Source organism: Uloborus diversus, chromosome 6 (assembly GCF_026930045.1).
Source record: "Uloborus diversus isolate 005 chromosome 6, Udiv.v.3.1, whole genome shotgun sequence".
Taxonomy (NCBI): domain Eukaryota; kingdom Metazoa; phylum Arthropoda; class Arachnida; order Araneae; family Uloboridae; genus Uloborus; species Uloborus diversus.
In genome coordinates, this window is record NC_072736.1 from 128,888,451 (window position 1) to 128,960,539 (window position 72,089).

The following is a 72,089-nucleotide window of genomic DNA, read 5'->3' on the forward strand; positions in this document are numbered from 1 at the left end:
ACTGTAAAGGGATGATTTCTTTTGGCAGTGCTGCACAATAGAGTGTGTTTGATTAATGATATTGGATCTGTTAAAACTTGAGCTCTTTTAATTGAAATATAGGCATAGTAAAGAAGTTGCATGGTAGGTTCCATTTTCACACAAACAAATGAGCAACACAATTCAGTTCAAGTGTAGCTCATTCATTATCACTGTAGCTCATAATTCTAAAAAATTGTATTAAAATTGCTGTTTATTTCTTTTCTCTACATTTTTTTATTATTTAACTATTTTACTTATGGTCTTCTTTTTTGTAAGGTAAACTTTTTAGTGAGACGTATTAAAAACTGCCCCTATTAATTTTAATATATATTTATTTACAGTGCTGATGAACTATTGCTGACAGAAATGGTTTTCAATGGTGCTTTTAATAATCTCAATATCCATCAAACTACAGCCCTCTTAAGCTGCTTTGTTTTTCAAGAAAAATCAAATGAAATGCCTAAATTAACTGAAGAGTTATCTGGCCCTCTTCGTTTAATGCAGGTAAGAATTTTCATAGTTACTTTGTTTACCTCAGGATATTATATTTTTGCTCCATAAGGAATAAATACACATTGGGTGGTTTAATACTATACATAAATTACAATTTATTAAGTTATTTTCAGCTATGTTAATATCTTCGAGAACTGATAGAGGAATGAAATTCAGACACAGCCCTATATTTTTTGTTTTTTCTCTTTAAGGTGCAACGGATTATTAAACTTTGATCACAATGGTTGCTTTTAAATAATATTTAATACAGTAGAAGACCGTTATAACGCACACCTTGGGACCAGAGCTTTTGCGTTATACAGGTTTTTGCATTATATTGATCATTTCACAAATTTGGAACTAATATTCAGAATATATCTATATATTAGCACTTCAGAAGGAGTTTTATCTGCAATGAGTATTGAATCACCAATATTACAACTAGGTATTCACAAATAAATATGTTTCACAATCAAAAGAAAGTGCATTATCCTGCACTTCTGCTAGCTTCATTGTTTGCATAACAGCTGCATTTTCAAGAGCTATCTGGTATTTTCTATTTACTGTAAGTACTAATTTTCCTTTAAAAGCTTTGAATTAACATGGAAAGATGAGAAACTATTTCAAAATTTAATTTGCCTTACAATTTTTATGCTTGCAGGGCAAAACAGAGGGATTTTTTAAACTTCAAAACATATTGTTTACTTCTGAAAAGTTGTGCGTTTTATAGAGAATTTTGTTATAACGGTCTTCTACTGTATTTCAAATGGTGTAAAATTTTTGAAAAAGTACAGATAAATTTAATATCCAAGTTGTTTTAATGGGTTTTAGTTTTATGTTGGGAACTTGAAGAAATGTTAACAAGAGTACATGTGTATTAATGTTTTTAATCATTAAAACTAAAGTAGTTCATCTACCTTAAACGCCACGTCGACCTCTGTCTTTAATGTGTTGTTTAACGTGTGAAAAATGATGTATGCTACTAAATTTATTTATTTGTTCTGAATTGTTAGTTGGGGGGGGGGGGGGGAGAGGGGGACAGGAATCAAATGAAGAGAAACCTTTTACTCTTAATGTTTTATTTATGAGTTATTTATTTGTTTTGTTACTTCACTGAAATTAGAGAGTGGTTATTTTATAGGACACAGCTAGAAGGATAGCTAAGATCAGTAAAGAATCAAAGCTTGATGTCGATACAGATCAATACGTTGACATGTTTAAACCTCATTTAATGGATGTTGTTCATGCATGGAGCAAAGGGGCAAGCTTTGCCCAAGTTTGCAAAATGACTGATGTTTTTGAAGGTAAATAATTCTTTCACTACAATGTTGATTGAAGCTTGTCATCCAGATTTTTATAGGATTATGTTTTTTTTTTTTTTTTTTTTTGCTTTGTTTCTTTTTTTTTTAAATTTATTTTTTAAACAGATACAATGACATCAAGAATTAAAGATAATTTTAGTAATTAAGAAAAAAAAAGCACTTCATATTAGGCGGCGACAAGTAAAGGGATGTAAGTGAACATTTTCAAGATTTGAATGAAATGCGTTTAAAGTTGGGAAGCTGGGTAGGCTTTCATAGATTTTTTTTTCTAAATCATGCTATATAGCATCATCTACGAGAGTTACTAGTACTATCTCTTGCCCCAAGACAGAGGACAGGTTCTCCTACTATTTGTACTTTTTATCTCCAATTTTTCAATTTTGGCACTTACACCCCTTTGCTTTCCACTGCCTCATATAATATTTGTAAATTCTTAGTATATATGTGTAGTGTTTTAACAAATTATATGACCTTGTCTAGTGGTCAGAGAAGTCCGACTGTGATAGGGAAGTCCTGGGTTCACATCCTGGCCTGGGCATGGATAAACTTTCTCTCTCTGGTTCTTGTTCTTTCTTTGTGTGAATGTGTTGTGCTGTGAATGGTTGCCTTCCCCATTAACTGGGCCTTATGGCTTGGCCTTCCCCATTAACTGGGCCTTATGGCTTGTGTGTACTTTGAAAGTCGGACTTCACGCCAAATTACGGTACAGTCAGAAAAATGACACAGCGTACCCCTAATTGCCAACCTAGCTGACACACGGCAACAACTACGTATAACCATGGCCCCACTTAATTCTTATAGGCCGTGTCAATTGCTGAAACCCATGGCAACAAAAAGGGTGCTACAGGGCACCCCTGTTTCAATTACTTTGTCATTGATTGGTGAATGCATGGGTTCCATATGACGCCTTTTGCAGTGAAAATGGGCGACATCCAATCAGAAATAAACAAACTGTGAAACATTGACTGGTAGATGCATGAGCTGCATTGAAACGTTGAAATTGATTGGTGGATGCATGAGCTGCATCGGTTTAATACAGAAAAGTCAGTTAAGGCCCGCAAGCGTAATCGGAAATTTAGTGGGGCCATGGTGTAACCTAAGCCATAACTAGCGCAAAATACTCATTGTCCAATCCGTTTGAATGTACAGTCGAACCTCCATATATCGAACTTTCACATATCAAAATTTTCTATATATCGAAATCCCAGCAAATTTCTATGTTCATTACATAGAAAAATTGTTTCTATATATCGAAAAAATCTCTATATATCGAAAAAAATTTCGCGACATTCGTAGATTTTTTTTTCCCACTTCAGAGTGGTGTCTCATGAAAATTAGGGGAGAAAATTATGTTCACTAAAGGTTGCTACGAAGCTCATAAGGAATCTGGGGTTGAGGGCTGTGTAGATATGTCGTTGTTCCGTTCTGGAGTTCTTAAATTCCCTCAAGTTCATTTCAAATCTAAGTTGTAAACAGTAACACTGTATAATCAGTTTCAAGTTATTCCTTTAGTCTGTTGATTATCATTCATAGTCTTTTTAGCTTCAGTAAAAATCATTCAAGTTAAGTAGATTGATTTTTTACTTTTCCCTCGATTACACAGTCAAAACGAAACCCCCCTAATGTTGCGAATCAAGTTAATTGCCGAAGAATGAAGATGTATGACGACGCAAAAATGTAATTTCTGTTAATTTTTTATTTTTCAACTTTCATTTAATCCGATGCTCGTATAAATTAGAAATTGGATTTTATACACGAAAATTAGCTTTAATTTTAGTGTTTTAGGAGATTTGTACGATAAAATAAGATCGTTTCTATATATCGAAATCTCTATATATCGAATTTTTTTCAGGAAATTTGCTACTTCGATATATGGAGGTCCGACTGTAGTTTCATTAAGTTAAAATTGTGTACTGTTTAAAAGATAAAGATTTTTTAGTTTTTCCAGGTTTCCTCTGAATATTTCGAATTTTTCTCATTGTGAAATAAATTCCATTTATTTTTAAATTTGTATTGATTTTGTTTTTTATTAAACAAAAAAATGACTTCGTTCTTTCATGTTAGAAATAAATTTTATTATCAATTATAAAATATTTTCAATTCCAAATTTTCTTTTTAGCCTACTTTCCCAGTAAAAGTCAGAAAAAGAAGAAAAAAGCATGAAAGGAGGCTTAATGCATCTTAAAAATATCGAGAAAAATAAAAAAAAAGTAGAAAAGAAATACAATAATTAAATAAATATCGAAAAATTAAAAATTGTAAAGTAGGGTATTTAGATGGGGGAAAATGTCTGTCGGTCTGTCTGTCTCTCCCCCCTAATAACTTTCGAATGAATAGTCAGATTTGAACAAACTTTTTTTATTCGAAAGATCTCGGCGAGGACACCTCATTCCCATATTTCACTTTTTGATTTGAACTATTTTTTGATGAATTTTGAACAGTTCAAAAAACTTAACATTATCGCCTACGGGGAATTCAAGGCAATTCCGAACTGTGAGGCGAATTTGCTTCAAACAAACTTTGTAGGAAAAAGCTTTTGATGAAAAACTTGTATATAAAATATCTTTTTGATTTGAATAATTTTCTGTTCAATTTTGAACAGTTCAAATCCCTTAACATTAGCGCCTACAAGGAAACTGAAAGTCAATGTAGATTCCGTACTTGAAGGTGGATTTACTTCAAACAAATTTTGTTGGAAATAGCTCTTGACTCCAGACTCCGACTCCGCGAATTTAGGGGCACCTGACTCCGACTTCGATTCCTGTGCCCGACAATTAATCGGACTCCGACTTCGTAGCTTTGGCAAAAATTTATGGAGGACAAATAACTGACTCCGATTTTTGGATATTCGACTCCGACTCCTTTATCCCAAAATGAGATTGACTCCGACTCCGCAGCTACGGTTTTAACTGTGAAATACTTATTGTTGATATGACTTGTTTTTATTTTCACGCTTAAGTTTTAATTTAGGTATTCAGTTTTTGGCGAATAAACTCGAAGTCATTTATATTTCTACATTAAGATATGCGCAGGCGATATTTTTTTTTTTTTTTTTGACAATGAAAATTATTTTTTTAAGTTGACATTTTATTGTTTTTATTTATTTTGGTAAGTGCATTAATTTATTTAAAAAAATATTTTTGGCAACAGGGGAAAAAGAAACGGTTTTTTTATATGAGGTACTTATTTTAATGAGCTTATTAATTTTAATTATTATTTTTTCGTTTTAAAAGCTGTTGAAGATTTTTTTTTAAATTTTTTTAGATGAGTGAAAAATATTTTATTCCTAGAAATCAGCTTAAAATATTAGAAAAATATGTTTGAAAAAATTTGCTATTTTAGCTATTTTTGAGAAAATTGACCAGGTTCTAGAAAGTAGTATGGGTTTACAGGAAAGTAGGCTCATTTAGTTCTAGACGGAACTTCTTGTTACATAGTAAATAGTACAATTGCTACAGACTTTAGACGTTGATTCAATATTTTGCAATGACTTAATAAAGTCGATACGGTCAGTTGAGATAAGAGGAAGCAGTTTTCCAATGTTTGAACTTTAGATCCTGTCTTTTAGATGAATTGAAAGATAAAATTTTGCACTTACTAGAACATGAGCAAGTAACTCCTCCTTCAGCTTGAGAAATAAGGAAGTGTCGCTGTGGTCATTTCCTTTTGATTCGGGATCAGACGTGTTTGAATGTTTGGGTGTTTTTACGTTTATTTTGTTTTACTTTTTGTCCATTTTACTGATTTTAGATTTAAAAACATTGTTTTCGACCTTTCTTGAGTGTTGCATTTATGATAATTATTTTATTTTTATTTATAATGCAGTATATTATCTCATAAAATTATATCAATTATTATATATTTATTATCTTTCAAGCAGTTTTTAATTTTTTTTTTTTTTAATTTCAAATATGTAAAAAACTCCTGATTATAAGTAATTGTTAAGTGGCCGAATCACACACTTTTTTGATAGCATACAATTACAATGTTACATTATGTATCTTTCAACTTCAGTACCACAAATTTTGGCAATGTTCTCTAATTTTAAAAATTGTGTTATTCAAATAAATTTCAGGAAGTGTTATTAGGTGCATGAGGCGGCTAGAAGAATTAATGAGACAGATGTGTCAAGCTGCTAAAGCAATAGGAAATACCGAAATGGAAAATAAATTTTCAGAAGGTGCGTTTAATTAATTTTATTTTGAATACCCTTCTGTGTTTTTACTGTTTAACTGTACCTTCATTCTTTTCTTTTTTTAAAAAATAGGTATTAAGCTCATTAAAAGAGATATTGTGTTTGCTGCAAGTTTGTATCTATGAAACAGGAAATCGTAAGTGGGTTTGAGTTATAAATATTTTTTTTAAGTTTCTTACAATATCAAAGCTTTTGCTGAAAAATTTGATTAAAGTCGAATTTCAAAACAAGATATTGCACAATGTAGGTTAAATTTGCACTCTCGATATAGTAATTTTTTCAAAAAAAAAAATTATCTAAAAAATGCATATAAATTATTGGTACTAAGTTAAGCTCTTATATTTTTAAATAATGTAAATAATTAATTAATAATATAATAAAAATAATATAAACAACTGCTTTAGATGTTAAATGAGCTGCTGGCTTTCATATTTAGTTACTTGATCAATCTTAAAAATTTGTCAAGTAAAACCCCTATCTAATTAAAAAGTATTTAAATTTAGATTTTGTCAGTTATTAACAAAAGCTTTACTTTCTATTCCAATTTAAGGCAAATTAACTGCTCTATTATAGTGTTGTGCATTTAAAAAATATGCAAACGAATAGATTTTTTGAGTAATTTTTAAAAATGTTTTGAACTACATTAAACAAGCTAACTCTATAGCCATTAAAGAAAAATATTCCTGATTGTATTTCAGGAATAATGCATATCTAAATATGTGCCTTTTAAAATCAAATAAAAGTAGTTAAAACAATAACTGAATTTCCAATATCGGCTTTTGCTAGCATAATTTGAACTTTTGATATGATTTGAAGGATAAACTATTGGACAAAGACATATTTTGACCATTTACCCCTCCTCAGATCAATTATAAAAGCATTTTTGTACCCAATGTATAGTAAATCAATATTTAATAGAATGCTCAAAAAGGTAAACGTGAATCAGAAAATACTCTATTCCAAAAAAAAAAAAAAAAAAAAAAGCGACGCACCAAGATTGGAGAAATCCTTCTTGGTGTGTCTATTGTCTTTTGCATCTGAAAATTTAAAACACTATTCTTTCTCTCCCCCATTTTAAGCAGTACTTTTACTAACAGATTGTAGAATATGTTTTTATTTAAAGTTTAAAGATCAGATAAATTTATTATCTTTTACTAGATTGCAGTGGGAAGATAAAGCGTAGTATCGGCAAATTTTTCATTTTTTGCATTTTTGTCATCTATTGTACTTGAGCTTTGTTGTACAAGCAGAAAATAAAGCTTGCAAAAAACATCAAATTCCAACATTTCCCAATTGTTAGATAGAATCCATAGCTCGTTCCTTCAAATATCTCAAAAACTCATTTCTGCAGATACAGTCCTTTACCTTCCCACTGCAGTATATTTCTCTCAACATGAGAATATTTCATTTTATTACAAACAGTTTTTATTCATGCTATCAATCTGCTTTTAATACCCCTTTTCCTATAAAAAAAATTAGAAACTTTTTAAAACTTCAGATTAAAAAAAAAAATTACAATTACAGATAATTTAGTTTACAGTTTATTTTGTAATTATCTAAAGTTTTCATGCACATTTTCTCATAAAATCTTTTTTTTTAATTTTCAGCTAATTTTCATGCTTGTAAAAAAATATAAAAAAAGGACCATAACATGTAAGGCATATGAGGGAAAAAACATTTTGACATCTGCATTCGAAAATGTACATATGTGTAAATAAAAGAAGTTGCCCTTAAAAGTTTTTTAAAAGCTTTTTGTATATAATTGAAATTTTATCAATTAAAATTTTAATACATTTCTTTAGACTCTGCAGAAATAACAATTTGCCAACCCTGATCTAAGAAATTGTTAGTAATAAAGAAATGCATTAAGAGTTTACTTTTCATGTCTCTTCTTGTCTCTATTTTTTTTTTTTTTTCAAATTAATATTTGAACAAGAAACTTTTTCTCTTAAATTTTCAAGTTTTAGTTCAAATAATGTTTTGAATGCAGTCAATTATTTTAAAAATGAAGTATCAATCTTTATTTTTAAAATCTAGCGTTAATGCCTGTCATCATATTCTTTTTTTTTTTTTTTTTTTTTTGAGTTTTTCATGTAACACATCTGAAAAAAAAATTCAAGATACTATTTTGGAAAACTCCAATTTGGATTTGCTTTAGATGTTGAATAGGCTAAAAGTACTTGATAAAAGAAGCAATTGGTATTCACAACAAGTTTATCATCATCAAAAAAGAAAAGAAAAAGTCTACAGTGTATGCTTCTCCAATACTCTTTCATTTAGGAAATGTTTTGAAGAATCCTTCAAACTCCTGCATTTTGATGCTAATTCTTTCAAAATTCCTCCTTTTTTACAGCATAATATTCCTCTCTAGCCATGGATGTATATTTGTGTGTGTATGTTTGTCTGTTCCTTATACAAATCCAGTTTACTTTGGATTTTTTCCAAATTTGGCGTAGAGATCCTTTGATGCTCAGAAATTTATGAAGTGTAGTTTTCGTTTCGCTTGGGGGGTGGAAGGGGGGGGAGCCCTATGTGGGTGTCAAAAAACAATTTTTACATAAATTTCCTAATATGTAGGTTAAAAAATACTTGCACACTTAACATTACATATCCATCGAAAACCAGAATCTGTTTGAAATTTCTAAGTTGAATAAAAAATCAATTTTAAGCTTTTTAGTCCCATATTGGAAGGTTTTCATCAACTCAATTCTGTATTTAGTGTGTCATCTCAACTCCCTGTCTATGCATACATCATTTCTGCTTTTTGTCTGACTGTTCAAGGCTTCTCAAGCCAAATCTTAAAGTAACATTTTTTCCTCTTCAGAAGTATCCGGGCTTTTATCATGTTTTGTGTTTGAAACGTTCTATAGCTTAGCCTTATTTGTAAGATATTAATTATTCCTAAGCAATCTGATTTATTTTATTTATTTACTTTTTTTTTTTTTTTCGCAGGCGAATATTATTCGTTTATTAGAAGATTGCTTACTTGCATAAATTATTTAATCAAGTTACATAAATATGTGTTATGGTAATGTAGTCGCTTAATGAGATTGGAAAATAATAAATGGATTTGGGACTTCAATTTAATGAAACTATAAAATTTCATTAATGAACTTTTTAAAATGGAACTTCAATGTAATTTAATGGCTTTTTCAAATTCACTTTCGCTTATTGGGCACTTTGTTCAATTAATCAGGAGTCTCAGCAAACTTTTTGCAGAAAGGTTTTCAATAGTTGTTGCTCTTGGCAGCTTTCCAAATTTGGCGTAGAGATCCTTTGATGCTCAGAAATTTATGAAGTGTAGTTTTCGTTTCGCTTGGGGGGAGGAGCCCTATGTGGGTGTCAAAAAACAATTTTTACATAAATTTCCTAATATGTAGGTTAAAAAATACTTGCACACTTAACATTACATATCCATCGAAAACCGGAATCTGTTTGAAATTTCTGAGTTGAATAAAAAATCAATTTTAAGCTTTTTAGTCCCATATTGGAAGGTTTTCATCAACTCAATTCTGTATTTAGTGTGTCATCTCAACTCCCTGTCTATGCATACATCATTTCTGCTTTTTGTCTGACTGTTCAAGGCTTCTCAAGCCAAATCTTTTTGCACATTTTTAAACGTTCGCCAAATTTTACTAATTTTTGAAACATTTCTGATGAAAAAACTAGGGAAGGGGAGTATTATCCAAGGTATCCCGAAACGAGTGCCGCAAATTTGGTAAAATTTTAAATAATTGTTTACAAAAATAACTTGAGCAAGTATAAGGTGATTACGGGCCGTGCACGCAACTTTTTTCAACAGTTTGTACTTCAACAGCCATATAGAGGGGTTTAGATGCTATGTGCAAAAATAATAATAATAATGATATAATCAAATAATAATAAACAGATGAATCTTTTTAATCACATTAAGTACCAAATACTAACAATTTTTTTTGCATTGATATGTGGCATAAATAAGCACCCGGGAAACACCAGGTAGTAAGCTAATTGTTTAGTTTCCATTTTCTCGCTTTTTCAATGAAACAAATTTTCTCTCTCGAGTTACCAAAGAAGTGGTTTATCACCAAAGTTTTTACACTGAATTTCAAGAAGCATATCTACATTGTTTTATCAAAACCACCTGCATTTCATTTGGGCGAAAATAGTGTTTTCAGAACTTGGCTAAAATCTAGAACATTCAGTTCTGGCTTTCTTTGTTTTCAGGGAGACACTGGCATTCAAGTGAATAGCCCAAGCTGGAATCTTGGGCTATTAACTCAACAACTGGCACTTAAAATGGTCTTGAAAAATATATCAATTTTTACTCATGTTTTAATTTCCCCTTTCGGCCATTTATTTTTGAATCTATGAAAACGTGTCAATCAATCTAAACTGCTGAATTGTCAAGTAGAGTGAATGGAAGTGAAATTCCCCCCCCCCCTTCCCAAAAAAAGGAAGGGGGTTAGTCCTTACAAGTCCTTGATTTTGTTTTAAAGAAGCGTGTACAAACACAGTTGTAGGCATAATTTAAGTGGGTGCAAAAACAAAAAGTAAAATCATTTGTAACCATACTTTTTTTTTTGAAAAATAAGAACAGAGTTTATTTATAACTTAATTTCGGTTATGAATGATTTTATTTATTTTTGTGGAACTTCAAAAATTATGTCTAAAAGTAGTATTGCTGCTGTTCAGAGAAGAAAATTATTTTTTACTTTTTGCAGCAATTTCAAGCTACTGTTTTAAAGGTTTCTTTTTTTTTTTTTTTTTTGGTTCAAAAAATTTTTTTTTGTTTTTCTTTCTTTTTAGTGTAAATGTATTTCAGAAATGTATGGTGTTACCATCACAAAACTTCATCTTATTTTTTCATTTAAATCCTCCTTATTAAAAAGCTATCAACACATCTAAGCAATTGGCACTAAAAACTAATCTTTGTCTCTGGGATTTATTTGTGGGCTAATTTGATTAGAAATTTTGCTGTCCTAGGCGATATTGACGAGCGCCCCCCCCCCCATTGAATAATAATATAAAATAATATATTAATAAAATAAAAAGAATAGTTAAGGGCTTAAAATTAAAGTGGGTTTTGCATATTCAAGCACTGTTAACACACTTTAAATTATCTTTTTTAGAATTAAAGTAATGCATCTTATGGCACGGAAACAGATATTAATATTTTCATAAGATTTTTAAATCAATGCAATTTGCCTCCTAAAAATTATCGTTAATTTCCAGTTAAATTCCAAACTATGTTTTGCATATCCAAGCATTGGTACACATTCTGAATTATTTTTAGAGTGAATTTTACAGCGCTTAACCCCTTCAGTCGGAATTATGAAATATTGGACCAAAAATGTTGATATTTAGTACACAGTGTACTATGGTAAAGGGTATCTAACAGACAAAATTTTGAGGTTGTAGGAGAAAAATTAAAAGAGTTATGACACGTCCAATATTCCGGACTTATATTTTTGAAATTAATATTTCATATACAAAAACGATAAAATACCGAACAAACTTCATTATAAAATGTTCTACAAACAATTATAAAGCATAATATAAGCATTTGAAATAATTAATTAAAAGTTATATATTTTTTAAAAAATCAGGAAAAAAACCTCGCTTTTCAGATGAAAATCCATGGTTGGAAAAATGAGCCACTCTCTATCTCTCAATCCTTATATGTCAGTGTTGTCAATCCCAAAACGAAAAATTATTTCACAGATTATAATAAGTAGAATGTAAAGAGTCAACTGCAAAAAAAATAAATAAAAATCAACTAATTAAATCAATTATTAAATGATTAGCAGCTGTTTAAAGTGTAAGTCTGGTATACCTGACACCAGGTCTGAAGGGGTTGCTTGCCGCCCTAGGCAGCTGCCTACCCCAGGAGCCGGGCCTGACCCTGATTAGTTTACGTGGAAGAGGTAGAAATTCTTACTTTCGCGTTTTATTCACAACTTTTACTCTTCTTCTGTGGCAACAGCTTTTGGAAACTCGATAAGGGTAGATCAAGTCTAGTGGAATCTCTATTTGGAATCGCTTATTAATTTCTTGGATAAGATGAAATCTGGTGAACGCGAAACAATTTTCATGGTCCTGTTACTTTCAGGTTAACGAGGTTTGACAGTACTCAAATATTTTATGTGTTTCAGAACATGAAATACATACAAAGTAGTCTATTGACTCAACTTTATTATTAAAATAGATTGATTTCTATAACAAGTTAAATATCAGTTTTGACAAAATACAGTATACTCTATACTGTTTAATTTTTTTTTTTTTTTTGTTAAAGAACAGTTTGTAGAATTAATTTCTAGCAAAAATTCATAATATTCTATAAATGCATAACAAGAGTAGAATATACAGGTAACATTGCTATTTGATTTAGTCATCATTCCCAATTAATGTATCGGAAATCAGTAGGAATTGAATAAATATTATGTACAAATAAAACAAATTGTCAAGTAACTTCCTTTTTGAAATCTGAACCTTCAGGAGATTCGCTTTGCCCATTCTCATCATCTTCAGTTGCATGGCATTCATTGTTTTTAAGTTCATTTTGAATGTTTTGTTCAGGTGAAGGAGAACTCTTTTTTGAATCAGGAGAACATGTTTTCAATGTCTGACAAGAGTGGTACGCTTCATCATTCAAAATACAAAGGTTGGATAAAATCTGAAGAGAAAAGAGTACAAAAAAAAAATTGAATTAGTTTATTTGTCAATGACTAGTTGTTTTCAAATGTTTTAAATATCCAAATATCTGTTCCAAACCACTTCGGTGCAACCCAACTTTGGATTGTGAAATATTCAAAATAAGTGGTTGCAAGTCACAACTCATGTATATGAATAGCAATTATGTTTTTGTGTTACTTTTTAATGCCAGTGCATCATAGCAGCGGTATAGGTTTCCAACTCACAAAGCAAATTTGATTTTTTTTTTTCAAACAAATGATCAAATTTGTCAACTTAATTGACTTAAACAATGTTTAAATCAATTAATTTGATATAGGTTCCCAAAGTGGGTGTTGTAACCAGATGTGCACAGAATCTACAGAGTGCTTGTAAAAGTCACTTGCCACCCTCTTAATTTCGGAACAGTTGCTGCTATCTTTATAAAAGTGGTTACTAGGTATTATAGTATATGCGCCACCCAATCGAATCACGAACACCAAATGCCATTCTATTTTTCACCTCCATGTCAATGAGGTGTTTATCCGTACTAAATCGATTATGCTGTACAACTTTGTAATACACTCCCCCTATCTCGTTGCGTTTTCGAGATACGAAAGCTAACTCCGCAGATTTCCCCCAGGTGGTGCTGTGAACGGTTTCATTCGGTAGCGCATACCCGATTTACTTATCGAAGACACCACTTTTATAAAGATAGCAGCAGCCGTCCCAAAATTAAGAAGGTGACAAGGGACTTCAGTGGGCACACTGTATATACACTACATGCATATGGTTTGTCCCAACAGTAATAAGACTGATTTTTTGCCACGAGACTATATTGCCCGCACCTACGCTACCAGTTGAAAGTGGTAGGGGGGGACTCTAAGCTTTCCAGAGACACCAGGTTCAGTTGTCTACGAGCTCTCTGAGTGGTGGGAGGTCTATTTTAGTGAACCTCCGTGCAGAGCCGTTGTCATGGAGAGAACTTAAGAGCAATGCTATGTGATTAAAATTTTGCATCTAACTCCCAAAGGTGGGAATAAAAACGTTTATTTATTTCACTCAGGCCTTCAAGGATGATTGCTTGTCATACTAGCAGGCCAAAAAAGTGGTACAAGTAGTTCAAAGGCGGCCGAGAGGAAGTCGACGATGAGGCTCCTTTTGGGCATCCATCATCATCGAGGACGGACGATAATGTCGCTCGTGTACAAGATTTGCTGAACAAAGACCGACGAATGAGTATTCGTTTGATGTCAAAACAATTAAATTGGCTGAAAACAGATGTTCAACACATTGTTATAGAAGACTTGGCCATGTATAAGATTTTCGCGAAACTTGTGCCAAAAGTCTTGTTTGACCACCTTTGTTGTCAACTCCTATCTGACCCAGATTGGTGTTATAACGGTGCCACAGACCCTATACCCCAGCCAAATTTCTTCTTGCTCCCAAAGGTGAAAAGGGAGCTGAAAGGAAAGCATCTGAAGACCCTGAACAACATTCAATAGACCACGACGAGGTGCCTAAACAGCATTTCCAAAAGCGAGTTCTAGAGGACCATCGATGCATGGAAAACACATGAGCAAAGGTGTATAGACTCAGGAGGAGACTATTTTGAAGAGTATTAAGTTTTATTAATAAAACTATTGATAAAAAGTTAATTTTATTGATCAAGCTATAAATATTTTGTTCAATATAACTATTTCTTTGAAAAAAGTCTTATTACTTTTGGGACTAACCGTATATATTGTAACATAGAAAGGCCGTGAGAAAATTCTAATTCTTCAAAGGTTGCTGCAAATCGAAAAAGTTCGGAAACTCTTGCAATAGACAATTTGGTGAATAAGAATTCAAAGCAGAAGTAACATTAGTATGTACTGGTTTAAAATTATTATCCTGCATTTGCCTCACTTAAGTTCCAATGCTTATGGGTCACTATATATTTGGGGGTGGGGGGGGGGACAGTGTTATTAATACCAGTACACACAAAAAATTGCAGAATGATAAGATTGCAGAATCTAGAATATACTCTAGCATTTGAAATATAAAGGTATGTATTGTCTTAGTATTGCTGAACTGTAATATATATTTATTCTATTTAGTACATAAGTATTATCATGTATCAATTCTTACTTTATGTATTTTGTAATTGAGTACTGCTGCAATTTTAATTAAATCAAGTAAAGGTATTTACGCAATTACACCACACTATTTCTGTTTAATTATTTCATGTTTTTGCCTTGTTTAAAAACTATTCTTGAAATGCATAGCTGGGGACTTTTCCTGTATTGGGACAACAACACATTACTCCTCCAGGTTATGTGTAAGATTACTTTTGCATTCATTTCTAAGCAAATGAATAAGGCTACAAAAAATTAAAAGGCAAAATTTTATCAATATTAAAACAAACGAAAGCGAATATTCACAAAAATCATTATTTTAAACCTTTTATACAAGGGTACAAGAATAACATTTCCTATTTTAAACATTTTATTTTCTTTCTAAAATGCCTCTTTTGAAAGTAGGGATCAATTTACACTTTTAAGATTTTCTTCCATTTTTTTCAGGAGGGGGAAAACTGATATATGAGTATATATATATATTTTCAATCATCATTCTTTAAAGACAACCATAGTTTCATAAATTAAGTATTGAAAGCGAGATGTGGAGCTATATTAGGATTGGTAATCTTTTGCTATCAATATTCAATTGCTATGAAATTTTACAATGATTGACTCCTTTCTGGAGTTGTCTTAGAACTTGAGGTAAGATCTACCATTGAACTAAGGATTTTCTTGCAAAATAAGCATACATAACAAGGAAACTGCCAAAAGCTGAATTGCACTTGCACAACCTAAGATGAAATGCAAACTGAACCCACAGTAAGTTCTTAAGAAAACAGAAAAGGCAAGCCAAACCTAAGGTTTGAAGGTGTGCCATGGTAATCACATGATTTTGCAATTCTTACTTGGGCAAAGGCAACAGGAAGTTTTCAAGAGATAAGAGGCTGGGAGTAAACTTGAACAGTCTAAGTTACAAGCGTATACTGACTACTCATTTACGACACGGATACTACAGCTTCATCTTCATCAGACTGGAATAGTAGCAGAGTCTGCATACCATGGAGCCTCACTGGTGTGCTAAATTAATTTTATCTACCAGTGTGAAGGTAATCTTAGCTTCAATGAGAGGACATTTGCATCCAACTTGTTCATGGCTATTCCATGCTGATGATTTCTAATAAGACTGAAACAATAATACCTGAATGTGGTAAATGAGCTGTTGCTATTGGGTCCTGATTAACGTACGATCCAGTAAGACATCTAGGCACCAGAAAAATGTAAATTCATCTCCCCCCCCCCCCAAGCAATCTCTTTTTATGACACTGAATTATTTCAATAGTTATATATTATGTGGTTTAAAATATTCAAATTTTTATATAAATTATTTTAAAACCTTTAAAAAAAATGATCTGAATGATCTGAAGAATATATTTCAAAGAACTGGCCCCACAGTTATCTTGGTTGCTGATTCTGCTAATGCAAATAATTCAAAATCTTAAATTAACTACTCAGGAGACCTAAAAGGAATTCTTAATTACTAAAAGTTTAAATTTTAAAGTTTTTTTTTGTAAACTAACAATATAATTGCTCTTGTTATCAATAACCTTTTGCCATGTAGTGCACAAATTTTCAATACTAGATAGATAGAAATTAATTGGTTCTTTGGTCACACATAAATTGGAGTAAAGGAAAATCAGATAGTACAATGTCAGGTGAGCATGGTGGGTGAAGCAGCCCACCACAACTCATTAGTTTTATATGGGCTTGCATTGAATTGTGTGAATAATTTGCTTTTTCATGTTTCAGAATCACTCCTTTTCTTCTGATAATAGTGGAAATATTCTCGCTATGAATTACACCATTCCCTTTTCTTCTCAAAGCTAAAACTTTCTATGCAACAAAACTTGAAAATTTGCATACAAAATGGTAAAAGGTTGTTGATATCAAGTAATCATATCTTTCATTAAAACTTTTAAAAATTTGTTTGAAAAACATTACTTGTTTGAAACATAACTTTATCTTAAAGGAAAAGGGCATAAGCTTTTGTTTATTTATTTATTTTTTTTTTTTTTTTGGCAATATGTTACTGATACACACGATCTAATTAAAAAAAACGGGGGATTTTAAGTGAATATTTCAACTCTGAATATAATGCATTGTGAGAAAATCCATATGAATAAACTTATTACTTACAGGTTCAATATCATTTATTTCATAATCTTCCATAACAGCTTCCATCTCTAATTGTTTCATGAGTTCAACAAGTTTGTTAGCTTTTCTGTTTTCATTTTGTTCAATTATTGCACAAAGGTGTTCGGTTAGCTGTTGTTTTCTTTGCATCTTTTCGAAAAGGGATAACTTTGCCTCAACAAATTCCTTTTCTGCTTTTAGGTACCTTTTCCTGCAGAAAAAAACGCTTAAAATAAGAGACATGTAAAATGCTAACAGATCTCTAAGATACATTCAAATTTCTGAACATACAATTGCCAAAATTTTTAAATAATTAAATTAAGTAAAAATAAAATTTGATTGAGATGTATTATGTTTTATGAGAAAGAAAAAAAGATATATGGGGCGAGATAAAAAATATTTTTTAATTTCACCTCGAGATGGTTTCTGTACGAGTGTAAAATGCACTCTCTCATATTTTCTGCTAAATGTAATTATTAGTTCATTCATTATTTAAAATGAACAATTTAAAAATTCCAAATTCCAGCATAAATAAGAGACAAATTTTCAAGAAATTCTCTTTGAGCCACAAAAAATGGCAACAATGTAAGGATGATTCTGTTTTATTAATTCAGATTTTCTGATAATGTCTGTGCTTTTTTTTTTTGTTATCAGTTATGAAGTTCATAATATGAAATCATGAAGTTCAAGTATTTGTATACACACAGAGAGAACAAGTTTTCTTTTACTTCTACAATCAATCCTCTGTCATTGCAGTTAATCCGTTCCAGACTCTGCTCTGATAGTTGAATTCCCGAGAACTAGGATTCTTGATTTTTAAGTTCAGTGTTTCAGTAGTTAAAATGTTGGAAAGTAACGCTAATCAGAGATGAGGAAAAATTCACTTATGTGCACAAAGGTTCAAGGTCAGCTCATGCAAGCTTGCTTTATTCATATCCATCGCAGAAAACAAATAGGTCAGATACTTTTATAATAGAACCTGTCCATACATGTGTATTCATCAATAACACAGGCCTACTTTTTTTTCTTCATGAAAAAGTTTCAATTTCAATAGGTGCCCTATAGTAAATGGGGTGTGCTGATCACGAATCTGAGCTTAATTTTTTTTCCACCACCTCAGGTTTTCAAGAAAAGTGTGTTTGAAAATTTTCATAGAAACTAACAAAAATACTAAGAAAATATTTATTAAAACTATATTTAATTGAAAATTCCTACAAAATTGAGTTATTCATTAAAAAAACAATGCAGTTTTATCAATGTTGGACAATCGTTAGGGTTTTTTTTAAAAAATGAAATCAATTTTTCGCTTTTTTTCATTGTTTTGTCGTTTTGAACTTTCATCTGATGATTGCTGTTGGATGGTTGGAAAAGGTGGAAGAATGAGAATTCTTGGTCTATGAGGTACAGGTCATGTAGCAGATGGTTAATCAGGATACTGAATTGTATTTTTCGAATTGAAACTCTTGACATAGCAGGAGAAAAAGTAACAGTCGTAACATGGTTTTTTGGTTTTCTCTACGAGTATATCATAGAAATGCCAAAAGGTAAAGAGCTACATGTACGCTAAGCACACTTTGTGCTCTGAAAAAACAATGCTACATATTATATTATACACCAGTTATATGCATATACATTGCAATAAAATAATTATTTACAAAAAAACAGCTGGGGAAATTAAATGTTTCTAAGTTTGCCTTTTTCTACGCTACGGCTAATGTTAAATCAAGGGGTCGCTGAGCAGCCTTTTAAAAATTGAGTAAGAAGCTAAAACTTTTACAGCACAATACTATTAGTAAGTCTAAAAAAAAAACTGGGGGTGTCTTGGACTCTAGCTGGAAAAAAAGTTTTTTGAAGTACATATTTTTGATTATTTCAGCTTGAGTAAATTAAATTTGGTAACCATTGTTTGTAAAGTTTGAAAATAAGGTTAAGTTTTATCAAAATTTGAGATATTAATGTTGCAAAATGAAGGTGGACATCGATAACCTGGGATTTTTCTCAAAACCACCTGGAAATGTCAAGGTATTTCATTCTTGAACTTCCAGTGGCAACCTTGCGAGATTTCTATTATAAAATATAGACTTGGAAAATATTACATAAGAATGAATTTGACCCCCTTCCCAAAGTAAGAGTATGTAGAAATTTTTCCACCCCCCCCCCCCCCCCCTCTCCTTAGGATCTAGAAAACAAGCGTTTTGCAAAGCTGTCAATAAGCGTACAAACAAAACTACATACTCAGCTTCAGTGAACTCCAAGCTAGCTTTTTCAATGTAATCTCGTAAAATCGATACATCAGCACTGAGAATGGAATCCAATCGATCCAATTCATAAGTTATCTTGTTCAATTTTGCAGCCTCCGCTAGAGTGCGTTTTTTCCTAAAATGAAGAACATTATTTTGAAAGAGGGAAAGAATCTAAGCAACGGCATTCAATTTGTATAAATTTCATTAAATGCACTCATTTTCAAATTAATGAATGAGCTTAATCTGCTTTCATTCAGTAGTACCACCTTATTATCATTACTTTTTTTTTTGTCCATAATTACAGTAACATGCCTGTAACATTTGAAAAAAAAAAACTGACAAGCAATTTTTTAATGAGTTTTGTTAGTTTTAACATTTTTAATTTACCCAAGATCAAGAACTAAAATTAAAATAACACCATGGTAGTCATATAGTACAGTAGCTCCTCGTTACATCGCACCTTGATATATCGCTCATTCTGATATATCGCTCTTTTCTTCTGTCTCCCAAAATATTTTTTAAAAAAACCTTGCTTTAAGCTTGAAACCATTCATGAAAACGTCTTTATCGTGTTTATTTTGTCAATGAATAAAACGAAGATGCTTCTATTCTTCCGAATTCGCTGGAAAAGCAGCGGCAACTTCTGCCATCCAAATGTACATACAGGCAGTATATTTTAGTTTAAGATATAGTTAAGAAACTACTCTTTTGTATTGCTACTAAGACCTTTACAATGAGTGAGACAGCAGGCAGGTGTCACATCGGTCCAAGTAGAAGAGAACATACACACTCTCTGACTACCTGTTAGCACAGAAAAGATCTGTGCTTGGTTGCACAGCACAAATCAGGATTTGCATCAAAGAAAGGAAGAATGCTCTGGATGGGCGAAAGAATTTTCAGGAAACAATCTGGTTACTTTTACTTTTCACATCCTATCTACTGCAAATCAAAAGGATTAGAAAGTCTATTGGGAATAAGAGAGTATTGGAATGCTCTTATCACACTGTAGCTAAAAAAAGATTATCTTTATTTGCCATTTCATATTGACGCTGAAAATTTACTTCAATTTAAATCTTGTATAAGTTTTAATACGTGTGATAGTACATTCGTGAACTACATCGAAACCATTTGAAAATCATGTCAAAAAGAAAAAAAATGCTAATTTAGTTGTATATTTGAATGGATAACTTTTAAATGACCTCGGTTATGGGTTGTTCTTCAAAAAGTAACTTTTCTGTCACGCGCCTTTTACAGTAAAAACTTTAAGGAATAATTCATTTGATAATGATTTTTAATTTCATCAAAAATATATTTATTTAAACCTGCCAACAATTTTTAAATAATTTTTATTTTAGTATATTTTTTGGTTCACAACATGTAAATTCTCACCTCCGTGGCATGTCACACACATTGTGTGACTGTTTATGTTGCTTAATACCTTTTTTAATTAAAAGTATATACTTATTTATTGATTATTCCTTTCACAAGTGTCTCAAATACTAATTGTTTAAGTATATTTATTTTTTTGATATTGTGTTTTAGTAGGACAAGGACTCATGTCACACAATAAATGCTCACCTAGGTTACCTAAGCACAAAATGCCATTCCTCATTAACACATGTCAGTAATGACATCAAATTTTATTTTCTACAATACAAGGGAGTCCCCTTGTTAATTTTCAGTCATAGTTGAAGTTGTGAGATTTTTGTCGAAAAACAAGAAGATGCATTTTGCTTTAAAAACTTAGTGTGGTTATTTTGACTTCTCACCTCCGTGCACTTGAATTTCAGGGATGTAAGTTGATGTAAAAAAAGAAGTGATCATGTTTCATATGCTTAACATGTGCAGATTGTAGCAACGAAGAAAAAAAAACCCCTGAAAAATGTATTAGGCCTATATTAATGGAAAATTCCTCACCTTTGTGACAGATCTTATCATTGTCATTATTTCTGAGGTGAAAATAAATGATGGAGGGTAAATACATCAATAATAGGAATTCTACCAAAATTATAAATTGCCAATATATCCTCACATTTACTAAATACTATTTTTTAACATACATTTGAAACTACTAATTAAGCTGTACTTAACTTTAATTAAAAGTGCTGTATATTATATTCCCACTAATTATTAAAATAGCTGACTGTTTGCACAATTAACAAAATTACTACTTTGACATTAAATTGGCCTCAATTTTTAAATATTAAAAGTATTTTTCTTTTTTTTTTATTTCCGTGAAAAAAGCATATTTTTTTATTTATGAGTAAAATAATTGGAACTTAGCTGGGCCATTGTTTATGGTTACTTCTATTGGTTAACACTTTCATGTAAGAATAGAAAAAAAAAAAGAAAACAAAGTTATTAAAACTTAAAAGTTCCGTTTTCTGGAGAATGTCCCTTATATCGCTTTTTCTTTGTCTCCCGGAAAGTGCGATATAACGAGGGTTTACTGTATTTGTTTCTGAAGCATTTGTTTTCTTTGATAAATCAATTACAGAAGGGATTTAGTTATAATTTGAGAACAAAAATTCTGAGTTTATGTCAATAAAATACACTTTTAAAAACATTTCTCAATGTCTGTTACTTTTCTGTATTTTAAGATGCCTATCTTAAAAGGCTAATAACAGCGATTTTTTGCATATATGTGGTTAATACATGTTTATTACAATTATAGAACACCTGCAATGCAATAGTCTTACGATCATCCCGATTTTTTCACTTTAGCTGCATTGTTCTCTATGTTAAAATTCACACCTGTGATTTTCTATTCAGTTGTCTCTGATAGGAACTTAGCAATAAATTGCTAACGCCTCAATCTGAAAATTTGTTTTAAAATTTCCTAAATTAAAAGATCTTCTGACTTTCACACTGAGAATACTCCCAGATTCAGAAAGTGCAACTTCATAATGAATTTAGCTGGTAAAACATGAACTGTCAAATTTGTGAACTTAGAACATTTGGAAGATGTGTGATTCTCCAAATATACTATGCAGTATTCAGTAAGTACCCTATAGCCCGGGCTAAGGCAGAAATACATGAAATACACCGCCAGCTCAGTCAATTCCAGCCGAGGACTGCAGTTTCGTGCTTATTAGCACTCATCAGCCCGGCATAGGATTAACCGAGCTGGAGGTGGAAAACCTCTTAAGGAAGCCAAGAGTGCCAAACAAACTGGTAGCTAATATAGAATTAGCACTGACCAGACGAGTGACCGAAACAATGGTTCGGTTCAACTCGAGCTTCCTTAAGAGGTTTTCCACCTCCAGCTCGGTTAATCCTATGCTGATGAGTGCTAATAAGCACGAAACTGCAGTCCTCGGCTGGAACTGACTGAGCTGGCGGTGTATTTCATACGATGCAGTAGTTGATGAAGAGCAAATATTTTTCTCCATATATATTTAAAAATAATAATAATAACATCAAAGACATTGTCCTTTCCTGTCCCACCTCGAGGAGTCCCCCTGCACCAACGGCTTTGACATTTGCTACAAAATTAATTCAAAACCAGGCGTTTACACCGCGGAATAGTTCCCCCCCTCCCCCGATAAATTTTATGATTTTTTAGTTTTTTTGTAATAAATTTTTTTTAGCTATAATTGCACATAAATTGTCTGTTAAGGTGATGAAAGATTACCCACACCCCTTAAATTATGTCAGGAGTTCCCAACCTTTCAGGCTCTGTGCCTTCCTTTCCACACTGATGTGAGGTTACTGATGTTGTTTTAAAACTTGATAACTTCTTTGCGGAAATTGATTTTGAAAAATTAATGTCAAGATTTAATAAAGATCAATATACAGTACAGTCTCAAAATCCGGGTAATTGGGGCTCATGCTACCTCAAATTATCCAGAAAATTCGTAGCAATTGAAACTTCAAGCTTTTTGGACGACATAAGGCGTGTCCTTTTAAATTCTTTGTCCAAGGAAAAGGAAGTTTATTCACATAAAATTTATCACTCAAATTTCAAAAGATATTTCCATTTTTATTACCCCAAAAGAAATTTGACTATTTTTTTATCAATCTTTGTACAAGTTTATGTGTGAAAACTTGTAAGCAACAAAAAAAAAAAAAACATATTTTATCTATCCCCAAACTCATTTCAGCTAGCTTTGGTTGGCATGTCAGAATGTATATGTGCATGCTTATGTATGTCTCTTGCATGACACAAAATTGATTAGCCGTTGAAGGTTAAAATTTCACTTATACAACTTGAACGCATCAAGTTGTGCTTCTCCCATTTTGTATCCAATCAGTTGTTCCAAAAGTTCCTGTTTACTTGTTCTTAGTGGCTAAACAGTGTTAAATTCAAGTCATTTTTAATATCAAATTATCTCTCCAAAACATTTCTTAATACATCTTCAGTAGTCAATAAATATTTCGCACCACGAATCAAGTGTTGTTGACACTGATTTCTTGATTACATTATTTGATTATTTATTTTATGTTTTTAAGGAAGTTTTACAATAGCTAAAGATTTCGATTTTCAGATTTTAACAATTATTTAAAGATATAAATGTCAATAAAGCACCTCGAATTATCCGAAACCTCTGACTTTTGAGACTCGGAGTTTCGAGAAACTTCTGTAATATAAAAGTTTGACAAGGGATGAAATAAAAGCAAAAGTTGAATTTAAATCTTCATGAAAATGTGTAGTAAAAATCGATAACTATATAACAGTACTTAAAGCTTTGAACTGTAAATTGATGATTAATAATCTAAGTGAGAGAGAACATACTTATCTGTTATTGCTTTACTAATGAGTGCTCTTCTCCTAGCATTCTCTGCTTCAATTCGCTTTTGTTTCAATTCAAAGAGTTCCAATGAAGGCAAATGCATCTCATTTTCTGGATCTGTAATGCTAAAAAATTATAAAATATGGTGAACATGCGTTTTCGAAGATAATTGAATTTTTTCAATGTTAAATAAATTTAATGAAACAAATTTCAACTACAGTTGACTCTTGCTAACTCAAAATTGGAGGGAAGAGATAAGAAATTCCAGTCATTAAAACTTCAAGTTATCAAAAATCTTACAAAAAAAAAAACATACCATTTAATATAAGAATTATGTACCTTATTAAAAATATCAATTACAAAATAAGAATGACTGTCAAGAAGAGTTTGACGGGTATTCTTGTTTTTTTCCACGTCAATTACATTTTCCAGATGGGAAATAGCATTGAATGTCTTTGTTTCTATATTAGGTCTTGATTCAATGAACGCCTGCATGACATGCATTACACTCTCTGCTTCTTTAAAGATGATCTTTTTTGGATTGATAAGTTCTTCAATGTCCTCATCTTCTGTTCTCTCAATATGTTTCCACCAAGTGGAATGTTCTGGATCCGACACTGCGTTAAGCCTTTTTCAACTTCTGGATATTCCCCAATCTCCATTCTTTTCCGATTCCTTGATTATCATCAAAGTTTTCAAGTATAGTCTCTTCGTTTTTGAGAATGGTCGACATTGTGCTGTTCGGAATACCAAACTCCTTCACAATATCAATCTTTTTCTTTCCCTCTTTTTCAACTGCATCAATCACCTTTTTCTTCTGTGCAATAGAAAGTGTTGTGCATTTTCGTTTTGTAGCCATAATTTGATGAAAAATAAACCTTAGCTTCTTCGCAGCACTAATAAGCAAAGTCGCAAGGCGAAGACTAGAATGAGAAAGGGTTGTGTTCTGAGAACTGGTCACTCAGGTTCTCCAAAGCAGAATACTACTAAATTTGCTGAAAGAAATCTGCAGAATTTGTGTAAAATTCTATCATGACTTGGAAGGTATTTGTAGAAAATCTGCAGTTTCTACAAAAATTTCATATTCTAAATCTGAAAATATTCTGATTTTTCTAGCATTTTTGATTTGCCTTTTCCTTATTTTTCACAATCGAGCTTCCTCCACAGCAATTTCCTCTATAAACGTATGTTTTGGAAACATGCTAACATTGAAACATGTCCATTACCGAAAACTGCATGTCTTGTTTGAGATTTCAATCCTTTTGCATCCAGAAAATATTTTAATTATTTTGAAAGTTTTGAAGTGTTTTATTATATGCTACCCTAACCTCTACACCTTTTATTTATTACTAGCTTACTACCCGGCGTTGCCCGGGTGCTTTTTAATGCAACATATCTTTCGGATAATCAATTGAATGAATTCTATCTAAATGAGCGTAAAAAAATACATTCATAACGCTTTCTAGGCTCATATCTTCAAAACACTTTAAATAACACAGAAAATCAAGCATTTGAAGAAAAAGTAGCATTGACTTAAAGCAAAAAAGTATGGGGAATATTGTTTGGGCTATGTATTGTCCACTGGTACGTAGTATGAGGTTAAATCAGACAGGCGGTACGTAAATTGTCTTAATGCAAAGAAAAATGATTGTCTTTTGCACATCTTGTGGGACAACCTTTTACGTGACGCTTCGAAAGAAAAGCGTTGTGCCCCCATTGTAGGTTTTGTTTTCCCCAATACATCAAAAAATGCAACAGTACTTTTCACATACATTTTATTCGGAAATAAATCATTGAATGTTTCCTTAGAAAGAGTCGTGAGCTTACCAAAAAATAAAAGTCAATCCTTATTATTAGGCACAAATATATACAAAATAGTCTTCTTGGACATGGTTACAATATTTTCAGATTAATTTAAAATCATCCTCAATGTCCAAAAGCTAAACAAATAGTCCACCGTACAGAAAATACAGAATTCAGTCAGTGTTGTTAACAGACGATAACACTCCGTTTTATGGATTTTTTGTCGGTGTTTTTGAGAATGAAGGTATCAAGTCATTGGTTATTTTGTATGTTTTCAGGCAAGCACATTTCGCAAAAAAAGTTTGCTTAGTATAAAAAAAAACTTTACCAAATGTGTCTGCTCGCTCTTGCCACGTTGATTTAGTGCAATGCCATGGAGTATAATTGGATAAGTGTAACTTACCTAAAAAGACGCACATCAGCTACATTTTATTTTCTTATATTGTCGTCAAATTTCTATTTTCGTAGATAAAAATGATAGTTAGACAGTAATATTAATGTCTTGTACGATTTGAAATTTGTCAAGATTTAAGTTCTAGTTCAAATTTTGAAAACCTAATACTTGCCGTAAATATTATACATGATATCTCACACTGATGCAGGTAGAGAGAGCAGGTATTTAAGTTTTGTTGCTTTAGACAGAGTATTCCTTAGAAAGCATCAAAACTTTAATTTAGAGGGATACAATCGTCGTGAGAGGTGGGATTGGGTCCACTGACTACATTACAGTCATTATTTTAAGGTATGTAAAACATTAAAAATGGAAGTAGGTGGACGTGAAGTTATTGAACGAACTATTTAAAAACCGTCAATTAAACTGCGCTATAGAGAAAAAAGTAGGCGTGTGCATTTTGGTCACTATCCGTGTTAGATTTTGTTTTTTAATTATTTGTAGGCCGTGAATTTTTTTGAAAAATAAATGTCTTGTTTGTACTTACAACTGTATACAAACTTCCAATAATTTTCGATTGTTTACAATAGCAGTTATCGAACATAGCTTTTTAATTGGGATGTAGCTTTTTTCAACTTATTTCATGATGAAGAAAAAACTTCATATTGTGGAGTAATATTTCATCATGCCTTTAAATAGTAATCTCTGTGAGTCAAAAGTTGCCTCATACCCGCTAACAGATTTAAAATTATTGCTAGTCGGCGAAGATGCTTCATCAGGTGTATTATTACTCGATTAAGGTAATATAAAATTTCAAATGAAGAAATTTGTTTAGATGAAAAATGTAGCAATTTTTTGCAGTTTGAAACAGTTTAAATTTAAATTAACATTTATTCGCATTTTTTCCAAACTTAACTAACTCCAACCCTCCCAAACTGTATGAATTCCGCCGAATTATATTTCCGTGTGGTTTTGCGGATAAAAAAGGTGCACAACCTTTAATTTTAGCACACATTGGCAATCCTAGTATGGTAGTTTATGTGCATGTAAGAAACGTCATGACCTTCCCCTCTCCCCCTTGGAAAACAAATTCCAGATACGCTACTACGCACGAATATGATTATTTTGTAGTTTATTTGACAAATTAGTATTTTCTTACCCCTGTTCTTTGTGAGACTTCAGCGATTAAAATTAGTTGAACCAAATTATGTAAAGATCCGACGTAAATCATGGAATAGTATAAAGAATATATGCATATTGGTTTAAAGGACCATCCAACATCAAATTGTTGAAGCTTATACATGGATAATGAATGAATTATTGATACCGAATTAATTTTCGTATATTCTGGGCTGTTCATATGGAAAATACTGACCCATATTTTCGCTTTACCATTACTGCTATGGAAATACCAAAGCAAGTAGAACCGTCGGAAACCGCAATGATTCCTGCTTTGCAAGATGCTATTCAAAAAACGCGTAATAACAGCAGCATTTCTTTTCCGTTCGGCTTTCTTGCCAACATGTGTTATGCTTGTCGCTAATCGATTTTACGGCCACTGTTAAGTATACTTTTTGTGTTGATTGCATTTAAAATATCTCCTGGTGGTAATATGTTGTTGAGCATTTTCATTTGCTTTGAACCAAGGTTCACAAACTTAACGATTACAGTTAATCTTTGAAGAGACTTCATTTAGGGCATTTTTTACAGGCTTTTCATTCAGACCAAACTCATAACAATATGAAAATTTGTTATGTCGAAAACAGCCTTTTTATGATTAAAAATGTAAACTTTAATCTCTTAGGATCTTTTTTAAATTCCAAAAACCAGCCTATATGAAGTCTTGAGCAATAATTTACCTCTGTGCCGAATTTGGAAGAAATCCGACTAAAACTGTGGATTTGTATAAGGAACATGCACTTACACACCCACAAACATACATCCATCCATTTATATATATATAGATACATGTAAGGAAAGCCTTGACTACATCCCTTCCCTTTAAAGATAAATTCCGAATGCGCTATTATGCATTACTATGATTATTTTGCAATTTATTTGCTTTATTAGTACTTTTACCCCTTTTCTTTGACAGCCTGAAACGACTTCTATTAAACCGAATTAGGTTATCGGTTATAGTTGAACCGAATTATTTAAAGATTCTACGTAAATCAAGGAATAGTATAAAGAAAATTTACATATTGCAAATTGGTTTCATTAGGTCATAAGGATCATAGAACATTAAGTTAAATTTTTGTTGCAAGGATGAAATAAATGCAGTTTTGATAAAAGTAGTCTAATGCTGAAACAGTCGAAGATTGTATGTCAGAATTGAATGCAATATTATTACCTTACTCATGTTCGTATTTTCTCTGCTATTAACGGGAAAAACACTGATCAAAAATTACACGCAACCCTTACTGTTGTGGATTTTATAATTAAACAATATTTGAAACTTATGATTTAACGGTAGCATTCAAATTAAGTAGCAACATGAGTAGCATCAATGCACCCCTGGGGCTTCGTAGGTCGCAGTTTAAGAAACGATGTACAGCATCATTTTTTATACCTACGGCTTTCTCGCCAAACATGCTTTAACGCTCATCACTAAACGGCATTGACGGCCAGCGTTCAGGATACGTTTTGTGTTGATTGCATTTAAAATAGCTCCTGGTGGTAATATGTTGATAACCGTTTTCATTTGCTTTGAACCAAGGTTCACAAATTTCATGATTAAAGTTAATCTTTGAAGAAACTTTATCTAGGGCAGTTTTTTATGGGCTTTTCATTTAGACTAAATTCATAACTATACAAAAATTCGTTCGTACAGAAAAGAGAGTTTTATGACTCAAAATATGAAATTAGACCTCTTTGGGTCTTTTTAAAATTCCAAAACCCCGCCTATATGAATTCCTGAGCAACAATTTACCTTTGTGCCAAATTTGGAAAAAATCCGCCGAAAAATGTGGATTTGTATAAGGAACATACACACACACCCACAAACATACATCCATTTTTATATATATAGATTTTATTAATTCACTTATTTATTAACATTATTTTAATTCCTCCTTTACAGAAATGCATAGCAACATTAAAGTAAAGTTTAAAAAAAAAAAAACTTTTATGAAGCAATTTTAATGTAGGGCTCCCGATTTATCGAAAAGGTCACGTTGGTTGCTTGTGTAAACAATGCTTGAAATACTTGCAGAACAATTTTGGTTGAATAATTTTACATTGCAGAATATTGTCAAGTATTCTGCTTCAGGGCTCAGGTTGAGAGAATGTTTATTCTAGAAACTCTACCATTGTCCACTGCTGACAGAAAACATCTGAAACATGACTCCCCTCCCACATAGCTGTGGTGAATACCAACTGTGAAAATCACAAACAAAAGAAAGAGCCCAAGGACACAATTTTCTTCTCAAGAGCACGTAACTGGGGGAGATAAAGTAAAAGGCATAGGAGTTAGAAAAACAAGTTTAGAGGGATTGAAATTTTTTTGAGTGAATGGGAAAAAAATTAAAGTTATCAAGAAGGAGGAAAAAATACTTCAAGTTAAAGATATAAAATTTCATTAAAAAAGCATTAGAGGTGCAGGGAAATATTTTTTTTTTTCAAGCTATCAAAAATTTCGAGTTATCGAAGTTCGAGTTATCGCGAGTTGACTGTATTTGAAATTGACAGCTAAAATTTATATTTAAAATTTATTATAGCCAAATAATATAACGTAGGGGGAGATGGGGTACATTGGACCGCGGCTCATGTTGGACTGGTAATACTATTAATATTTTTTATTTTATAACCAACAAATAGCACCTATGGTCCTACAAATCCTATAATGAAATCTCATGTTACAGTTATATTGAAGAAATTTTATTCTAGAAAGTATTATTTCAGTAGTCCTGAGTAATTTTCAGAAAACTGTAACTTAATTTTTTTTAATGGTTTTCATCAAGATTGCGGGGGGGAATTGAACTCCTTTCTTAAAATAAGTTCTTTTAGTTCATAATAATTGGCAATTTTTCCATTTTTTGTCAAAAAGAAAAAAATTATGACAGCACTTTTTCAGGCAAAGAAGGTGGGGTAGGTTGGTCCACTCTTCGTGGGGCATGTTGCACCAGACCAACCTACAACACATAATTTAAAAACTTTTTTTTTCTCTTAAATCTCAATAATTATAACAATATTCTTTGTGTTTGAAAATTATACATTCATTTCATTTCATGTTACACTATTTCCGAAATAATAATAATAAAAACTTAGGACAAAAAAAGCAAAGATATATTTTATTATTATTTAACAAAAATTATACTAAATTAATTTTACCAAAAGATTTATTTCTGTCTGCCCTTTTTTACTATTTATATTTTCAAATGTATTTCTAAATTTTTGCAGACAATTGTTTTCTAAGAATAAAATATGCAATACATGCTATAATAAAGTTCCTGTATTAAACAAATATTTTTTGCTGAATAAGCATTCTACATAGAAATCAAAAGCGCCTATATAGGTGGGCAAGGGGAGGGGGCTTGAGCCCTCCCTTAGAAACTAGAACTTTCTTGCTTTTAGTACTTTTTTCTTTGCAAAAATGTAAAAACATTTCTTCTCCAGCCATTAATGAATAAGTTATTAAAAGTGCCAAATTTTAATGACTCTAATCTGTCCTGAAATCTGCTTCCATGGGGAAAATATCCTGCTAAACCATGATTAAAATATCTGAGCCCCCCCCCCCCCCCCCGCCCTTACAATTTTGCCTATGGGCGCCCATGATAGAAATAAAAATAAAACACATAATTGATTAAATGAATACAAAAATATACTTTTACTTAAGAGTATCTAATTTTGATTTTAGAACACAAAGATATGCTAACTTAAAGCTGTCAATTTTAATGCAGAGGGAGGTAGGGTACGTAGGACCGGTTTCAATTATTTTAATACTGTTAATATTTTTATTTTATTTTATGACTAACAAATACCACCTATGGTCCTAAAAATACTATATAATGAAATCACATGGTACAGTTATATTGAACAAATTTTATTCCAGAAAATGGTGTTATTTCAGTACCCCTGAGTAATTTTCAGAAAACTAACATAATTTTTTTTAAATGGTTTTCATCAAGATTGTGGGAAAAAAATTTCCCACCTCCCTCCTTTCTTAAAGTAAGTTCCTTTGTAATATAATTTCCAATTTTCTCATTTTTTGTCAAAAAGAAAACAATTATGATATCACTTTTTCAGACCAAGAAGGTGGGATAGGTTGGTCCACCTTTTGTGGGGCACATTGGGCCCAACCAACCTACCCCATATAATTTAAAATTTTTTTGCTCTTAATTCTCAATAACTACAACAATATTCTATGATTTTTCTTTTGATTTTTAAAAAATAATTGTGTACTAATGGTGAATGCTTATTGCTGTTTTAAATAAAGATGATTTATCAAAAAATCTATTTAATATGTTATACTGATCTTTAAAGGAATAGGTAGAGAGAATGAGGTAGTTACAAAGTTTAATAATATTTATGACTAAAGTTATAACAAATGTTGTTTGAGTTATGCGGTCCAACGTACTCCACCCGTGGGGCGCATTGGTCCACTTTACGAGGTTCCATTTAAAAATTAATGTGAAAAAAGTTTATCAATTCAACACTTCCAAAAAAATCTGTGGGGTCGAGAAGTGTTTAGTGAAACTTATTGTAGAAAATTAAACTGATCATTAAATTTTTTGATGAAATAAAAAATAATTAAAAAGCAGACCAATGTGCCCCACCTCCCCTTACTTTTTCTTTGAAATATATGGTATTAGTATAAAAGGATTCTTTCCTTTTTGGAGTTGTTACAGGCAATGCTATGAAGAAAAAAAACTTTTCCCCCCTAGCGAATATTGATGTAACTTTGCATAAGAGTAACATATAACTTATCCTTCCAAAACCCAACAAGTTTGAGTAGTTTTCCGATCAATTCCAAGTTAGTGCCATTTGAAACCTCACGAAAAATAGCGCTGAAATTGCTTAACTTCCTTCAAATTAAAAAAAAAAATGAGGCTGAAAAATCACAGGTGGAAAATTTAAAAGCTTTTTTAAGCCTAATTTAGTAACGGGAAAATTATCGCATGCACACTCTCCTTTTAAATTAGCGTGAATATAACCATTCAGAAGGTTGCAATTTTTTCTCGACTGTGACTAAATAAATTTTGTTTTTGTTTTGAGGTAAAAATTTCTCCTCTTGAGTATCATTTGGCATTTTATCTTCCTTTTTTCTTTTTTTTTGTACTGCCAACAGAAGACAATCAGAAAAGATGCCCTTTAATTTGTTCGGAAATTTTTTATTTGTCATTTTCTTTCTTTCAGAATGATTATTTTGAGGGGAAATTTTACAGTATTTTTTTTTTCTCATATTGAAGCTGATCGTTTAACATGCGTCATTTGACATAACTTTTATTTTTGAGGTGGACCGTGCAAAGAGCTAGTATAGTAATATACTAATAGCAGCTAATTCAACCATTTAATAGTTTTAAGCTTTTATCATTAATGAAAATAAGAATTGAAAACTTATCTACATACAAGGACATATGTGTTACTAACAGTATTAGGAACATTTTTGCTCAATAAAAGTTTAATCATTTTAAATATTGTCTCTGTTTAAAAAAATAAAAAAACCTTTTAATGTTTTTTGAGCTCTCAAATTGTAACCACACTTCATATAATAAAACAGTTTGGCTGGCAATTCGCATTATTATCTTAACTGCTGACAATGTTTGGCCTTAGTGATACATTGTGGATAAGATTTCTAGATTCTAATCTGACTTTAAGAAATCCATCTCTTTTGGATGAACAACAAACTGTGGTTGACGCTTCTTCGTCTAATTTTGCGCATCATCTCAGTGCTTTAGTATAACATGAGGTTTTGGAAATCATATAATTCAGTAGATATGCCATAAAGCATCATTTCTTTTAAAGTTTTATCTGTAATTCCTTTTTCAAGAGGATGATCCGAGTTTTCCCACTTCTGCTTATCAAAGAACTCAAGGTAGTCTGTCTCTCTGCATAGAAATTGAAATCTGGAATTGTAAATTTTTGTTATCCAATCGAATTCTTCAAACTTGCCATCATACTATGTTTAGATCATCAGCACTTGTTCTGCAAACTGGTTACTTTGAGAATCTAAAAAATATAACACTGGGTATTGCGAATGACCATCATCAGAGAACTTGTTTTGAGACGGACTATGACGACCAGTTCGAAGAATTAAACTGAACAATGAAAATTTATAACTCCAGATTTCAATTTTGAGGCTGAGAGACTACTATGAGCTCATTGAAAAGCAGAACTGATAGAACTTGGCTTCCTCTTTCAAAAAGGGGATTTCCGATAAAACTTTGAAAGAAAGGGTGCTTGCTGCTTGATAGCGTACCTACTGAGTAGCATGGTTTTCAAAACCTCACATGTCATACTGAAGCAGTGAGACAATAGGTAAAATAAGAAAAAGAAGTGTCCAGCACAGTTTGTTGTCTAACCAAAAGGGGTGTATTTATTTGAGTCAGATTAGAACAGGGCCGGATTTAGGGGAGGGCAAGAGGGGCTACTGCCCCGGGGCCTCCACAATAAAAATTTTTCAAAATATCCTAACTTTCACGAGTCGAAAATATCAGATATATACATTATACATACAGTGAAGCACCGTTTACATGTTTCTCTTTTATATGCTTTTATCAATTATACGTTTTTAAAATTGGTCCCTGCAAAGTCTAATACACATTAACCTATACCTATTATACGTTTTTTCATTTGTACGCTTTTTTCATACAGTCCCTTCAAAAACGTATAAACGGTGCTTCACTGTATATATCAAAATATTCGGATTTATATCAAAATATCAGAAATTATCGAAAATATGATGATCTTTTCAAACCCTGATTAGGGGCCTCCACACTTCAAATCCGGCCCTGGATTAGAATCTCGAAATATTAAGCCACAATATCATCAAGACTGAAAATTATGAGAAGTCAAATAGCGCCAAACTTATGTTTTATTGTAATCAATGTGGTTACAGTTTGAGGGTTCAAAAACCATTAAAATTTATTTAGCATTTTCTTTTGTTTTGAAGGGTGGCTTATGTGGGCTGTTGCAAGCCACATTTATATCTAAAAATTTTTATACTTAACCTTTGTTATCTATTATAGGTAAATTTGACTTTTGAGCCAAAGTTATGAGCTAAGTGGAGAATTAATTTTTTTATTAGATAAGAAATGCTTTTATTACTTATTTTATCCATATCTATGTAAGAATTAATTAATAATAAAAACAAACTTTTACAAATCATAACTTCTAATATTTCTTCTCTTATTACGGAGTAACACGATGTTATTCAATTCTGACACTATATTGGTCAAATTCAACGTATGTGTGGAAGTTTAAAATACAGTTTATTATTAAAATGATCTTATGCAGTGTGCAATCTACACAAAAAGAACGCTACATCAAATTTTGATATTTGATGAAATTATTGTAACTTTTTCCAGTTTTTATGCAATAATGGTCAACTTCAAGGCGCAAGCGACACCTCAAGATATTTTTTGCGGTCAAAATCCTTTTGCATGACCAAATATCTCTACAAACAGTAACTTTTCCAGGCTGTTACTTAGCGTTTATAAGATTTTGATTTTTTTCACTCTACCTTAATGAACAGGCCATTACTTCAAAAGAAAGTCCACCTCATACTGGAGTGCAATTAAATGAATCTGAATCCAGTTTTTGTTTTAAAAAACACTGCTTATTTTGTGGCGATGAAGAGGCTGAAAAGAAGGGCAGATTTATCGCAGAAAAATTCATAAATTTTCTACATTTACATTTAAAGAACCCCTTTTAAAATTAGCTAAAGATTGTTCTGAGGCATGTCAAAAGCTGCCCTTGCATGTATTAATTTTGAGTATGATACTGCGCTTTCTTCTCAGCCTCCTCATACGCTTCATCGTCACAAAATAAGCAGTGTTTTTTAAAACAAAAGCTAGATTCAAATTCACTTAATTGCGCTCCAGTACAAGGTGAACTTTTTTTGAAGTACTGATGGCCTTTTCATCCTCACATTGCTGCAGAGTTTGCACTTTTCTGGGTGTATGACCTTCTGCAGTTCACGTGAATTGTAACGGACTTTTGACTTCTTAAATAATCGGGTCATTCCATGTCAACTCAACACACCCATTTTACCTCACCCCCTCAGATTTTGATAAAATTTGGCACACATATAGTGGGCACTAAGAATAACAAAAATACAAAATTTCAAATTTTTATCTTGAATAGTTTTTTGTGTACGGCCTTGTAAAGTTTTCAAAAAATCATGAAAAACTACAAACAAGCAATTTTCAAATTGCTCTAAAAGCTGTCAAAATTGAGTTAGAGAGGTGGGACCAGTGTTATTTTGTAGCTTTTTTAATGCTCTTTTAAGAGATATGCAACATGTCCTATGTAGTAGTAAAAAAAGTTTTTTTTGGTGCAAATCAAATTTTTGATTTTGATTTTTTTCAAAAAGTACCACTTTTAAAATTTTCAAAAAAATTCTATAAATAGACAGTACTTTCATAAACTGCCATGCAAAGTTTTATGATGGGATGGTAATGGGATCTGTGCCAAAAAAAAATATTACTGACCCCTATTTTTTTTAAATACCAGATTTTGACCAAATAATAATTACTTTATTATAGTAAAATATATTGTAGTAAATGCTTTCATGACGGATATTGTACTTTAAATTTTTCTTATAAAAATATTAGTAAAAATTAAGGCAAATAAAATACCAAAATTTAAAATTATATCAATTTATGCTGTATGAAATACAAATACAATAAATATTTACAATAAAATTTTCATAAAAACAGTTTTGACCAAATAATAATAATTTTAATGTAGTGATATAAGATTTTTGAAAAATCACTTGAGTAGCGGAAACTGGGAGGTTTGACCCACTTTTTACTAAGGTTTTTTTTTTTTTTTAAGTTTGAATAAAAAAAATTCCTGGTTGACTTTTTTCGAAAGGAAATACATCCAAGCAACTTTTTACATTGCTGTTATTTATTTAAGTTAAAAATTATTTTCTTTATTAAAGATTTTTCAAGAGTGTTCAAACTGGGTCAAACCTCCCCACTTGAGGGACATTTGACACACCATAAGAGAGGTTTGACATAAAACTATATATACCCTATATATAATATACATTAAATTGTTTATGAAATAAACACTCTGTGCTCATAATAAATTCATAAAACCTATATTTCTAGGCTATATATAAACTGTGGTTTTGGGGCAAAACTGCTAGTTCTGTATAACATAATGATGTTTTAGAAATCTACAATACAAGTTGAACATACTTTTGTTGTTTGGTGAATACATGAAGAGTTATCATTAGTCGACAGCTTTACAATAATTAATAGATTTTATAAGCCTTTACATTTATGAGTGATATAGAAGGGTGAGAGTTATTTTAACTTCATTGAAAATTTACACAGAACTAAAAATATTAATTTTAAACAAATAAGAAATCACTACTAACTTAAAAAAGGTTAAAGAAGTGAAATTGTTGAGTATAAATCAGATTTTATGTAAAGAAGGAGGTCCATGTTCAGAAGTTCACTGTTTAAATTTTGAAAAAGCCAATTGGGTTTGGTCTATATCATTTTCTAGAAGAGCGTAAGTTCTTTCTGTTGGAGTAACAGGGTCCACTCTTGTTAGTATGTTCACAACAGAGACCCACATTACATCTGAATGCCTGGGGTAGGAAAAAGATTTGGTTGGTCCACTTGGATAAAGAAAAGCAATTTTAACTTCATCTTGTTCTTCGTTTTTTTCCAATACATAACCAAGCCACCAATTGTTGTCATACACGGCAGTAACGCAGCCTCTTATATCTTCAAATGTAAGTTTCTCAGGAGATTTCGTTACCTCCTTTTCCCACACCTGAGTATCATTTGAAAAGTACTTCACTAATAATTTTGAACCACTTTTAGGGATGAACGAATGGAACTGCTATGTACCTTTGATTGTTAAGGCTTCTTTAAATCGAGGCTGTAAAATCTTATCAGTTTCAATGTAATCTTTTTGTGTGGAAAAGGCAAAATCTACTTTTGGAACATTTTCGACTGCCCACTCAAAAAGATCTCTTGGTGTTTGGATCTGGTTTTCGTATGGTCTCTGCAAACTTGCTCGAGCTGCCAGTCTCTTAATTGAACCGCCTACTCCATCACAAGGCCCTTTTCCATGCGCCGTGGCCGAAAACTGCCACTCGGCTTCAATACCGAAATCTTTCTGATGAAGACAAAGGTTCAAAAAAATTTTCTTATTTTTGTATTGTGCGCCAGAACTGTCTGAAAAGTAATAGATTTTTTTTGGAAGCTTTTGGAACTTATTTGTTAAATAAGGAATGAGTTTCCTGAGAAAAGTGTAGACTGTGATTGTATTGTGTTCTAGGCAGTCAGAAATGACAACGAAGTTCAAGTGTTCAATTTTGCCGTTCTTAAAGTATATCACAAAGGGATGTATGGTGACCTGCTGACTAGTCCAGTGGTAGCTCTGGGCTTCATCCTGTAAAACTATGCTGTAATTTTCAGAGAAATCACATGTAATTACAAATTCTGACTCTCTGATGTTTTCTTTAATGTTGTTGAGGAATGATGCTTGTTGCTTTGCAATAAAATCATGTTGGACTAAAGAAGGCATGTTGCTGCAAAATAAATCTATAAATTTGTCTGAGGTTTTCTCAAACATCTCTAGGTTGCAGCGATCGACTGACACCCATTGGCGAAACTGAACTTTTTCAATTAAGTTTTTTTCAAAAGAAGTTTCTAAAATTTTCCGTAAAGCAGTTTCTCCAGAGCAATACTCACAGTTCCCCATGTTGCAATCTATTGTTGATGGGTTACAAAGCATCTTTGCAATACAATCCTTGTAGGTTTTCAAGTTAGCATCTGTAAGTTAATTTAGCTTAGCATTTTCCATCATCAACTTTATGTTTTGATGAGTTGTGCACACACATACAGAGTGTGTGCCGCTCTGCCCATCTAATATACAGTGTTTTGGTTTTAATTCCGCGAATTTAGAAAAACCAATTTTTATATTTGGGTGCTTATCTTTGAAATGATTATAAGCTTCTTTTAGATTACACAAAATAAGTCTCTTTGACATTTTTTTCATGTGGAGAGTCTGGCTTGAGCAAGTTAGAAGAAATACCAGGCCCCCCATGTGGCAGATTGGTGTTTGTTTTAACTTTCACAGAAAGGTACCAACTTGCTAGATCTGCAGATACTGGATCAAGTGAATGGAAGGGAAAAGTTTTTTTTAAATAATACTTGCTTATCAAACTATTTAGCCACAACAATATTTATTGTAAATTTATCAACTTTTCATACAGCATAAATTGATATAATTTTATTTAAATTTTGGTGTTTTATTTGCCTTAATTTTTACAAATATTTTTATAAGAAGAATTTAAAGTACAATGCATTCATATTTGTCATGAAAGCATTTACTACAAAATATTTTGTTACAATAAAATAATTATTATGTCAAAATCTGATATTTATGAAAAATAGGAGTCAGTAGTAATTTTTTTTGACATAGTTCCCATAACCATCCCATCATAAAACTTTGCATGGCAGTTTATGAAAGTACTGTCTATTTATAGAATTTTTTTGAAAATTTTAAAAGTGGTACTTTTTGAAAAAAATCAAAATCAAAAATTTGATTTGCACCAAAAAAAACTTTTTTTACTACTACATAGGACATGTTGCATATCTCTTAAAAGAGCATTAAAAGAGCTACAAAATAACACTGGTCCCACCTCTCTAACTCAATTTTGACAGCTTTTAGAGCAATTTGAAAATTGCTTGTTTGTAGTTTTTTCACGATTTTTTGAAAACTTTACAAGGTTGTACACAAAAAACTATTCAAGATAAAAATTTGAAATTTTGTATTTTTGTTATTCTTAGTGCCCACTATATGTGTGCCAAATTTTATCAAAATCTGAGGGGGTGAGGTAAAATTTTAATTAAAAGTGTGTTGATTTGACACGGAATGACCCAATCAGAAAACTCATAACTCCTCGCGACACTTGCATCGATTAAAGTTGGCATTCCACAACTGCCCAGTAAAACAGTTTCACCTTCAGTCAAAAGTTTATTGCAAATAAAGCAAAATTGACATTTTCCTAAAATATTGATCAGCAAACACAAAAGTAGACACTTGTAATAAATACGTCTATTCACTCGAACTGCATGTTTAACTCTAAAATAAGCAGGGACATCAGGGGTACCACCCAGGATAGGTCATGGTCCAGACTGCGCCATCGAAATTTTTAGGGGGTTGTTTTGAGAGGTATTTTTCTCATTTTTGGAGGGGGCTCCATGATATTCAGGGGGTGCACCCATGCCCTTAGGAGGGTGGGCACCCCTGGGTACGTGAACAACTCTATACAGACTAGAATAGCCAATGTTATTCAAGGCCATGCGAGTAGAGGGGATTCTATAAGTGACTGGCTATCTCTTGAGAGTATGCAATATCTGGGAAATGGTTTGGTCTTGGAGAAAAAATCATAAGGACTATTTTCATAGAAAATTTTTAGATCTACAACTTTGGTCCGAGGTACTTTTGGATAAAACTTACCGTTTTTAAGAAAAATCCAAAAAACCTAAAATTTTGACCATTGACCTCGAAACACTTTTTTAGCTCACATGGGATCGATAGGGACTTTTGGCACTTTATTTGTAATGGTAAACCCAAGGTCTCTACAAAAATTTGGCTTTGTCGGAATTTTTGTTATTTTCATTCTGTAAATTGACCGGACTAATAAGCAACAAACATACTTCTCTACTGTACTTGATCAAACAAACAAAACTATAAAAATTATATCAGTTACAGAATAGAAAAAAAGCTACCTTATATTTTCTTTTGTAAATCTGTCTTCTTCTGCAGCAGCATCTACAGTATCCAAACACTGATAGTCGTATGTTTGATCACAAATTTCTCTTTCACTGTTGGTTTTCTTTTCAGATCTTGTAGGTTTTACATATTTATTTTTACAGTTCTGAGCTACTCTTTTCCCTTTACAACTAGGGTCAGTGTTATTAGGTACAGTGGAGAGATTAACTTCTTCGAATGTTTCAGAAACACTTCTTTTGATTTTCATGGGACCTCTAGTTTGAATCATAGCTGCTTCTAAAATAATTAGAAAAAAATACATAATTGTCACTATAATTCAAGTATATTATGCACACACATGTATACAGTAGAGTCTCGATAATCCGAGTCTCGAAAGTTCGAGGTTCCGCTTAATTTGAGGTGCTTACTTTATACTTTCATTTACATTTTTTAGTTCCAAAAAAAAGAAAAGATTTTTATAAAAATCTGAATTTTTTTTCCTGCCATTACATTTATTTAACTAGATACAGTAATTAATAAAAAAGGAATTGAGAGTTTGTTGTCAACAACACTCCTTAAGTTGAACGATATACGTGTAGTCATCGACTGCACAACATGAATTACAAAATGCCTTGAAGATGATAACTTGATACGTGAAACTAACAATGATTTGCCGCAAAGAACATGTAAACATGCCTTTTGGAAAATTAGAATACCTGATGATAGTCAAAAAGGAAGGTTCAAAACTTGACTCCTCATGAGTAATGTATTTGAAAGATGAAACAGAAACCTTATACAACTAACCGTTTTTGTGGTATGCAAGATAACATATGCTCGCAAGCAAACAGATACAAACGTTATGACAGAACTCATTGAAATAGATTCGGGAAACGATTCGGTCAAAATACATGTTTGGTTGCCTACAAATTTGCTCGAGTAAATAAGTACATACAGACTTTGAGGGAAAAGTACAAATTCGTTTCGAGGTAATTTAAAACGAAATTTATGTTGAAATTTCAGTGAGAATTTTTCACGACAACAATACTGCTTTTCTTTGTATAAGGAAGTAAAAGGGGCTACTCCTTATGTAATCGGAAAAGTGAAAAATTAATCTGGATGAATTTTATGGATAATCCGAGTTTTCAGTAATTCGAGGTGGCATGAGCCCCAATTACCTCGGATTTTCGAGACTCTACTGTAGTATATAAACTACATGTACATCAATAACAAACTATTCTACGGGGAAAAAATCATACCTGAATGAGAAACAAAACAGTAGTTAAAGGTTAAAAAAAATCAAGAACCATGTACAAAATAAGAGCCTTCATAAATGATAACCAAAGAGATTTTTTTTTTTTTTTTTTTTTTCAAATTAGTATATAGCTATTACCCTGTTTGTTATTACTCCCCAACTCTCCCAAATCTGAACCACTCTAGGACCTGAACTTTTCACTATCGTTCACCAAGCTATCTACAACATTATAGTACAGCACAGGGTGTTCTCATCCTTACAGGGCTCTGCGTACTGTTCAAGGGCGCCCATATAGGGGGCAAGGGGGGGGGGGCCAAGCCCCTCCCTTAGAAATGAGAACTTCCTGGCTTTTAGTGCTTTATTCTTAGTAAAAATGTATAAAAATTTCTTTTCCAGCCATTAATGAATAAGTTATTAAAAATGTCAAATTTTAATATATCTAATCTGTGCTGAAATTGGTTTCCATGGGGAAAATATTCTGCTAAACCATGGGGAAACATTTTGAGTCCCCCCTTAAAATTTTGCATATGGGTGCCCTTGGTACTGTTTTCAACACTGATGTAGTAAAGTCATGCTACGACACCGCCATGTAAGGTCAATAAAAGTAGTGCAATCAGAATTTGAAACTGAAAATGACTAGTAATGGGAGATAGGGCACATTGGTTCCCTTTTCTACTAATCATTTTTTATCTGATGAAAAAATTTAATGAGTAATTTGATTGTCCACCCCATAAGGTTCGTTAAACATTTCTCACAATCTTGGATTTTCTTTGAAAATGTTCAATTCATTAACTTTTTTGCAATCAATTTTGTGTCCTGAGCGCGGGGTATGTTGGTCCGCATTACAACAATTTTAATGATAAATATTATCCAATATTGTTACTAACTTATGTTCTCTTGTGTTTAGCATGAAAACAAATTCATTTAAAGATAAATATAACATATTAAAATATTAAACTTACTAACATCTACTTTTCATGATTTATGCCAGAACCATCTATTTTCTCAAGAACCGGTGCAACTTAGTTCTTCATCAACTTCACAGTTTGTTATTGCATTTTTTTAAAAAAAGTTGCAGACTTATGAAAATTACACGGTAGTGGAAAAAAAGTGACAAAAATTTAGCAAAAATATAACTATCATATGATTTTATTATAGGATTTGTGGGACTGGTGCTACTTGTTGGTAATGAATTATAAAAAATATTGAATTAATAGTATTAAATTCATCTCCCCCACTGCTGAAACTATTTATACAAGGGTCACTGAAATTTTTGAAATACAGACAGGTGAGAAGGTAAAAAAAATAAATAACGGTTTAGTTCGAAAATACAAATGATTTTAACACAGCAGACGATTTTTTACTGATTTAGTTCAAGTAAGCCTAGTTCTCTCTCTGCAAGCTTCAAAGAAAATCACAGATCCTGTGAGTCAGAGCCCTTGCTTATGAGACCATAAACACATTATATCCAGATTGGATCAGAATTTATACCGATGACTTTCGTATCGCAAACAGACTTAACTCTGGTGCAAGGATTTTTTGTCCCCTTCATTCGCTAGCCCAGCTGATGTCTATGCAACATCTCTCAGCGGCGAATTACTGGCAATAAAAATTGTTATCACCCAATTAACCTGCCACTTAAGTGGTTTTTCTAGAGCTGTATTACTCAGTGACTCAAGTGCTGCCCTACAACCTATAAACTTTAGGATGTTCCTCTTGCTCCACGTTAGAGACTATGACAGTAACAAGGACATCATATTACAATGAATCCCTGCACATTATGACGTTGAGGGCAATGACGTAGCCGACTCTCTGGCCATAAAGGGTACAATGTTCCTGCAAACTACTAGGCCAGAAGTTCCTTTTGGCACTATTAAGGGCCGTCTGCATCGATTTTTTTAAATTGAAACCAGTTTTCATATCTGGCTGCCATGACAGCCAGTTGCTTTGACCGGCTGTTGTGCTCTCAAGAATTTCTCGATATCTGACGGCTGTCCGTCACTAAATGCAGTCGATTGGGGCATCTCGGAGCGAATGGCAAAGGCCCCTTTTTTAAGTTTCTAGCTTATATATGATTAATTCACTCGTGTTTTCATTTGATTAATGAAACAAGTCTAAGTGAAACATTTATTAAGCATTAACTCCTTTTATTATATTGACGGCAATTCCAAATTTTATAGTATTTATTGATGCAAATGCGTGTTATGACAAGATCAAAGAAAATAAATTCGCAATGAGTTTCTTTTTTTTTTCTTTCATGTTGTTTTTAAATTTGAAAATTAAGTCTGTTCGTTTCTGCTGACAGTTCTCATGCATCAAAAAACAATTCTCGTGTAATACTATGTGTACAAAATGTATACAAAAATGTACAAGAAAGAATATTCTTGGACAGGGCTGTCCAACTGGCGGCCCGCCAACTTCTTATTCAGCATATTTCTTTTTTCGACATTTATTGGTATCAAGAAGCATCTGAGACTACCCTTCTTGGTCAAGCTGGGGTCCCCAAAATTTCCTCTTGATCGTCCTTTTATACTCTTTTCATTGTTTTGAGAGAAAAAGGTACAGGACATCTATAGGTCAAGATCAAGCAGCTCTAACCAGCACACTGGTGTTCAAACGAATTCCTAGAAATAGTATTGCCTTGCGTTGGCGGAGGGAGACAGGGAGGGAAGACCTTTATTCCTATGGCCTTTGTTGATTTCGAAAAAGAAATTGTCTCGTCGCTTCCATGTTTGGGAGCACATTTATGCGAAAGTGCTTCTTCGACAATGAACTTTATCAAGAATTGTCACAGGAGCTCTCTCTCTAACAGTTCATTGATAGACCTTTGTTCTGTTGGCAACGAAAAACATCGAGGTAAGCATTCCTGCCCTTTTAAAGAAGGCGGATCTGCCTCAATTTTCCCATTAAAATTTAAGCAAATTGTTTTATAATCCTCCTGTTTCATTGTTTTATAATTAATTACCTCTTATACATTAAGAATTATTATTAATTATTATTGTATAAGAGGTAAGAACTTATTGTTCAAATTTTTTAAATTGCGGCCGCCAGGCGATCAGTGATTGGAATTCTGGCCCATGGGCTCTTTGCAGTTGGACAGCCCTGTTCTAGGATATAATTTTTTCACACTACAGAACGGAACGTGAAAAAAAACTTTTTGCTCCAAAGAAATAATAAAAGCAACAGAAATAACTGCAAAAAAATATTTTTTATTTTTATCTTTGATGTATTTTCTTTTAATTTTAACCTTTATAAAGAAAATCATTCAAAAAGGAAACAGAATGTTCAACCAGCAAAAATGCATATACTTCTAGCTTATGGATAATATTTCCGCAAAACAAGAATGCGTTAAAAAATAAAATGATTTTCTAAATGTTTCAATTTAATTATAATTTGAAATTGCTTTAAATTTATGAAGAATCTAGTGACTTCAAGAGCATACTTTTTAATATTATGCCAGAATATATTTGCTAAACAATTTTTTTTAGAGAGAGTAAGTTTTTCAACTGTATTATGGTTTTAAAAACAAATCAGTGACTGCTTGGAAATTCGCAAAGAAGTAGTTGATGAATTCTTAAGTATATGTTATGAAGCTATGATTTTTTTAATTACGAAGTATTTTTTAGTTAAAATATAATTTAATCAATAAAACCTCAAATCAGGTATAGGTTTATTTAACAACCTTGCTATCTTGTTATAATCATTATGACAATGTTTCAAAAAAAAAAAAAAAAAAAACACAATTTATAGCATCTCAGTTAAATTATATAGGGTTTAGTATTTAATTGTCTTGAAATGTTAAAGATATTTTACATCAGCATTCAACGTATATTAGTGCGTAATATTTATGAATTTAACAATGTAGATTAAATGGCCTTAACATATCCTAAAAAAACATTTTAAAATAAAGTCATGAAAACTTTGTTGTGAAACATTGTATGGGGGGGGGGGTTAGGGTGGAGCTTATTTGCACTGAAAAAATAAAGTTTTACTTTTTGTAGGTGTTACCCTCTTAATTTGTTCCTTTTGATGAAAAACCACTAAATATGAAGTTTGAATGAGAAATTTTGATATTTAGAGGTAGCTCAATGAACTTGAAGTTTGTTACATAGAGAAAATTTCGACAAAAAGTGATAGTTACACATTTATTTATGTAGCACTTGTAAATCAATTGAGACATGAAAGAAGGTGGTTTCTGGGTTATAAAATGCACCTAGCATTGTTCTGAAAACAAGTTATTGTTTTGAAACAGTCCCAGATAAAATCACTTTCCTGCTGTCAGGGTATATTCTGCGGTGTTTCTCGATGACTTGCAGCAGAAACAGCAACTGCGTTTCATCATATGTTATCAGTCCACTGAACTCCTGAATGAGTGCCACTCCACGTTCAGCATGATCATTCACTACATTTAAAGCTTGAATAATTTTTTTTTTGCTTCTTTGTAGTCATCTCTTGTTTCCCACGATGCTGGATCAACAGAAAAAACGGGCAGGTTTAATGCCTGGAACAGTGACATAGACTTTGCTGTTACAAAATCATCCGAATTTTTGCTCTCAAATGTTTGAAGATCAATCTTCCTCTGTTTAGAATTTTCTTTAGCTGGTTTTATCATAGCACTGACCATTTTTATCTTGGTAGATGCACTGACATGACTATCAAGAAAAGCCAACGAAACTAGTTCCTCTGTTAAATACCATAAATGGTTGGAAAACTTATTTGCAGCTGCTTTCGAGATATTTGTATGAATAGCCGAATATTCAACCAAAGACTTCATTAATAACAGGTCATTATATGGAGCACTTGCAGCTTCTGGTGCTGATATCCATGCTTTCATGTATACACGTGCAATGAAAATGCATACAGCTGTTAATCCCTTCTCTTCTTTAGATGTAAGCTTGAATTGTGATCTAAACATCCAGATTTTGAGACTATAAATACATTTCGACATCCAACGGTGGTGATGCATGGCTCCAGGCGACATAAATTTAACACCTCTAACAGGGGCAGTTCCAAGGAAAATAAGCACAAGTTCAACTAATTCTTTATAATATTCTTTATAATCACCTCTTAGTTGGTTATAAGACTCTTCCATGTATTTTTTTGTATAAGCAATTGTACCTTTTATATTCTTTATCAGTTCATCAACTACGTCAATTGAAATTCCAGTTTCGTACTGGTCGGTGTCAATGAAGTTCCAAAATTCCTTGAAACGTTTGAATAATGGAATTTCAGGAGAAGATGTGGCTCCCTTGCACACTTGAAACACTGGACCTATAATCAGTCCCAACACATGATGCTTGCACGCAAAAGGAACACATGCACCCGAGTTACTGCCAGTGTTTGAACTGGTTGTGTCAAAACACATAGCATGTATGTTGTTTGATATTCCCCAGCTTTCAATAGCTTTAAATACTACTGTAGCCTTTGCCTCACCTCTCCCAGATGGAAGCTTGGGAACTGCAAGTAGCTGGTGAATTCTTTTCCCAGTTACTAGTACAGGCAGGCGATCCACTTTATCTTTTGCAACGAATCAGGAATTAATTTGCTGTCCCAATGGATAACTAGAGGAGCGTTAGGTTGAAACTTAACCTTTATGTCTGCATATTTCTGAGCTTTTTCGTTCCTTCTTTTACAGCGAATTGAGTCCTTATTTAAAGAAAATTCATTGATATTGAATCCTAAGTTTTTTGCAGTTTCTGCTATGATATAGAAAGCCTTTCGGTCTGAAACTTTTGTTCTGTCCAAAGCTGCAGCAAATTGGGGAGTAACTATAGTGTTTTTCTCCCTCGCTTCCTTTTCTGTCTTTTTGATGCTTGTTCTGTGATATCCATTTTCTTACCTTCTTCCGTTGAGCTTAATTTGCTATCAGTTTCAGTATCAGTAGATGATTCAAATTCCACTATAGAATCTTTTAATTCTTTAATTTTCTGTTGCTGTATTCGGACATTTGCTTTTGTTTCTCGTTCAAAGAGCTTTTTTCTCTTTTATATCAAGCTTTTTATAAACTCCTAACATTGATCCACACCTACCTTTCTTCCTTTGTGCTATTAAAAAGTCTTTGTCTTCTTGTAAGACTGCTTTACCGTAAAACATCAGCATGAGCAACATCAAAAAGATCTAGTTTAGAGAGAAAAGTTTATTCCTTAGCTTGCTGTGTTGATGAACATCAAGCTTTTTTTTTCCTCAAAAGCTGCCATTCTTTATACAGCTTTTCAAGCTTCATTTGACAATTTTGGTTGCCTCACATAGGAATTCCAGCTTTTTGCCAAAACTTGGCAATTTCTGTGATGGTCAGAGTTGAAGCTTGTCTTACGGTTTTCTTCAATTCAAGATGATGGTGCAAAAAATTTCCCTGAGCCATACGCAAGGATGGCAATTTTCCATCTTTTAATTCTGGAACTGACCCACCAAGAAGATACAAGTCATTTTGAGATCTTGTGGCTTTTGCAGTCATTTTGCTTTCAAAACTGAAGCAAAAATAAAATACTGAAAACAAATACACATATTGGAAAAGTAAGCAATCTTTGCTTTTCGAAAAAAAAAAAAGGTCTTGCAATGTTAAAATTTTCACAGTTGTTGAGCTACCTCTAAATAATCTTTAAATGTGCTAATATTTGGCCTGAATTTTTTTTTCATACAAAGGAACAAAATGAGAGGGTAAGAGGTTAATATTTTCATAGTTGAAAAATAAGCTCCACCCTAGGGGGGGGTGCACTTTTCTATTTCCGGCTCCCCTCTAAAAATAATTTCTGTATCCGCCCCTGGTTATGATTTCCTTGGAGACCAAATGTAACCTGAAGCTGTATTTTGAGAACTTTTATTTTGGAAAATTTGCTACAGACCCTCCATTAACTCTTAAAATTGCACTTTGATCCCCCTCCCCCTTTCCGAAAATGATCTCCTCTAAAACTAGAAACAGGTACCAGTGAAAATTTAGAATTTTCAAGAGAATTTCTAGCGTTAATAAAATGATTAAATAATCATTTTTTGTTTTAATTGATTAAAATGATAATTAAGGTCGTCTATAGACATTTCACAGTATAAAAACTTAAATTCTAATAATTTTTTTTTCTTACATTTGAATTATGGCAATTACACCAGCTTAGCTTTTATGATAGAGTGATATTTTTAAAAACGTTTAAAGCTGTGTACACAACAATCATTACTAAATACATATAGAAGAAAGCAAGTGGAAAAAAAAAATCTAAAGCACACATTTCTTTACATCATTAAAATTACTGAAAAATGCATATTTTGGCAAAACATATTTCAAATACAATTAATTTACAAAAATAACTATTTCCACACAAAACAAATTAGTTTTTCGACCTTGACGAAGATTGACAATTTCAAAACATTTGTGAGAACAAAAAATTTCACTAAATGCATAGTATTCCGATTTGTTTGAGAGCAAATTCAATAGTAACTTAAAAAAAGTTATAACTAAAACAAAAGTTTTTATTTTTTTCCATTAAATACTTATTTATGAAGTTATGAAGGACATGAAATTGAAAGTTCACAGCTACATTACGTTTCGGTGACTTGTCAGCCACCAATGTAAACAACCATTTGTTCCATCCAAAATTCCAATTAAAATCTCAATTTTGACAATATACAATACCTTCACAGGATTTGTCACTGCATAACGCAGAATTAGTAGAATTTGATTTAATTCTTTCGATATCTTCGTCTGTGAAACCTGACCAACTTTCGGAAGCCATGGTTGAACAAACTTAATACTCTGTAGAAGTGTCATTAAAATCACAATACAGTAGTTACATTGAAATTGTTCACCAAAACAATACCAAACCGGATATTGACTCTCGTTTCAACCTACGGAGCAGAAAGAGTTTACCTCCCCCTTCCCTCCCTCCCCATACATGTCCCAGTTACAGTTAAGTCGTATGTTTCGGTTTTCCGTCCAAAACTAAGCTGGAGGAGCAATCTTCTTTTTGAAAACATTACTGCAGCGTTAAAATATTATAAAATCATGGTTTCAAAAACGTTGCCCATGCTACTGTTTTGGCTGCGACCGATAGCTCACCAGTTAAAACAATGACGTCACCTCCAATGCTTTAGCATTAACTGACGTCACTAACTGCCACGTGATCAATCAACATAAGCTTTCGAATGTAAGCTTTCAGAATTCTTAAACAAACGTGCTTTGTTTTCCAACAAAAATTTATAGGAATATTTGAGTTTTTAATCAATTTTCTTAGCTGCGCCCATGCTCCCCCCCCCCCCCTTAAATAAGATTATACAATGGTGAGACCTTTCTTTAATAGAGCTGTTAAGTCAAGAAATAAATAGGATATTCAAATTTCTGAGAATGAGGTGTTTATTAATGAAGAGGAAAGACAACCCGAAAGTCCTTCATCTCCCTTGAGTCCCTTAAAGGCTCAATGCACACAAGGATTCCAAAACTATACCGTTTTGGAAAGTTTATAAATTGCCGATGCAGCGGGTACAGCAGGCGCGGTGCATACTTTTTTTTTACAATTTACAACAATTTTCTGAAAATAAACTATTTTGAAAAGCAGGAAAATAAAATATTGTAACGGATCCGGTGCGACTTCCAACTTTCATTAAAGGACAACACAGTTCTTGATTAAAAACACAGAAAATTTATTTACACTATGTACAGGAAAGATCGTCAACAACTGCTAAATTAATCATCAGCAATTAAGCAAATATCACACAACACCGTAAACTCAACAGTTACACACGCAGGGCCGGACTTTGAGAAGTAAATAAAGTCCTTTTTTCTGTTACAGAAAATATCCAAAAGAGAAGTCTTATTTTTTTCAAGTTCAACAATAGTAGGAGAGACCTCCCCCCCCCCCCCCCCCCCCCTCCGCAAGAGTATTGGCATCCCCCCCTTAAATATTACTGATTACCCCCTAGAAATAGACCCTCGCTAAAAAAGAAAGGAAACCCCCCCCCCCAAAATACCCCCTGAAAATTTGAAGAACGCTGGGGGGGGGATATTTTCTAGTTTCTAAGAATGAGAAATTTTGCTAAATGTTTCTCAATAGGCACTTCTTCCGGAAATTCATTGCTTGTTCGTCTTTCTTCTGGAAATGCATCATTCACTATTTCAATAGTATTAGTAGACAACATCTCTTGCCGTGATACATTATTTTTTGTGTTGTCGATTGAATATTTTTCACTGGTATCTGCTGTCGTTTTAAAACATGATGCTGTCATTTTGTCACATAAATTTGTCGATTCTTTAAGCTGAGGAGCCTTTTTCTCCGTACGATCAATAAATATTCATGCCCAAGTTTTTTTTTTTTTTTTTTTTTCGTATTTTTCTTGCATAACATATGCTAGTTGGTTAATTTCAACAAAATGCTTCTGCAGTTCAAAACTAAAAAGAGATGTACACCACATTTGAAACTGTTGTCCGTTTTCAAAGACTTAAAAAAAAAAAATTCACTTTTTAATGTGCTAAAGTATAAAACTCAAAAAGAATCTATTAAAAATATCATTTCATTATAGCATTGTTAAAAATCTTTGCATCTCTGCATGGTGCTTTTTTACAGCATTTTAGTTATGCAATTATTTTGAGAATAGGAGCGAGTGTTAATGAATATCACAGGTTATAAGGTTAAATAGGTCATTACTAGTTTCTATAAATATACTTTAAAAAGAAAAATGGTATGTTTTTGGATGAATAGTACTACAAGAAAGGCATTCAGTCATGAACGGAAAACATGATTTTATAAATTGGGTAAGTCAAGAAATGTTATAACCTATCTAGAGATGTAAAATTTCCGGGAATTTTGAAGTGGTGGAAAAAAAAAACGGTTTTTTTCAGGAAAAATTGGAAAATTTGATTTTTTATGAATAAAATTGGAGTTTCTTAATAGCTCTGTTTCTTGGAACATATAAAGGGTTAAACATCAAAAAATATATGCTACCCACACATCTTTTTCTGCTTGACAGAAATACACATAAAGGTAAGATTAATTAGAAAAAAAAACTTTTTTATAACTGAGAGCTTTTATGGTCAAACACCAGAAATAAGTCAAATCGTCATTCATCCAATAATATTGGGTAATGTGTGTCTAATCATAACAATCACATTTTCTATTTTAGATTGCCTTTGAAACTTGAAATATATTATTGAAATTTTCGACTTTCAAACATGATTGATATTTTTTTCGAAAGAAAAATAATACAACATTGTAACTTTACTGTCTGAAAATGAAAGCTATTGAGTTTTGATTTCTTCCAATCCAGTCTAAGTCCAAATCAAAGCTAAATTAGTTTTTCTTAAGCTGAACCAAAACTTAAACTGGAGTTTCAGTTTATTCATACGGCCGTGCTAAGCACAGTAGTAAAAGTAGTCATGCCAGCACTTTTGAACAAAACTGAGTTATTATAACCAAGTTGTTCTCTGTTCTGAATCAAATATATGGAAGAGCCAAACTTTAAAACACAATCTCAGCTTGAGCCCAACTGCAGATTCCACTTTTTTGCTTAGCAGGCAGTATACAGGATGCGGCAAAAAAAAGAAAAAAAAAATATCGGACAAAAATTGTATCATCGAATGGAAGAAAGGTAATTTCATTTTAATGAGTGTCTTATTTATTTTTGTCTTTCACTTTATTAGAAAGTAATTTAGGATTTATTTCCTAATTTGTATTGTCTTTCGGTTTTCTTACAATTTTAAGCGAAATACCTGCTATTTTAAGTTGGTTAACCGAGTAGAACGACAGTTCGTTTGCTTGTTGTGTCTCTGCAAACAGTATTTGAAACGGTATGCCGTTTCAAGTGGCTTGGAAATGATAGTCGATGTCCGGAAAGTACAAAAACGAACTGTGAACATTTTAGTTAATCGTCAGGTCATCCAAAAGCGAGTTCAATGAAATCCTTGGGTTTCCACGAGAGAAGTCGTTTGTAAGACGGGAATTTGTAACCGATAAGTGCGACTAAGGGAAAAAAACAGCTCAAACGGAAGTTTTACGAGTTATAAAAAGTTTAGGCATTCGTACGACTCCAAATTATGCCAGAAACGTTTGAGATGGGCAGCAAGCAGGGGTGCCCATCCCCCCCAAGCTCAATGGCGCAAATTCCCCCCAAAAATTTTCTCGCTTTCGAATCAGGTTAATTAAACGTAAGTTTTTAAAGTGTCGAATTTCCAGTCGAATTCACGAGAGGGGGGGGGGGGTAGCGCTAACAAATACTATTTGAACTTAAATATTGTTGGATTGTTCCGCCTAGCCTTCCCAAAATTTACAACGTGGACCTTAAATAAACAAGTTTTAGAGACCCCTGAGTTTTGCTGCACCATTTCTTTTTCCAAACGTATGAATAATTACAGGGAGAGTGGATTCAACTTTCTGTTTAGGGATGGAGTCATTACTAGATGTATGCAATATGAACCTTGAAACGGAAATATAATAGTAACTTAGCTAGGGGTCCGGGGGTGTCTCCCCCGGAAAATTTTCGAAATTGTAGTTTCAAAATCAATTTTAGATGATCTCTGGTCATGTTTGGGGGATAAAAGGTTCGATGGCCTCTTTCCGGTAATTTTTCAATATTCAAACTTTTAAAACGCAATTGTAGATAGTATACCGTTGTGTTAGGGAGAGGGGCGGATTCGGGGGCTCTCCTCTGATAAGTTTTTAAAATTGTAGTTCTAAAAACTCAGTTTTTGACTGCCTGTGGTAATGTTGTTGGAAAAACAGATTCGGGAGCTCGCCCCCGGAAAATTTTCGCGATTAAAGTCTTAAAAACCCTATTTTAGGCTATCTATGGTTAAGAGATAAGCAGTTTTCTGAAATTGATCCCCTAAAATTACAATTGTAGCCGACCTTTGTGACGTTAAGAAAAAGAATTTTCGGAAGCTCTTCCGGAATTTTCTCGAAATTGAAGCCCTGAAAATGAAATGTAAGACGATCTTTAATAATGTTGACGAGAGTAGGGGAAGGGAGAGTGGCACTCCACTTAAATTTTCGAACTTGTAGCTTTTTGTAAAAACGCAGTTTTGATGGATCTTGATCAGGGCCGTCGCTAGGTCAAAAAACTGGGGGGCGGGGGGGGGGGGGCATGTACGCATTTGGTGGCCCCTTAATTGTTTCAAACGCATGTTCCAATATGCAGAGAGAGATTTAGCTTCTGGTTTAGCAGGGACAGTCATTTTACTGGACCTTAGTACTAGTAATATAAATTTAATTGTAAGGAGAATATTCAATCAGAAATAGGGGGTGTCAGAGGGCTACCTCCTGGCGTTTTTTCGAAATTGAAGATGTAAAAACGCAGCTTTAGGCTATATTTTAAGTTGGAGAGGAAGTAGAGAGGAGGTCCAATACATCCTCTCCCGATAATTTTTACCCAAATTTAAGTTCCCAAAACACAATCGTACGTTATACTTGATTATGACAGGGGGTCCGAGGGTTCTCCCCCGGCAAATTTTCAAGATTGCTAGTTGAAAAACTCGGATTTAGGCGATCTATAGTGATGTTACAGGAGGAAGAGACTCGGTGTCATCCCTGATAAATTTTCAAACTTCTTCAAACTCCAAGCACGCAATTGTGAATTATTTCTGGTTGTGTCAGGTAAAGGGGGGTCCGGGGGTTCTCCCCCGGGGAAAAATTGGAAAATTGTAGTTCGAAAACTGCAGTTTTAGACGGTTTACAGTGATATTACGGAGAATAGAGATGCGAACGCCATCCCTCCAAAAGTTTTTGAAAATGAAAGCTTTAAAATGTGGTTGTTGACTTTTTTGTTAAAATGGAGTGCACCGGCAGTTTCTTGAAATTAAAGCTCCGAAAACGTAATTTAAGCTTTACTGAACTTACTTCACTGAAGGAGGAGGGGGGGGGGTCTTGAAGGGGCGCACAGAAATGTTTCGAAATTGAAGCACTAAAAGCGAGATTTAAAAGACGTTTTTCGGTGATGCTGGCGAGAGAGAGAGGGGAGCATTCTCTCGAAAAATTTCCGATCTGTAGAAAACGCAGTTTTAGAAGATTTTTTATAATGCTAATGTTAATGGGTGGAGAGATTCGGAATCCTCCCCTGAAAAATTTTCAAAATTGAAATTCAATTAACGCAATCGTAGGCGATTTTAAATACTGTTAGAGGGGTGAGGGGTTTGGGAGATCTCCCTCGAAAAATTTTCTGAAGCCTTAACAATAAAATTTTTGAGGATCTTTGGTAATATTAGGAGGAGGACAGGTTCGAGAGACCTCAGGGAGTTTTTTTTTTAATTAAAGTCCGGAATTGTTTAAAGGCCTAAGTTTTAAAAACTCAATTCCTGACCAGCTCTGGGGACGTGAAAAGAAGGAATTGGAGTTCTCCACCTCAGTTTGGATTCGCTCCTGTCATCATTTTAAATTTTAATTATTGATAAACATATTGTGATAATATTCTCTTCCAATTTTCCTTTGCCAAACACGATTATTTGCTTGGATTTCCCATAGTAAAATTGTCAATTTCCAGCCTAATATTTTTGTTTTTTTTGAAATACAAGCGTCTGCGGTCCCAAAAAAAAAAAAGAACTTTTAACATTTTGAACGGATGTGGTAATTTTGTGCGATACCTTAGGTCTTATTTATTCCACTTCATTTTATTTTAAATGCACCTCCTGTTCATGTTCCTCCTGCATCTCTCGATTAAACTTTGATTTACTTACGATTTTTACATTCAAACATTTTTACGTCAAAACTTCTGGTATGATCATTCATCACAATACTTTAAATCTTTCTTAGCATTAAACTGTTTTTTTTTTCTTTTCTCTCTCTCTCTGTTTCAAATATATTTCGGCAATCCATGCATTTTTCTCCACTTAGCAACGATTTTCGGAACAATATTTTTCATCAAAAAAATTACATATGGGAATGTTTCGGAAGCCACTATGAAGCCATCCTGTTTATTTATCTATTTTTTTTTCAAACTGAAGAGCCATGAAGCATGGTTTTGTATAACCAGGGCCGCCGAGAGACAAGGCGTGCACCATGTTAGTTTTGTCGCCGATCCTCCCTCCCATTATGCTAATTTTACTCTATGCACAATACTTTAGTTTGAGCCATGCCCATAGTTTCCGATTAGGCAGACATTGCCACTCTACGGCCTAGTGAATTGTGCACTGAATACTATTTTTTGCGTTAAAAATGTTTGAAGCGCACATTTCCACGGCCCTTACTTTGATAATCTTAATAAAAGAGAATCATGGATATTCCAAAATTGTATTGTAACATTGCATTTTCCATTCAAATTTTACTGAAAAATACTTTTTGTCACTATTATTTCAGTTGTTCTTTTGAATTACCAACATCACTGAAAGTTTTAATAAAAATCATCTAATGATAAATTGCACCAATCAGTTTAAAAATGGTAGAGAAGATGATAGTAAAGTGAAATGAGAAAAATTCTACATAAACTTCAGCTAGTTTATGAAAAAACTATAGTAATTGTCGATTAGAGGGATTAAAAATATGTTATTCACAAACTTCAAAACTAGTTCTTAACGATTGTCAAGGTGCAAATGAATCAATGAAAGACCAGTGCATAGTGGTCAGAATTATTACATACAATAAATTAAGGAGAGGGAAAACTTTTTATTTTAGTCATTTTTGATCTCTCTCCCTCTCATCACTGTCACACGTATTCATCATGCAGAATTGTGCTACTTCCGGAAGATTTATAATAAATTAAATAGAAATCAAATCGTCTGATCAAGCTTTGAAACGGGCATCAACTCCATCCCGTCTCTGATGTTCCCTTTATTGAAAAGAGACACCGATATTAAATTTTGGAAAGAAAACGTAAAAAAAGTATTACTTATGCACTATTGTTGAATAAGTTTAAAAAATTTTTCCTTCCAAAAATCAAAAATTTCATGTTCTAAAGAAACTCAAAACTTCTAGAAAAAAATCCCCCCCCCCCAAAAATTTTGATGGCGCAACTTGCGCCATAATCCCCCCCTGTGGGCACCCCTGGCAGCAAGTCCACCTTGGAAGAGATAACTTTTACTGATTTACCGTTATACCAGCTCAGATCCCCAGAACAATAGGATTTTGTTTGTAGACTTGCCAAGCACCTTAGAAAATGTTAAATTGTTAAATATCGCCAAAATCCGAAGTCAATCTTGATCTGTGATGGAATCAGCACAAGCGACAAAAAAATCTAGTTTTTTGTGGATGAGTGCCGTAAAATGAATCAAAAAGTAAACCAGAAGGACATTTTAGAAGTTATTGTACTTCTGTGGGCCCCTAAGAGCACTTCAGCAATGTAGACTAGACATTTTCCTTAAACTCCACACCGATTCATATGGCCAAAAAGACAAGAGTGGTGTAAGGCGCATTGTTTTTGACATGATATGATCTTTTGAGGGGGCTCTCTACTCGCTAGACCTCAGTCCTATTTATTGCACTGTATGGCCTAGAGTCAAAGGTCAACCCTAAACTACACATAAGTTTGAACTCTCTAAACCAACTGCTTTATAGGGAATAGGATTGATTAAAGGATTTGCGGCCCATGAATGAAAATTTCAATTAGCAGTTGCATCTCTGTATTACTGCAAAAGGGTGCCAGTTTGAAACCAATTAAATTTATTGATTGCTGAAGGTCTTCTCATATTATTTTTTGTGTTTTGTTAATTTATTTATTTTTAATAAAGTTTCATGGAAAATTGCTTGTCCTTTTTTTGTCGCATCCTGTACATTTGGATCGCATAGTAAGCAGAAACATAGTTTCGTGATTCTTCACTAAGGATATTGGTTTAAGCTTTTTTGAAAAAAAAAAAAAGTATTATTAAACGTTCTTTGATCTATATGGAAATTATATCATCGTACCGCAACTTGCATTAAAGTTACACAGTATTTTAACATACAAGGGGGGGGGGGGATTGCGTCAAAATTTAAGTGTGAGAAATTTCTAATCACTTTTTGCTGAAAATTTCAATTAAAACTTCCTGAAAAGTTAAAAAATTCATTTTTCAATTTTTCCGCAGTGGAAATAAACCCCTTTGAAAAAAACGGTTTTTTCCGTTTTTTCGGAAATTTTCCGGTATTTTCCGATTGTTTTCATCTCTAAACCTATCAAAAATGAAAATTAATAAAGAGTAATTAAGATGAAGAATTTAGTGCGGATATAACATGAGAAATTACACTAGTGGTTAATTAATTTCAGCTATTTAAAAAAAATCGAATTATGTTTATTCATTTGTTCTGTACTCAAAGTATAATATTATTTTTTTGCATCTCAAACGTCAAATTTAATACGAATTATGCCTTTGTAATGAAATAGACTTATTTATGCTAGACCTATGATTATTAACATGATAAGGTCATAGCAAATATCTTGGGTCAAGTTACAAGAAAATACAACCAATCAAGCTCTTAACTCATCCAATGCACCTGATTGCCTCTTTGCAGTACGTAATCTTACTAATATTATATATGCGAAAGTTTGTCTGTATGGATGTATGGATGTATGGATGGATGTATGGATGTTTGTTACTCTTTCACGCAAAAACTACTGAACGGATTTTGATGAAACTTTACAATAATATAGCTTATGCATCAGAATAACACATAGGGTAGTTTTCGTCCCGTTATGGGGGGCAAAACCCCCTTAGGGGGGCAATAAAACACAATTTTTGTATAAATTCTCTAATATTGGGATGAAAAAATACTTGCACATATTTACATTATATGTCCATCGAAAGCTCTGATTTTTCTGCTGAAGATGGCACCTGTTCGAAATTTCTAAGTAGAATAAAAAACGAGTTATGAGCTTTTTAGATCCGTTCGAAGGCTTTCCTCAACTCAATACAGTATTTAGTGTATCATCTCAACTCCCTGTCGATAGCGACAATTGTTGTATTGTTGACTTTCTTTGCTTTTCGTGATTGTTCAAGGCTTTTCTCAAGTCAAATCTTGAAGTAAGATTTTTGCACAAGATTGGCAAATAATACATGATTTGGCTGATGATTTTCCATTTAAACGGAACTTTAAAGTAATTAATGGTTTTTATTATTATTTATGCTAATTGAACACTTACTCATTATCCAAACAACCAGCAGATCGCCAAAATTTTTGCAGAAAGATTTCCGTAGCTGATGCATTTGGCAGTTTTTTCAACGTTGCTGTTTTTGAAGCCGAAGACTACGTCATAATGTTTCTCAGCTTTCACCATGTAAACAAAATATCGCCAATCAAGGAATTTTCAAAAGACTTTTTTTACTGTGTTAAATAATCCAGCAACTAAATTAGGCAAATCCATAAACAGCACAAAAACTTCCATTAATTTTCCTTTTTGCACAATTTCAAACAATCACCAAATTTTATTACTTATTTTGGTAACATTTCGGATGAAACTGTTTAGCGCCATTTTATGGTGACCAAAAATATCTCAGCATCTGGCGACGATATCTCTGTAACGAAAATTAATATCATATCGTTTTACAAAGTAAGGAAAGAATGGGGGAGCATCATCGAAGGTACCTCGAAACGACTTTCGCAAATTCGGTAAAATCGCACCAAGAGCCACAATGATTGAAATTTCCCGAAATAACTAAAGCAAGTATAAGGGGATTACGAGCGCAGCTACTTTTTTTTTAATCACTTCGTACTTCATTAGCCATACAGAGAAGATTTTAGACTCCATGTTAAAAAAAAAGTATCAACAGATTAATCTTTTTAAACATGAGAAGATTAATTTCATGTTTTTTAAATTTGTATATGCTTAAATATAGTGCTTTCGTTTCTAAATCAATACAACTTTGTTTTTATACTTATTGCTATTTTAGTTTTATGGGTAAGGAAGAAACTCGATTTTTAATCACGTCAAAAAGATGTGTTTTAAATTCTTTTACTTAAAACAGAAAACAAAAGCAAGTAACGATTTTTTCTAATAATTATTACTGACCCAGGCAACGCCGGGTATTTTTGCTAGTAAATAATATTTTGATAACACTGCACCTATTCGGAAAAGCTTGAAAATTAAATTATTTGAGAAATCATTTTATGTATGGATATACATTTAAAATTGCTATTATTGTTTGTAACCATTATAAGGAATAAATGAATTAATAAAATAAATTAATTAATAAAACTTTTGCAAGAAAACTCAACGATTTCAATTTAAAAGAACAAATAAATTTCTTGACCATCTTGTCTAATTTTCCCCTTGTCTCCTTTTTACATTTAAGAATTCCTTAATTTTTTCGAAGTAAAATTAAAATTACAATTTTTTTGTTCCGCAGGGAAAGAAAACAGGAGGGTGTTTCGTGATGATATTTTTTCCCCCATTCTTAAAACAGGATCTAATTTCTGAAAATTCGTTTCAGAAATTCTCGCTAACCAAAGTGTTATATTTTAAAAGTACATAATAGCAAACGAACATTTTTTAAAACGTTTCCACTCATTTTTATGGGATTGTTGTCTTAAAATTTCGAAAACTTTTTGAGTGTTAAATTTGGTTTTAGAAAACTGACTCGAATTAGAAAGAGTCGTCATGAAATAAACCAATGATATTAAAAAGAGAGGGAGAATGAAAAAAATAGTTCAGGGACACGCTTGATCTTAATCTGTTTTACTATTTAAAATAATAGTTTTCATTTGATAACACAATCACTTAGATTTTATCTTTCAACTTATCCAAGTACGTTGTTTTTTGTTTTTTTTTAACTATGTGTTGTGGAAAATTTTGCAATCATTTATTTGTCATTTCGCAGCTCATAGATCATATTACAGTTTTTTTACGAATCATAGATTGTATTCCTATAATTTAAGATTATACATGAAGGAAAATATTTTCGCAATAAAAAGAAAATGAAAACTGAAACGAGTAACCTACTGTTGAAAAGATCCTTAACTTGATGTACCCAATTTTGTTGCAGCTTCAAAATCACATGTTTACTAACGCTAAAATCTGATCCAAATGACTCGTCGATTCATAACAGCAATCGGACCTCTGTCGTCTAACTGGATAAAATTTATGATAGTTGTCCGTCCTTGTCCAGCAGAAATCCGTTGCCACAAATCCCCAAGCATCGCAAATCCTTATCCATAAAACGCATCTTAAAAGGCTTCACTTAAAGCCATAAAACCATTAAAGTCAACATGTGTGGTCTACATGTATGCTCCTTTTTTTCTACTTATCATTAAGATAGTTTGTCAAAAGCTCTTGTACAAGAATGATGCGAAAGACCCTTATAAAACGCTTTAATGGTTAGAATCTTAAGCTTTTTTTCCGTGAAAAAGTGCTCTTTATTTTTTAAGCAATCAAGGGCGCCCATATGCAAAATTTTAAGGGAGGGGGGGGGGTTCAATAATCTTCCCCATGGTTTAGCAGAATCTTTTTCCCCACGGAAACCGATTTCAGTTTAGATTAGAGGTATTAAAATTTGACATTTTTAATAACGAATTCACTAATGGCTGGAAAAGAAATTTTTATACATTTTTGCAAAGAAAAAGGCACTAAAAGCAGGGAAGTTTTCATTTCTAAGGAGGGAAGGGGAGGCAATATACTCTCCTAATATGTGTATAATTAACTGTGCAGATAGAAAACGAATAAAGTTTTCGATATTTCTCGCATTAGATTTCTAATATAGTTTTTAGTGACCCTTATTAATGTTTGTAATACCAGTAGCGTACCTAGCATGGGTGACACTCGTAGCGGTAATTTGTGATATCACCCCCCCCCCCTTTAAAATGAAAAAAAAAGTTTAGATTCTATGTAAATATGAAAATCTTCAGAAACAACTGCATTTGTGAAAAACAAAGTGTTTTTAGTGGGATAATATACAGAAGAAAAAAAAAGAAAAGAAAACTATGACTGCTTTTTATGTAACTTGCCCCAGACGCGTGTGAGCGTCGAGTGGTCTAAAAAGTAAGGGTTTCTATATGAAATTGTTGGCCCCGTAATTACTTTAAACGTATCGCACACACAGGGAAAGATAATGGATTTTCAGTTTGGTGGTATAAGAGGTCACTATTATGCCTTAGTATTGACAATATGAACCTAATTCTGAGTATAGTAGTATTAATTCCATAACACAGATTAAAAAACTTCCCAAAGTGATATAGCTAAAGGAAGGCAGCATAAAATGCAATGATATAACGATTTTATGCAGAAATTCAAACATAAATATTTTTAAGGTAGTACTGTAGCTTACACAAGGGTTACCCCCCCCCCCACCAGGGCAATGACGATCTCCCTCCAAATGCTACGCAGCGCGCCCCCCTCCCCCGAAAACGTAACCTTTAACATGATATTTAAAAAATCCTATGTGTTCCCTTAAAAATTTCAATGCCAAAGGTTATGCCATGACCCCCCTTTTTTGTGCACACCTCTGGCTAAAAAGACTAATACAGTGAAGGGATTAAATTTAGTTACAAAAACTGGAATACGTTTTGAACACAAAGCTTGCCGACGGCAAAGAACTTTAACTTTTGTTGTGATTTTAATTGACAAAACTTAGTTTAAAATCGAAAAATGTTTTATCTTTAAAACTTTTCGGCATCTTTATTGTGTTTAGTCCAGTAATTCCCCAAATGTGCCCCGGGAAGCCCTGCAATCCTCCTAGGACCACTTCGAAATTTTACAATTTTTTTCTCAACTAATTTAGACATTATTATTTATGAAACTTTTTTCCATTTTTTTCAGATCCTCTGCAGGATAAATAAGGGTTATTCAATGCAGATAAAAGACTCATATTTATTTTTGTCTGTCAGTTACGAGTCACACTTTTATTTTGGGAAGGGCGCCATGCAAAAATCCAAGTTCCGAAAAGGGCGCCTTGACTCAAAAGTCTAGGAATCACCGTACAGTACCGTCTTTTTTTTTTTTTTTTTTTTTTTTGTGAAGTGACTAAAAATGCGACATCTGTCATTGTGTTCATCCGTCCACTAAAATATTGATTTTATGCAACTTATTTCGACGTAACACTATTTTTAATGCGCCGATTTCAAAAATTGACATTATTTAATCTTACTTGCTTCTATTGCACTCATGATCGTTATCAGCCAGCTATCCGCTCTGACCATAGATGTGTGCTGTCACTTTCACCCTCACATCCCTTTTTTATTGAGGAAACACCATGGGTCCGCTTTTGTCCCCAGAACTGAACCTTGGAGCAAAAGATAAGCCACCATTTACGAAACGAGGGGGGACTAATTGCCTTTATGAGGGTAATAAAAGGGAACGTTTATATAAAGAAGAAGAACATTGCTTTTGCATCTGAAAATATTCACATGCAAAATCACTTCTTGATTCTACATAATTTATTTCCATAATGCTAAAACATTGTTTTGGAAAATAAGAAAATAACAGAAGGGCGCCTTTCGAGAGGGCGCACCGGGAAATGTCCCGGTCAAGTCTATGGCCAGTCCGGGCCTGTACACACGTATTTACTTCCAAATACGAAAACCAACACAGCGAAATGCCTCGCAATAAACAGAGCTAATACACTCTTAGTACAAATTCTCAATCGAAACTAAACTTTTTATCGTGCGTAACGGCGTTTTATACACACCGAAGAGAAGTTCGAAAATGGAAAAACGACAAAGTCCGAAAACATGAAAAAACGACTAAGTCCGAAAACACACGAAAAAACGAGAAAGTCCGAAAACAATTGGAAAACGACTAAGTCCGAAAATACATGGAAAAAGACAAAGTCCGAAAATTGAAAAACGACAAAGTCCGAAAACACATGGAAAAACGAGAAAGTCCGAAAACACATGAAAAAACGACTAACTCCGAAAACACATTAAAAAACGACGAAGTCCGAAAACACATAGAAAACGACTAAGTCCGAAAACACGTGGAAAACGACAAAATCCGAAAACACATGGAAAAACGACTAAGTTCGAAAACACCTGAAAAAACGACAAAGTCCGAAAACACATGAAAAAACGAGAAAGTCCGAAAACACATGGAAAGCGACTAAGTCCGAAAACACATGGAAAAACGAGAAAAGTCGAAAACACACGAAAAAACGACTAACTCCGAAAACACATTGAAAAACGACAAAGTCCGAAAACACATAGAAAAAGGACTAAGTCCAAAATCATATGAAAAAACGACTAAGTCCGAAATCACATGGAAAAAGACGGAAGTCCAAAAATTAAAAAACGACAAAGTCCGAAAAAGGAAAAACGACAAAGTCCAAAAACACATGGAAAAACGACTAACTCCGAAAACACATATAAAAACGACTAAGTTCGAAAACACATGAAAAAACGACTAAGTACAAAAACACATGGAAAAACGACAAAGTCCGAAAACACATGACAAAACGACTAACTCCGAAAACACATAAAAAAACGACTATGTCCAAAAACATATGGAAAAACGACTAAGTCCAAAAACACATGGAAAAACGACAAAGTCCGAAAACACATGACAAAACGACTAACTCCGAAAACACATAAAAAAACGACTATGTCCAAAAACATATGGAAAAACGACTAAGTTCGAAAATGGAAAAACGACAAAGTCCGAAAACATATGAAAAAACGACTAACTCCGAAAACACATTGATAAACGACAAAGTCCGAAAAAGGAAAAACGACAAAGTCCGAAAACACATGAAAAAACGACTAACTCCGAAAACACATATAAAAACGACTAAGTTCGAAAACACATGAAAAAACGACAAAGTCCGAAAACACATGGAAAACGACTGAGTCCGAAAACAAATGGAAAAACGACAAAGTCCGAAAAAACATGAAAAAACGACTAACTCTGAAAACACATGGAAAAACGACTAAGTCTGAAAACACATGGAAAAACGACAAAGTCTGAAAACACATGAAAAAACGTTAAAATCCGAAAACACATGGTAAAACGACAAAGTCAGAAAATGGAAAAGCGACAAAGTCCAATATTACATGAAAAAACGACCAAGTCCGAAAACACATGGAAAAACTACAAAGTCCGAAAATGGAAAAAGGACAAAGTACGAACACACATGAAAAAACGAATAAGTCCGAAAACACATGGTAAAAGGACAAATTCCGAAAACACATGAAAAAAAAATAAAGTCCGAAAACACATGGAAAAACGACAAATTTCGAAAACACATGGAAAAACGACTAAGTCCGAAAACACATGGAAAACGACTAAGTCCGAAAACAAATGGTAAAACGACAAAGTCCGAAAATGGAAAAACGAAAAAGACCGGAAACACATGAAAAAACGACTAAGTTCGAAAACACATTGAAAAACGACTGAGTCCAAAAACACATGGAAAAACGAAAGTCCGGAAACACATAAAAAAAACGACTAAGTCCAAAAACATATGAAAAAACGACTAAGTCCGAAATCACATGGAAAAACGACTAAGTTCGAAAATGGAAAAACGACAAAGTCCGAAAACACATGAAAAAACGACTAACTCCGAAAACACATTGAAAATCGACAAAGTCCGAAAAAGGAAAAACGACGAAGTCCAAAAACACATGGAAAAACGACAAAGTCCGAAAACACATGAAAAAACGACTAACTCCGAAAACACATATAAAAACGACTAAGTTTGAAAACACATGAAAAAACGATAAAGTCCAAAAACATATGGAAAAACGACTAAGTCCGAAAACACATGGAAAAACGACTAACTCCGAAAACACATATAAAAACGACTAAGTCCAAAAACACATGAAAAAACGATAAAGTCCAAAAACATATGGAAAAACGACTAAGTCCGAAAACACATGGAAAAACGACTAAGTTCGAAATCACATGGAAAAACGACTAAGTTCGAAAATGGAAAAACGACAAAGTCCGAAAACACATGAAAAAACGACTAACTCCGAAAACACATTGAAAATCGACAAAGTCCGAAAAAGGAAAAACGACGAAGTCCAAAAACACATGGAAAAACGACTAACTCCGAAAACACATATAAAAACGACTAAGTTCGAAAACACATGAAAAAACGACTAAGTACAAAAACACATGGAAAAACGACAAAGTCCGAAAACACATGACAAAACGACTAACTCCGAAAACACATAAAAAAACGACTATGTCCAAAAACATATGGAAAAACGACTAAGTCCAAAAACACATGGAAAAACGACAAAGTCCGAAAACACATGACAAAACGACTAACTCCGAAAACACATAAAAAAACGACTATGTCCAAAAACATATGGAAAAACGACTAAGTTCGAAAATGGAAAAACGACAAAGTCCGAAAACATATGAAAAAACGACTAACTCCGAAAACACATTGATAAACGACAAAGTCCGAAAAAGGAAAAACGACAAAGTCCGAAAACACATGAAAAAACGACTAACTCCGAAAACACATATAAAAACGACTAAGTTCGAAAACACATGAAAAAACGACAAAGTCCGAAAACACATGGAAAACGACTGAGTCCGAAAACAAATGGAAAAACGACAAAGTCCGAAAAAACATGAAAAAACGACTAACTCTGAAAACACATGGAAAAACGACTAAGTCTGAAAACACATGGAAAAACGACAAAGTCTGAAAACACATGAAAAAACGTTAAAATCCGAAAACACATGGTAAAACGACAAAGTCAGAAAATGGAAAAGCGACAAAGTCCAATATTACATGAAAAAACGACCAAGTCCGAAAACACATGGAAAAACTACAAAGTCCGAAAATGGAAAAAGGACAAAGTACGAACACACATGAAAAAACGAATAAGTCCGAAAACACATGGTAAAAGGACAAATTCCGAAAACACATGAAAAAAAAATAAAGTCCGAAAACACATGGAAAAACGACAAATTTCGAAAACACATGGAAAAACGACTAAGTCCGAAAACACATGGAAAACGACTAAGTCCGAAAACAAATGGTAAAACGACAAAGTCCGAAAATGGAAAAACGAAAAAGACCGGAAACACATGAAAAAACGACTAAGTTCGAAAACACATTGAAAAACGACTGAGTCCAAAAACACATGGAAAAACGAAAGTCCGGAAACACATAAAAAAAACGACTAAGTCCAAAAACATATGAAAAAACGACTAAGTCCGAAATCACATGGAAAAACGACTAAGTTCGAAAATGGAAAAACGACAAAGTCCGAAAACACATGAAAAAACGACTAACTCCGAAAACACATTGAAAATCGACAAAGTCCGAAAAAGGAAAAACGACGAAGTCCAAAAACACATGGAAAAACGACAAAGTCCGAAAACACATGAAAAAACGACTAACTCCGAAAACACATATAAAAACGACTAAGTTTGAAAACACATGAAAAAACGATAAAGTCCAAAAACATATGGAAAAACGACTAAGTCCGAAAACACATGGAAAAACGACTAACTCCGAAAACACATATAAAAACGACTAAGTCCAAAAACACATGAAAAAACGATAAAGTCCAAAAACATATGGAAAAACGACTAAGTCCGAAAACACATGGAAAAACGACTAAGTTCGAAATCACATGGAAAAACGACTAAGTTCGAAAATGGAAAAACGACAAAGTCCGAAAACACATGAAAAAACGACTAACTCCGAAAACACATTGAAAATCGACAAAGTCCGAAAAAGGAAAAACGACGAAGTCCAAAAACACATGGAAAAACGACTAACTCCGAAAACACATATAAAAACGACTAAGTTCGAAAACACATGAAAAAACGACTAAGTACAAAAACACATGGAAAAACGACAAAGTCCGAAAACACATGACAAAACGACTAACTCCGAAAACACATAAAAAAACGACTATGTCCAAAAACATATGGAAAAACGACTAAGTCCAAAAACACATGGAAAAACGACAAAGTCCGAAAACACATGACAAAACGACTAACTCCGAAAACACATAAAAAAACGACTATGTCCAAAAACATATGGAAAAACGACTAAGTTCGAAAATGGAAAAACGACAAAGTCCGAAAACATATGAAAAAACGACTAACTCCGAAAACACATTGATAAACGACAAAGTCCGAAAAAGGAAAAACGACAAAGTCCGAAAACACATGAAAAAACGACTAACTCCGAAAACACATATAAAAACGACTAAGTTCGAAAACACATGAAAAAACGACAAAGTCCGAAAACACATGGAAAACGACTGAGTCCGAAAACAAATGGAAAAACGACAAAGTCCGAAAAAACATGAAAAAACGACTAACTCTGAAAACACATGGAAAAACGACTAAGTCTGAAAACACATGGAAAAACGACAAAGTCTGAAAACACATGAAAAAACGTTAAAATCCGAAAACACATGGTAAAACGACAAAGTCAGAAAATGGAAAAGCGACAAAGTCCAATATTACATGAAAAAACGACCAAGTCCGAAAACACATAAAAAAAACGACTAAGTCCAAAAACATATGAAAAAACGACTAAGTCCGAAATCACATGGAAAAACGACTAAGTTCGAAAATGGAAAAACGACAAAGTCCGAAAACACATGAAAAAACGACTAACTCCGAAAACACATTGAAAATCGACAAAGTCCGAAAAAGGAAAAACGACGAAGTCCAAAAACACATGGAAAAACGACAAAGTCCGAAAACACATGAAAAAACGACTAACTCCGAAAACACATATAAAAACGACTAAGTCCAAAAACACATGAAAAAACGATAAAGTCCAAAAACATATGGAAAAACGACTAAGTCCGAAAACACATGGAAAAACGACTAAGTTCGAAAATGGAAAAACAACAAAGTCCGAAAACATATAAAAAAACGACTAACTCCGAAAACACATTGATAAACGACAAAGTCCGAAAAAGAAAAAACGACAAAGTCCGAAAACACATGAAAAAACGACTAACTCCGAAAACACATGGAAAACGACTGAGTCCGAAAACAAATGGAAAAACGACTAAGTCCGAAAAAACATGAAAAAACGACTAAGTCTGAAAACACATGGAAAAACGACAAAGTCTGAAAACACATGAAAAAACGTTAAAATCCGAAAACACATGGTAAAACGACAAAGTCAGAAAATGGAAAAGCGACAAAGTCCAAAATTACAAGAAAAAACGACTAAGTCCGAAAACACATGGAAAAACTATAAAGTCCGAAAATGGAAAAAGGACAAAGTACGAACACACATGAAAAAACGAATAAGTCCGAAAACACATGGTAAAAGGACAAATTCCGAAAACACATGAAAAAACGATAAAGTCCGAAAACACATGGAAAACGACTAAGTCTGAAAACAAATGGTAAAACGACAAAGTCCGAAAATGGAAAAACGAAAAAGACCGGAAACACATGAAAAAACGACTAAGTCCGAAAACACATGGAAAAACGACAAAGTCCGAAAACACATGAAAAAACGTTAAAATCCAAAAACACATGGAAAAACGAAAGTCCGGAAACACATAAAAAACAACTATGTCCAAAAACATATGGAAAAACGACTTAGTCCGAAAAAACATGGAAAAACGACTAAGTTCGAAAATGGAAAAACGACAAAGTCCGAAAACATATGAAAAAACGACTAACTCCGAAAACACATTGAAAATCGAAAAAGTCCGAAAAAGGAAAAACGAAAAAGTCCAAAAACACATGGAAAAACGACAAAGTCCGAAAACACATGAAAAAACGACTAACTCTGAAAACACATATAAAAACGACTAAAATCGAAAACACATGAAAAAACGACTAAGTCCGAAAACACATAGAAAAACGACTATGTCCAAAAAAACATGGAAAAGGACAAAGTTCGAAAACACATGGAAAAACGACTAAGTTCGAAAAAACATTGAAAAACGACTAAGTCCAAAAACACATGGAAAAACGACAAAGTCCGAAAACACATAGAAAAACGACTATGTCCAAAAAACATGGAAAAAGACAAAATCCGAAAACACATGGAAAAACGAAAGTCCGAAAACACATACAAAAACGACTATGTCCAAAAACATATGGAAAAACGACTAAGTCCGAAAACACATGGAAAACGACAAAGTCCGAAAACACATGACAAAACGACTAACTCCGAAAACACATTGATAAACGACTAAGTCCGAAATCACATGGAAAAAGACGGAAGTCCAAAAATTAAAAAACGACAAAGTCCAAAAAACACATGAAAAAACGACTAACTCCGAAAACACATTGAAATTCGAAAAAGTCCGAAAAAGGAAAAACGAAAAAGTCCGAAAACACATGAAAAAAAGAGTAACTCTGAAAACACATATAATAAAAACTTTTTAACAAAAAAATTGAACCGCCGAAAAAACTGAAAAGCAAAAAATAATAAACCATTTTAATTAAACCTTAATAACTAAGTTCTTAAACTGATGTAAGTATACCTAAGTATATATTTTTGTAATAATTTAGAGTTTTTAATTAACCTTAATAACTCAGTTCTTAAATTAATGTAAGTATACCTAAGTAGTTTTGAGTCGGTGCCAAACAAGCAAATTAATTATTTTTGTAAAGCGTGAGGCGCAGCGGTGGCGTATGGCGACACGCCCCTTCGCCGGAAAATGCCGATGAGCTTTTGCCTCATATACAACAGTCAAAATGTTTATATCATTGTTCATACTGAAGAAGGATTTCTCATCTTGTTAAAAGCTCAAATAAATGGTTTTGTGGGTCATAGTATTATTCAGCGTAAGTATGGCATAACAACTGTAGCCGTTAATTGCATACATGATCCTGAAGATTTTTCTCACTGGTTGTTTGCCTCTCTCGTGCGAGGTCCCAAAGGTTTCAAAGCTCCAACGAGAGGTACTTTTTAGCCTACTTTCCCAGTAAAAGTCAGAAAAAGAAGAAAAAAGCATGAAAGAAGGCTTAATGCATCTTAAAAATATCGTGAAAAACAAAAAAAAAAAGTCAAAAATAAATAAAATAATTAAATAAATATTGAAAAATTAAAAATTGGAAAGTAGGGTATTGAGATGGGGAAAAATGTCTGTCGGTCTGTCTGTCTGTCGGTCTGTATGTCTGTCGGTCTGTCTGTCTGTCCCCCCCTAATAACTTTTGAATGAATAGTCCGATTCGAACAAACTTTTTTTTGTTCGAAAGATCTCGGCGAGGACACCTCATTCCCATATTTCACTTTTTGATTTGAACTATTTTTTGTTCAATTTTGAACAGTTCAAAAAAACTTAACATTAGCGCCTACGGGGAAATTCAAAGCAATTCCGAACTGTGAGGCGAATTTGCTTCAAACAAACTTTGTAGGAAAAAGCTTTTGATAAAAAACTTGTATATAAGATATCTTTTTGATTTGAACAATTTTCCGTTCAATTTTGAACAGTTCAAATCCCTTAACATTAGCGCCTACGGGGAAACTGAAAGTCAATGTAGATTCCGTACTTGAAGGCGGATTTACTTCAAACAAACTTTGTTGGAAATAGCTCTTGACGACCTACTCCCGACTCCGACTCCGAGAATTTAGGGGGACCTGACACCGACTCTGACTCCTGTTCCCGACAATTAATCGGACTCCGACTCCCCGACTTCGACTCTGACTTCGTAGCTTTGGCAAACATTTATACACGGAGGACAAATGACTGACTCCGATTCTTGGATATTCGACTCCAACTCTTTTATTCCAAAATGAGATTGACTCCGACTCCGACTCCGCTGCTGTGGTTTTAACTGTGAAATAATTATTGTTGATATGATTTGTTTTGATTTTCACGCTAAAGTTTTAATTTAGGTATTTAGTTTTCGGTGAATAAACTCGAAAAATATGCGCAGACGATTTTTTTTTTTTTTTTGACAATGAAAATTATTTCTTTAAGTTGACATTTTATTGTTTTTTTTTTATTTTGGTAAGTGCATTATTTCGTTTAAAAAATTATTTTCGGCAACAGGGGAAAAAGAAACGATTTTTTTTTATATGATGTATTTATTTTAATGAACTTATTATTATTTTTTCGTTTTGAAAGCTGTTAAAAAATTTTTTTAATGGAAAGAAGTGTATTAGCTGCTTTGTTTAAAAGGTGCTGCTATTTTATTTGTTCGTTTTTTTGAAGAAAAGTAAGGAATATTTTATTCCTAGAAATCAGCTTAAAATATTTAAAAAAATATGTTTGAAAAAATTTGCGATTTTAGCTATTTTTGAGAATATTGATCAGGTACTAGAAAGTAGTATGAGTATACGGGAAAGTAGGCTCGTCTAGTTCTAGACGGAACTTCTTGTTATTGTATACGATCTACTAGTATTCATGATTTAATGATGGCGCGTGGAGGGAGCATTTTTTGAAACATTTATGTTTATCGCCGGACATTTCTCATTACATTGCTAATTTTATTTGGTTATTTCTTTAAATTTAGGTAATTTAGGGATCTTTGTTTATTTATTGTTTGGCACCGACTCAAAACTACTTAGGTATACTTACATTAATTTAAGAACTGAGTTATTAAGGTTAATTAAAAACTCTAAATTATTACAAAATTATATACTTAGGTATACTTACATCAGTTTAAGAACTTAGTTATTAAGGTTTAATTAAAATGGTTTATTATTTTTTGCTTTTATATATATATATATATATATATATATATATATATATATATATATATATATATATATATATATATATATATATATATATATATATATATATATAATCGTATTTTAACAATTATCTGTTGTGTTACATAAATAATTTTAAAAAAGCAGGCTTTATATACTAACATGGGTAGGCCTACAAAAAATGCTGCTCGGATGAGGAAATGATGTTTAGAAGAATCTATTAATGAGAATGAAAAAAGGTTGGAAGCAAACAGAAAGAGAATTACATTATAACACGTTCACAGGAGAGTTTAGGTCAGCGCGAGGAAAGACTGTCGAGAATGAGAAGCTACAATAACGATAGGTTATTGCAAGAAGGTGATAAGCAGCGCGCTCGTCGTTTAGATATGATAAGAGAGCAACTTTCAAAT

General features: G+C 32.8%; 2 protein-coding genes across 2 annotated transcripts in view; one reads left to right on the forward strand and one right to left on the reverse strand.

Annotated features, from left to right (window-relative positions):
* LOC129225202 (exosome RNA helicase MTR4-like) overlaps window positions 1–7,980 on the forward strand; it is a 63,847-nt gene extending 55,867 nt beyond the window's left edge. Inside the window, exons 23-27 of the mRNA XM_054859767.1 lie at window positions 363–525; window positions 1,655–1,817; window positions 5,911–6,015; window positions 6,103–6,166; window positions 7,638–7,980. Coding sequence (XP_054715742.1) covers window positions 363–525; window positions 1,655–1,817; window positions 5,911–6,015; window positions 6,103–6,155 — 484 coding nt within the window. The 3' untranslated portion in view covers window positions 6,156–6,166; window positions 7,638–7,980. The remainder of the gene's footprint in view (window positions 1–362; window positions 526–1,654; window positions 1,818–5,910; window positions 6,016–6,102; window positions 6,167–7,637) is intronic.
* Window positions 7,981–12,198: 4,218 nt separating this feature from the next.
* On the reverse strand, window positions 12,199–49,116 carry LOC129224452 (RAB6-interacting golgin-like). The gene is made up of 6 exons (XM_054858906.1): window positions 48,883–49,116; window positions 40,027–40,306; window positions 23,910–24,032; window positions 19,167–19,307; window positions 16,935–17,142; window positions 12,199–12,685 (listed from the first exon to the last, which is right to left on the reverse strand). Exons 1-6 carry the CDS (start codon window positions 48,980–48,982, stop codon window positions 12,473–12,475), a joined length of 1,065 nt encoding a protein of 354 aa, XP_054714881.1. The 5' UTR covers window positions 48,983–49,116; the 3' UTR covers window positions 12,199–12,472.
* Window positions 49,117–72,089: the final 22,973 nt, after the last annotated feature.

Excerpts from the sequence above, each read along its gene's own strand:
- LOC129224452 (XM_054858906.1), bottom strand. The coding sequence starts at position 48,982 with ATGGCTTCCGAAAGTTGGTCAGGTTTCACAGACGAAGATATCGAAAGA. Across the intron at positions 24,033-40,026 it reads TTTACAAAAGAAAATATAAG|CATTACAGATCCAGAAAATG; the intron begins GTAGCTTTTTTT and ends ATAATTTTTTAG. Across the intron at positions 19,308-23,909 it reads AGTAAAGCAATAACAGATAA|GAAAAAACGCACTCTAGCGG; the intron begins GTATGTTCTCTC and ends TCTTCATTTTAG.